Below are 72,089 nucleotides of genomic sequence, written 5' to 3'. Positions count from 1 at the left end.
GAAAGACGTCATCATCTTGTCATTTATACTTTTTATATAAAATCTTGTTATTTTTTATAGGATGGATATTTGTAGTTTTATTCATATGAAAATTAATAATTAATTAAAACTATCAAATAAATGGAGAATGGGGTCATCATAGAAAATGAGTCCGGTAGAAAATGGAGATAGAGAGCAATATTTTCCTACAGTAAAAAATGGGAACGGGGATAAAAAGTAAATCTGGAGACGAAAATAGAAAACAGAGAGGCATCTCCTGCCCCTGCCCTGCCCTGTTCACATCCCTAATGACGGTAAGTGACGCATGATTTGATCCAAATTAATTAATTAAAACTTTCCGTTTAGGGCAACAACTTAAGAAACGTACCAAGATTTGTGCTATATCAATTTTGAATATAAATATCCAACACGCATTATATATGTTCCTGTGTGAATCTGGACGCTCCAAGGTATAGCTCGTCCTGCTGGAACTCAGACCAGCTTTCCTTGGAGCAGAAAGGGATGGAACGTCGTCTATTTGCTGGGGAGGCGGCATTAGGCACCTGCAAAGGGACTCCAACGCTCAAGTGAGTAAGAGTGTGAAGTAATGTAGAGTAAAACTGAATGTATTGCGTACCTGTGACTAGGCTAGTCACCTGTATATATATTATTAGCTTGTAGACGGTTATTTGTATTTTTGTTAGGTTTGACAAAGTCATGGCTACTATTATTTCGGCCGTTGGAGTTGTGGTAGCTTAGTTGGAGAGATCTACGAAAAAGTTATATTAGTTATCTTGTTTCGCTGATTCTGATTCCGGAGTCGTTGGTATAATCCGATTTAAAGGGGACGGATCATAGCCCCCAAGGTCGGCCTGTTTTGAGAAGTCAAGCTATAAACAGGATGAGCTTAATTCGAGTTGTAGTTTGGGATCAAGATCAGTGAAAGCCCCCAAGGTCACCCTTGTTTATTAGTGGCTCTGAAAGCTTGTGACCGTGGTTTGGTAGGGATGCCGAGGTATGGATGGATCAAATTTTGTTTAGGTATACCTCGGGATTGGAGTGATAGATTCCTTTAGTTTTGTTTGATTTTTGAAGGTTTTGATACGTTTTCGCGATAAATTTGAATTTTGTTTCTGATATGTGTTGGGAAAGAGAGAGTGGAAATTTGATAGGACTTCTGTAAAATTTAATGTGAGTCGGGAATCGAGGAGGTTTTCTTTTCTCTGTCCACGATCGTAATGTTGGTGTATTAGATGAATGGCTCAGATTTTGTTGGGGGTTTCGAAGGGTCGTGTCTATAGTGGGCTTTGAAAGAGGTTGGACTTTAGTTTGCTTTCAGTTTTTCGAATTAATCGTGAAGATGCGCAAGAAAGGTTAGGTTTTCTTTCTTATCTCGATTTTTATGTTTATGCTGTTGGTCTATTTTTTCTAATGGAGAAAGGGAAAAGTGTTGTGGGTAGGGGCGTTAGGGGTCGGAAAAAGAAGGGGGTTACTGATAGTGAGAAAAAAATTGTTGAGGAGGTGTGGGTATGGGATCCTAGAGACCCTTTTGCATGGGTGGCAGAGTTGGTTAGAGAGTATGCTTCCGTTTTTGGTGACGAGCATAGTTTGGCTCAGTTGGGTGCGTCTTCTTCATGGGTCAGGGAGGGTAGTGGTATTAATCTCGTGTTTTTGCCATGCTGTTCTTCCGATCGTGTGTATCATCGCGGGGAGGGGTTTGAATATGTTTTCATGTATAGTTGCGTTTTTGTTGATTTGGGCGTGAAATTTTCTTTTTCCGAGTTTGAATGTGGGGTTTTGATGCAAATTAAGTGTGCGCCTTCTCAATTGCATCCAAATTAGTGGGCTTTTGTTAGGGCTTTCTAGGTTTTGATGTCTTGTCTTGATATGGTTCCTTCGTTAGAATATTTTTTTGCGTTGTTTCAATGTAAGGGTGTGAGGAAAGGGGGTTGGGTAAACTTGGCTAGTGCTCCTGGTCGTTCTATTTTTAGTCTATATAAGTCATCGTACAAGGGTTTTAAGTCGATGATTGTGAAAGTAACTGTTGCTGTTGATGAGTTTCCGTGGTATGTGGATGACTGCTTGTTAGAAAGGTTTCCCTTGTTTTGGTGTGTCCGAGACCTAGGCAAATTCTTGGGTTGGAGAGGATGGAATATGAAAATGAGATGTTGGTAGAGTTTTTGGTTAACAATATATCCTCTTCAAGTTTGTTATCTATTATGGAAATTCTGGAGTTGGAATCTGATAGTGATGCATTGTTGAGTTATATTGGTAAGTTGTGGTTTGTTTTGTTGTGTAGTATGTTTGTTGATTGTTGGCTTGATTTGTGTTCTGTTTCTTTTGTAGTCAAAAAAGCTCTGAAAGTGACTTCGAATAGTTTGAGAGCATTTTTTTGAACGAAGAATGTGGAGCGGCAAGGTTCGAGTAGTCATACTGTGGCTGAGAAAGGGGCGGAGGTGGATCAGCCGTCACCTGTCAAGAAGGTGAGTTATAAGAGAAAAAGGGAGAGTAAGAAAGAAAAGGTTTGAGGGTGGCCGAGGATAGGTTCGGTGGGAAGGAGATCAATCTAGAGCAAGTGAAAAGGTTTACTGACAACCAGAGGAATCTTCATGGGTATAGGGGTGAGCAGGACTTGATCTCTCTTTGGGGTGAGCACTTCCCGTTTAGTATGGTGGCTGATGAGTATTGCCAGAACCTAGCTGATGTCAAGCTTGTTCAGGAGGTTGGCGATATGGGAGTTTGTCAGTATCTTCAGGTATAATATCTTTATTTGTCTTGTTTTAGTGGTGGTAGTTGATGTCGTTGTGATTTGTCTTGTTAGCTATTTTAGGTGATAGGAGCTCGGCTGGTGTCGATCGGCCGAACGCAAGAGCAGAAGCATTTGAGGGATTCATTTGATAAGGCTTCGGTTGATCAGCTGATGCAGGATAATTTGGAGAAGGGGAATAAGCTTCGTACTACCCTGGATCTGGTGGATTCTTTGCAAGGGAAATTGAGAGCCGCTGAGAATGCTAGAAAGAAAATTGGCAAAGAGAAGACTGCTCTGGAGGCTAGGCTGATTGTCCTTGGTGTTGAGAAGAAGCAGCTTGAGACTGAGAAGGAGGATCATGGGCTTGAGATGTTCGCTGCTGGCTTTGAGATTTGTCAGCAATGGATCCATGCAAAGTAGTTGTTGATGATGAGTTGGTCGATGATGATGATGGAGTTGAGGATGAGGGTGAAAACCCTAATGTTGTTTATAGTAGCTTTGTTTTGTACTTTTGAAATTTCTAGACTTATAGCCGTTTTGGCTTTGTCTTATGTGTTTGTTATGAACTGCTGGCTTTTAGCCAAACAAATTTGATAATGTTAGTATTTTGTTACATGTTTCTGTTACATGTTTGTTTTTTGTGAAGAATGTTTGTTGAATACTTCAACTTGTAGTATTGGCGGTAGTCGGTCAAGTAGAATATGAGATATAACGTGTAGAATATGGGGCGGTGTGCCTCATTAAAACCTCTCCAGCAAAACCCTCCTTAGGAATAAAATTTGGTAGTAGGAAAAAGAGTGCATCACCATGTCCGACTTATAGACTAACTGAAATACATTCTTAAAGAAGATATGTTCCAACTATTTGGTAGGATAGTTCCATCAAGTTTTTGTAGTTTGTAAGCTCCTTTGCCGATAACTTTAAGTACTCGGAATGGTCCTTCCCAGTTTGCACTTAGCTTGCCATGTCCTGGTGGTCGTCGTATGTCCTCTATTTTTCTGAGGACGATGTCGCCTTCTGATAGTGTCCTTGGTTTGAGTTTTTTGTTGTATTTTCGAGCCATAGCTCGTTTAGCTGTTAGTTTTTGTAGTGATGACTTGTCTCGGTTTTCTTCAACGAGGTCGAGCTTAGTTCTTCTGTTTTTGATGTTGTCACTTTTGCTGACATTTGTATTTCTGAGATTTTATAAAGAGATCTCAATGGGTAGCATGGCATCACATCCGTATACCTGTCTGAAGGGGGTTTCCTTTGTTGATGATTATTCTGTTGTGTTGTAGCTCCATAGTACTTCAGGGATAAGCTCGGCCCACTCTCCTTTGGAGTCTTCGAGTTTCTTTTTAACGCCCTATAAAATTATCTTATTGGCAGCCTCAGCTAAGCCATTAGTTTGTGGATGTTCAAAGAGGAGAACTGTTGAACTATTTTGAAATTTTGTAAGAAGTTTGTGAACTTTTGATCTATAAATTATCTACCGTTATCAGTAATAATGGATTGAGGAATACTGAATCAGCACAGTATGTTTTTCCATACAAAAGAAATCATTTTTTCGGAAGTTATTTTTGCCAATTGGGTTGCCTCTATCCATTTTGTAAAGTAATCAATGGCGACAATTAGAAATTTAACCTGGCCTGGAGCGGGTGGAAAAGGTCTGAGGATGTCTAACCCTCATTTATTGAACGGCCAGCTTACCTCGGATGAGTGCAACTGCTCGGCTAGATTATGGATGACTGGGGCATGCCGTTGGCAGTGGTCGCAATGTTTAACTTTATGTATGCAATCTTGTTGTAACGTCGGCCAAAAGTAGCCTGCTCGGAAGATTTTGCCGGCTAAGCTTCGTCCTCCTATATGTGTCCCGCAAACGCCTTCGTGGACTTTGTCCATTGTCAGTTTGGATTCTGTCGTGTTCAAGCATTTTAGGAGAGGTCTTGTAAAACCTCTCTTATATAGCTCGTCGCCGAGTAGTGTGTAGAAAGTTGCTCTCCTTCTGAATTTTCTTTTGTTTTGGATGCTTTCAAGGACTTGACCTATTTGTAGGTAGTGTATGAAGGGCGTCGGCCAATTTTCTTCCTGTGAGATGCTTAAAATTGTTGTTAGCATAGCGCTTGGTTCATCAAGTGTTAGTTGAGATAATATGGGTGCCTTATTTGAATTTCTTGTGGTGGATAATTTTGAAAGGAAATCTGCTCTATCATTTTGTTTCTGAGGTATATGGGATATATTAAATTCCTGAAATCCGTTAATGATGTTTTTGATGATGGTGATATACTTTTCTAAAAGTGGATCCTTTACCTGGAAGTTACCTGTTACCTGTTGTACGACAAGCAAGGAATCACATTTGACGTTTAGATGTGTTATGCCTATTGTGTGGGCCAGTCGTAGTCCTGCTATTAATTCTTCGTATTCTACTTGGTTATTGCTTGCATGGGAAGTGAATTGTAGGAATTGTTCTAATGCTGTTCCTTGGTCGTCCTCTAGTAGTATTCTTGCTCTGGAGCCCTTGCTGTTTGAAGCTCCGTTGACGTATAGCGTCCATTTGTTCTTTGTGGAGCTTGGTTCTTCCAGGGTGAGTTCTGCGATGAAGTCAGTTAGCGCTTGGGATTTGATGGCTCCTCTAGACTGGTATTGGATATCGTATTTTGACAGCTCGATCGACCATTTTATCAATCTTCCTGCCAGTTCTGGTTTCGTCAGAATCTGCCTTAGAGGTTATTCGGTTTTGACCACTATGGTGTGGCTTTGGAAATAATGCCGTAAGTGTCTGGCTATTGTCACAAGAGCCAAAGCCAGTTTTTCTAGCTTTGGATATTGGATTTCGGCATTCTGAAGAGATTTGCTGACAAAGTACACCGGGTGTTGTTGCTTTCCTGTTTCTGTTACTAGGGCGGAACTGATGGCATGATTAGTAACAGAAAAATAGAGATAAAGTGGTTTACCGAACTCCGGTGTTTGAAGGATTGGTGGTTTTGATTGTATGGTTTTGAGCTCGGCGAAGGCTTCTTCGTAGTCTTTGGTCCATTCAAACTTTTGTTGTTTCCTCAGAGTCTTGAAGAAAAGATGTGATCGGTGAGCTATGCGGGATAAGAATCTGGCCAGTGCTGCAAGTCGGCCAGTTAATTATTGAACTTCTTTTTTTGTCAGTGGGCTTCACATGCTTAGGATTGCTTGGCATTTCTCTAGATTGGCTTCTATACCTCGGCAAGTTAGTATGAAGCCAAGGAATTTGCCGCTTTGAACTCCGAAAGCGCATTTTTCTGGATTGAGCTTCATGTTGTATCTTCGAAGTAGTTGGAATATTTCTTTCAAATCATTGACGTGGTATGCCGTCTATGTGGGTTATGCTACCATGTCGTCAACATTATGTTTCGGCCAATTTGGTTTGTGAAAATTTTGTCCATAAGTCTTTGATAAGTAGCACCTGCATTTTTTAGTCCAAACGGCATAACCTTATAACAAAAATTACCATTGTCAGTGATAAAAGCAGTTTTATCTTAGTCAGCTGAATGCATTAGTATTTGGTTATAGCCATAATAGGCATCCATGAAACTTAAACATTGAAAACCAGAAGAACTGTCAACCAGTTTATCAATTCACGGGAGGGGTATGCGTCCTTCAGACAGACCTTGTTAAGGTCTGTATAGTCTACACACATCTAGCACTTACCGTTGTTTTTCTTTACCATCACCACATTGGCTAACCAGGTGGAATACCTGAGTTCTTTGATGAAGCCAGCATTGAGAAGCTTTTGGGTTTCCTCTAGGGAGGCTGCCCTCTTATCTGTACCGAGGTGTCTTTTCTTCTGGGCAATAGATCGGATTGATGGGTTGGTAGATAGCTTATGGTAGATAACGTTGGGGTCTATCCCTGGCATGTCTGTTGGGGTCCATGCAAATAGGTCGGCGTTGTGCCTTAATAGCTAGGCTAGTTGATCCCGTTCTTCATTTTTTAGTGCATTGTCGAGGTATGTATGTTTTCCTTCCTCGGTCATTAGCTAAATCCTAGTAAGGTCGTCTGTTGGCATTGGTCGTTCTTGATAGTTGATTCTAGGGTCTAGGTCGGCCAGGGGAGGTAATTGTTCTGAAATTGTATACGGCCTAGACATACTCTTGTTCAGGCTGTTTTGATTGTTCGTTCTTTAGGCTTGAGTTATAGCACTGCCTGGCTTCTTTTTGGTCTCCGTGGATGGTTATAGCTTTGTTATCCTGCGAGAGAAACTTAACACACAAATGCACAGTAGAAACAATAGCATTAAAAGCATTTAGGGAAGGTCTGCCTAGAATGATATTGTAGGGACTTTTGCAATTGACAACGAGATATTATATGTCTATGGTTTTATTGTCAGGATAATCTCTAAAGGTGGTTTGTAACCAGATGTAGCCTCGGATGGAGACTCGCTCACCTGAGAAACCTACTAGCTCTCTGGATGTGGGTTGGAGGGTCTTGTCACTCAGTTTCATCTTTTGGAATGTTGAATAAAATAGCACGTTTGCGCCGCTCCCTGGATCCATAAGGATCTTCTTTACTAGTGGCTGTCCGACCTGTGCTGTGATGACAACGGGGTCGTCCAGGTTTTGATCGGTTGCCTTATAGTCTTTAAGGATGAATGAAATCTCTGGTTTGTCCTTGATGGGTTGGGATGAAGTTGTCTCTGTCATAGTCATCATAGCTCGGTACGATCTTTTTCTTGCCGAGTTTGTGCATCCGCCACCTACAAAACCACCGGAAATGTAATTTATTATTCTGCGAGGTGGATTGATATCATTGTCTACATTTTTCCCTTTATCTCGAGAGTTGTCAGTTATTTTGGATTGCTGGCCGGGGTCTTCTGTGTTCCACTTTCGTCCGCGGTTATCGATATACTTGTCCAATAATCCTTGGCGGGCCAGCTTCTCAAGGACATCTTTTGCTATTACACAATCATCTGTGGTGTGGCCATACTTCTGATGGAAAGTGCAGTACTTAGATTTGTCTACATATTGCTGGTCTTGATATGTACCGGCCATGTTTGGGGTTTGATGAGTTTTGAGTGCAAGATGTCTTTTATAATGTCTTCCCTTTTTGTATTGAGGGGAGTGTAACTGTCGAATTTGGGTGTTAGTCTGAACGATCTCTGTCCGTTCTGCTGCTTGAGTGCCTATTTCGTCTTTCCTCCTCTCTGTTTGAGGTAGGTTTTTCCGCTCTTCGCAGTGCTCAGAATTCTTCAATTTTGATCTGGGTTGTTATTTTTTCTCGAAACTCGGCTAGAGTCTTTGTTTTTGCTATGACTATGGACTCTTGGAATTTTCCTGGGCGGAGACCACTCTTTAGGGCGTGGAGATGGACCTCGGGGTTTAGGTTGGGTATTTCATTGGTTGCTTCTATGAACCTGGTCATGTAATCTTTCAAGCTTTCATTCGGCCCTTGTTTGATGGTGCTCAAGTAATCAAAATTGTGAACATATATTTTGGACACAGCAAAATGATTGACGAACTGGTCAGCCAGCTCATCAAAGTTTGAGATGGAACCTTCAGGGAGATTGGAGAACCAACTTAAGGCGGCTCCGTCCAGAAAGGTTGGGAAGGTGCGGCATAGAATTGGGTCAGATTATTTGTTCATAAACATCATGGCATGGAATTTAGCGACATGGACATTTGGGTCTCCTATTCCTTAGTAGGGTTTTAGAGTCAATGACAGGGTGAAGTTTTTGGGCATTTCGAAGCTCATGACTTCCTTTGTGAAAGGGTTGGTTCTTTTGGTGGTTGTTTTTGGGGGATTAGGTATAGTGTGTTTGGTCTCCGATGTATGCTCATCGTTGTTGTCTTTGTTTTCGGTGTTCTTGTGTTCTCCTTCTTTGCTATGGTCGTGCTGCCTCTGGCGTAAGAGTTCGGTCATTCTCTGGTTTTTGGTCCTAAGGGCATCATTGATCGCCAAGAGTTCAGCTTGATTAGTGCTCGAAGGAGCGTGACTGTGCTCGTCTGCCATGTATGGAATAAAGAGTTGTGGGGTTAGAAAAATCGAGAGCCCACAGTGGGCGCCAAATGTTCCTGTGTGAATCTAGATGCTTTGAGGTATAGCTCGTCCTGCTGGAACTCATACCAGCTTTCCTTGGAGCAGAAGGATGAAACGTCTTCTACTTGCTAGGGAGGCGGCGTTGGGCACCTGCAAAGGGACTCCAACGCTCAAGTGAGTAAGAGTGTGAAGTAATGCAGAGTAAAACTAAATGTATTGCGTACTTGTGACTAGGCTAGTATATATATATAATATATATATATATATATATATATATATATATATATATTAGCTTGTAGACGGTTATTTGTATTTCTGTTAGGTTTGACAAAGTCATGGTTGCTATTATTTCGGTTGTTGCAGTTGTGGTAGCTTAGTTGGAGAGATCTACGGAAAAGTTATCTTAGTTATCTTGTTTCGCTGATTCTGATTCCGGAGTCGTTGGTATAATCCGATTTAAAGGGGACAGATCATATCCCCAAGGTCGGCCTATTTTGAGAAGCCGAGCTATAAACAAAATGAACTTAATCCGACTTGTAGTTTGGGATCAAGATCAGTGAAATATTTGTCATCATCTAATATTATTATTTTTAATTCTAAATTCAACAAATTTATTATAAAATATAAAATAAAAATATATACTACATATACACTAAAATTAATCATATTTACATATTTTTTAATTAAATAATTAGTTAATTATCAAAATAATTAAACTTGATATAATAAAATAATTAATTCTATAATAGAAATAATTAAACAAAATAATAAAAAAATTATGAAGTAGTAAATTTTATTTTTATATATAATCATCGATTAGCATCTTATTTTTAGTGTATATATAATATGATTAATATAAAAATACAATTTTATAGCAGCAACTACTTATTGAACAAACAAACAAACAAAATAAGTATGCGTCACCCAAAAAAAAACAAAATAAGTATGCAGTTCTTGAGAGGCATGCTGAGAGAAAACAAAGATAGTAGTTGTATTTCTACTTTTCTAAAGGTAGGTTGACACAAAATATCTAAGATCTACATTTTTGACTTTCTGTAATTGCAATTTAAAATTGTCTAATAATTTTAGTTGTAATTGTAGAAATAATATTTCTAAAAAGGTCAATAAATAGATTCTTATAAATATGAGACAATCTTAAACTTTTAAGAACAAAAATATTATAATTGTTTTATATATATGTTTTGTGTTGTTTTATAAATCATATAATAGTATCTTTTCTTAGCTTTATCATAAAAAAATAATTTTTTTTGAGACAGGATCATATAAGCAAATTCTATAATACAGAATTATAGATATACATAGTGTCAATCGTACATAATTGAAATTAGGAAGATACATAAATGTATGCTAAATAGAATATAGTTAAAAAAATCGACATCACTAAATCACATTATATTAATTTTGATAATTAAATTTATCAATTTCTTTTAAAAATTGAAGATTAATAAACGAATAGTTTAATTGTACTTTGAATACAAAATTATATATTGAAATAAAGTAGTGTGATGAGATATCAAATAATTTTTAAATTTTATACAATTAATTAATTTGCATAGTGAAATATCTCAATTTGATAATTAAATTGGTAAAACTCTTCATTATGTATAAAAATTAATAAATATAATTTGTATAAAAAGTTTACATATTAAAGAGAGAAATTAAAGTGAGAGTGAAAATGAAGTTTATACATAAATTAAAGATTCTGTATTATCATTCATTTACAAATAACAAACAAAACAGACCATTTCATATACAAAAATCTCTTTTTATTTTTTTACCAAAACAATTTTTTTTTATTTTTAAATCGTCCTTTCTACAAACCTAAGTTAGTGGATGATTTAAAACGTAAAAAGTGAAAAGATAAATCACTTTTAGGGTTTGTTTGGGTGAGTTTTTAAATTTTTTTTATTTATTATCTTTTTTTAGAAGATTTTATGTAAAGTAAAAATAACTTTATGTTTGAATATCTCATATAAAAAGATCTTTTTATCTATCAATTATGTTTGGGTATAATAATATAAAAGTATTTTTTATTTATTTATTATATAAAAAATATCTTTTTTTAAAGAAAAAAATCTTTTAAAAAAATATGCAAACTACAGCTTCTCAAAAAATATTTTTTTATTTTTCTAGTACTTTTACTTTCACTACTAGAAATTTGCCAAACACGTTAAAAAATAAAAAAAGATCTTTTTTCATTAAAAAAAAGATTTTTTTTTTTATCAAAATAATGATGCCTAATCAAGCACTTAGTCTTTTCAATAAATGATGATAAAAGGAGATCTTTAAATTTGTAATAACTAAGTCTTTATAATTAATTAAATATTAAAAATTATTATTTATACATCAAATATCATTAATATTTGTGTAAAAATGTTTGTTATTAATTAATAGTGTATTTATATTATTTTTAATTAATAAAATAAAAAAAGACACGTTTAGTTGGGATTTTTTATTTAAATAAATAAAATAAAAGCAATAATTATCGAAATAAATACTTTTAAAAATATTTTTTGATTTGCGTTCTTGTAACACCCTACCATACAGAGTCTTATGCTTAAGTCATAATTTAGAAATGGCAAGGCATTACCACCTCAAAATGAAAAGTTTAGTATACGTAGTAGTGGAAACAATGTTTATAACTAGGATAACATAACGAATAAAGGAACAAGCTAAGGCGAGATTATATATATACAAAGGAGTGCCAAAAACAGAAATATCAAAACTCAAAATCCGGTTGCGAAGATAACCGGCCCGAGTATAGAAATATATTTACATGTAAATAAAATAAGAAACCCCAAGGAAACCCAAAGGAACATAAATACAGAAAACCTATTCTCCAAAACCGCCTCTAAGAGGAGTCATCACAGTTTGTATTATTTAGTGGAGATAACAAGTATCTAATCAAAACATATAAACCCAAAATAGAGTCCCGAGAACCAAGGAATCTTCGCTAATCCAGAAGTCTCCAGCATGCTTCAACGAGAAGCCTCACATCCTGCATCTGAAAACCACAAAATCCGCATGGGTGAGAACCAGAGGTTCTCAGCATGGTAACTATGCCCACATATTTAACATGTAATGTCCTGGGAAAGCCAAAGGCAATTCTAGAACTTCCAACAGATAATTCAAAGCTTATAAACAGGCTAAACCACAAATGGCAACTGACTAAAGATCTTTAGTCTAACTAATACTTCCATTTCCAAATCCTTCAGACCTCCCAACCACCAGCAGGAGTATAATATAGAAAACACAATTATATCAGACAAGAGATATACAAATAGAAAACAGATACGGCATTTAGACAATTAGAAGTAATATGCAATCAATTAGGCAATCTCAAATAATTCATATAATATGCATATGATGTATGCATGTCTTAATGGCTGATGAGTCTCATTTGTCGGTTATAAAGCCAACCTAACAAGTCCTGGTAGCTAACCATTGGACTGTCCCTCTGTCGTGCATCCCCAACTCGAGTTATTCTCGGTCATCATCATGATCATAGTCATAATCATACAACACCCACAATGGTGTTTATCCATACAACACCCACACTGGTGTTTATCCACGGGGGTGAGCTCATCTGAAACTTTCACAGTGTCCGGCCACACTTACGACATAGGGTCAGCAGAGTATCGAGTCTCCACCTGGAGCACGTAGTGGCTAGCCATTGCTTTCATCCAGGAAAACTCGTATCTCAGATAGTGGAAGTGCAACATTCACATTTCATTCAATAAGCATATATGCAATTATACTCAGCCATAATCAATAATGGCTCCGCCGTAACTCGGCAATAACTCAGCCACTTGGCTTATAATTCAATCCATATCCAGCCAATGTATTAACAAATACAGCCCTTCGACTCATGGTACATAAAGCACTTCCACTGCCATCCTCCGTATCTCATACAATTATCTTTGATCATCATTGATCATTAATCCTCCCCTTTCTTCTTTTACAAGTTGCCACATTCTCTAGCTCTTTTCTCATCGCTAGGCATAAGGGGTGAGATTGGAGGCTTAGAAGTATGAAATTTGGCTTTTTAAACTCAAAAATCAACTTTAGGATGAAAACAGGGTCACGCATGTACGTCACCCACTCGCACGCGTGGAACACAAAAAAGTTCATCGACACGTATGCGTCGTCCACGCGTACGCGTGGATGGAAAAACAGTCAAGTGACGCGTACACGTCAGCCACGCGTATGCGTGGGTGCGGTTTGTGCCCCACCCACAGAACTGGCACAATTCTCGCACAACTCTCGGGAATTAGGCTGGCAATTGGTGCAGCGCACGCGTGGATAGTGAAAACGACGTGTACGCATCAGTCACGCCAACGCGTAGGGGTGCATTCTGCCAAAAGTTTTACTAACTTCTTCGTTTCAAATCTCAATCTTCTGACGGACATAACTTCTTCGTTTCAAATCATTTTTCGCTCGTTCTTCAAACGACATGAACATCTCGGATCCAATTTCATTTCTAAACAAGTTTGGCACAAAATGGGAATCTAGAGTCCAATTTATGCTCCGTCAAAGTATGTCCAAAAACCATATTTTCATACAAAACCACAAAGTGCCATTTTCAAAACAAACCAATTTCAACCATTTTTCAAAATCAACCAAAACAAGCAAATTTCAACCCTTTTTGAAATCAACCCAAAACATACCAAAATTCAACCTCAAGCCTCCTCAAATCATACATTAACATTTTCATCAAATTCACAACCACCATCCTACCATTTTAACCCATCTCAATCAAATGGCTAAATTACAAACACACTAACATGTCATACATCCTTCCTCATCCTAATTTTCAACAACAACATTTCCAATCAACCATCATTACACATAACCAATATCATACTCACTATTAACATGGTTTCACCCACAATTCAACCTCAATCAATCATCAAGCATATATCACAACAAGCATATCTCTCATGCATCATACCATTAAGGCATCAATAATCATAATCACATATGTGCCCACCTAATATATCTCAACCATTCAACAACATCAATAATTCAATGCCTATCTTAGGGCCTCTAGCCTAAGTTTTCACACCACATTACATTTTAGATACAGAAAACTGAAACCATACCTTAGCCAATTTTTCCCGCTTAACCGGAGCACTTCCAAACCACTTTTCCACAAGCTCTCAAGGTCTCAACACCTCTAAGAACAGATTTTTGCACACCAAAGCCCTTTTTCAACCTTTCCAAAATCTCAATCAAGCTTCAATATTCACGTACACACTACCTAAGCCACAATTATCATACCCAAACACAACAACTCAATACCCAAACATCATAGAACAAAAAATTTCACTAAGGTTAAAAATCTTACCACACCCAAGGTTCAAGGAGACAAGATTAATCTTCTCCTTCAAGAGAGTTGGGTCCTATAACATCAAAGAGCCCAAAATCTCAACACTTTCCTCCATGAAATTCGAAATTAAGGGATGAAGAACTGAACCAAAATCGTGGCTTACCTCAAGAACACAGTAGTGGATTTTGTAGAGCTCCTCGCGATGAACGCGTGGCCATAAACAGTGCGGCAATTGGAGCTCTAGATCAAAAATTATGGTGGTTTGAAGATCAAACAAGGGTAGAACCTTGAGAGAGTGTTCTTCCCCCTTGTGCCTCCATTTTCAGCGTGAATGAGTGTTAAGTGAGGAGAGAAAGTGCTAAAATGAGGGTTTTATGTTTAGTTAGGTTGGGCCAAAGGCCCACTATGGGTCCGGTTGGCCCGGTTTGGCCCGTTCGGTCAAATTTTGGTCTGATTTCTATAAAATTGGTATCGAAATTCTCGTCTCAATCCCCTCTATCATATTAAGCCATAAAAATAACATATTTGACTTTCTGGAATAAATTCTCATTTATGGGTTAATTAGTCATTAATTAATCGGGTTTTACAGTTCTCCAGTCATATCTCGTTTACACTGTAAACGAGATGGCATTGCGTGTATTTCATTTACAGTGTAAATGGGATATGACACGTCAGCTATCTTGTTTACAGTGTAAATGAGCTACATGTAATGTTCATCTCGTTTACACTATAAACGAGATACATGGAGTTTGTCCCACTGACTATAAAAGGATGTGTAACCCTTGGTATTCTTCACAAACTTTTCGTATCATATTTCTCACAAATATAAGGCATTAATGGCCAGTAATAGTCCATACATAGTTGTGCTTGTGTATCCCAATTGCCCTATGAGAAACAGCGACAACAGGGTGACATTTGAGTGCGAGGATCTGATATTGTTTTGCACTCAGGGTGTGAATACGTTGTCAGATTTGAAGAGTGTGATACTGAGCAAGATCGGTGGTAGAGAAGTGAGGGAAATCGGAAGGTGGCGTATAGGTTGCTTGCCGCATGGGTAACGCAGTCTTCCGGTTTCGACTATTTCGACTTCAAGGGGACGAGCATGTGCGAGTGATATTCGACATCCTTGGGAGGATCATGGTGGAGCAAGTAATGGAGCTGTCTACAGAGGTGGGACACAGTGGCGGTGGTCCTTCCGTACACTCGACCTATGTGCAGGACGACTGACCCCTCGCACCACCGCCCATTCATGTCGCCGTTCCAGTGGATGAGGCAGAGGAGAGCGAGGAGGAGTCGGACGAAGATTTAGTCCAACCCCTTTTTAAGCATTCCGGTTTTGCAAGGTGCGGTCTAAGCAAGCTATCACTTCAAACCGGCCTACAGAAAGGTGTGGATGGCCAAGCAAAAGGCAATTGCACAAATCTATAGGGATTGGAAAGAGTCGTACAATAAGGTTCCCAAGTTGCTTCAGGCACTGCAGATCTGTTTTCCTGGTACCATTTGTGACCTCCGCGTCAAACCATTCTACGATGGACACCTCCTGGTACGTGACTGTAGTATGTTCGATAAGGTGTTTTGGTCTTTTCCATCACGTGTAGAAGCCTTCAAGCATTGCAAGCCCTTTGTCTCTGTAGATGATACGCATCTGTATGGCAGGTATGGTGGTGTGTTGCTGACGGGCGGAAAAATGCCGGTTAAGAAATTTCAGTAAAAATCAGCGTTGCAAGTACATTTCTCAACCGACAAAAATTTCACTGTCAATTTAAAAAGGGTGTCACAATTTAGAATTATTAACTGGGAGTAGAATTTCCAGGTCGTTTCCCAACGAGTTGACACAACAATATAAATTATTGATCAGGAATTTTCTGAGAAATTTCAAGGTTTGAGAACGGAAAAATAAATAACTAAAAATCAAAGCAATGAATAATAGCAATGGATGTTATGTATTTGAATTAAAAGGCCTTGGCTAAGAGAAGATTAATTGGAGTTTCTATCCTTGTTGACTTTTCCAAGTATAATAGTAAAAAGTTGTCGTTTCCACTCAGTTATCCTCATGCAGTTGCAAAGGAAGGTCAAGTGGGTATTAGGAACAACATGACCTAGAACAATACATTGCTTTACCATAAAATGACATTTTTCAAAATTAAGTACAAGGTTTGACCTAAAACACCTTTCTAACACTCTTGCTAAACTATCCAAGCAAAGGTCAAACGAATCACCATAGACACTAAAGTCATCCATAATAACCTCCATACAATTCTCAAGAAGATCTGAGAAAGTACTCATCATGCACTATTGAAACGTAGCCAGTGCATTACATAAGCCAAAAGGCATTCTCTTATATACATACGTTCCAAAGGGACATGTAAAAGTAGTTTTCTTCTGATCTTCTGGAGCTATATGGATTTGAAAATATCCAGTATAACCATCAAGAAAATAGTAGTGTGATTTACCTGACAGACAATCAAGCATTTGATCGATGAAAGGTAACGGGTAGTGATCCTTGCAAGTGGCCTGGTTCAGACGCCTATAGTCAATGCACACCCTCCAGGAATTTTACACTCTTGTAGCCATGAACTCCCCATGCTCATTTTTCACTGTAGTGACGCCAGACTTCTTTGGAACCACCTATACTGGGCTAACCCATTCAGTATCTGAGATTGGATAGATGATGTCAGCTTCAAGCAGTCGGGTCACTTCCTTCTTCACGACTTCCAAAATGGTGGGGTTCAACCGCTTTTGAGGTTGACGGATAGGCCTTGCTCCCTCCTCTAGAAATATGCGATGCTCACAGGCTTGAGGGCTGATACCTACTATATCTGCCAAACTCTACTCAATAGCTTTATTGTGTCTTCTAAGCACATTAAGCAATTGCTCCTCTTATTGGGAAGTAAGTTCCCTTGCAATAATAACTGGGAGCTTCTGATTATCCTCAAGATAGACATACTTGAGATGGGGTGGAACGGGCTTCAACTCCATTTTCAGCACATGGCTTGGCACTTGATCATCCGGAGCTATTGGAGGTAGTAAGGTGTCTTCATTATACTCAGAGGGCTTCCCCACACTTGCACCTTGTTCCATGTTCAACTCTTCTACCGCCTCTTGGTGAACCTCAGCCACGGTCTCATTAATAATATCACACTAGAAGATGGAGTGATCTTCCGGTGGGTGCTTCATAGCTTCATCTAGGTTGAAGCTCACTGCTCTTTCATCTATCTCAAATGAGTATGTACCCGAGAAGGCATCTAATTTGAACCGTGAAGTCTTCAAAAATGGTCTTCCAAGCAAGATGGACGAAGGTCTTCCTGAGTAATTAGGGGACATCTCTAAAATATAGAAGTCTATAGGGAATGTCAACCCCTTAATGCTCACCAAGACGTCTTCAGCAATGCCAAAAACCGAGATTATGCTCTTATCTGCCAAACAAAATGTGCTGCCGATCTTATCAAGGGTTGGAGCCTCAAAGCATCCTATACAAATAATGGCATAATACTAACACATGCACCTAAATCACACATACAATCAAAAAATTGTACACCTCCTATAGTACAAGTAACCATGTAAGGACCAGAATCACCACATTTCTCTGGTATAGCACCCATTAAAGCAGAAATAGAGCTACCTAAAGGAATAGTTTCTAAATCATGTATTTTATCCTTATTCATGCACAAATCTTTTAGAAACTTAACATACTTAGGTACCTGGCGAATAGTATCAAAAAGGGGAATAGTTACCTCAATCTTTTTGAAGATTTCCATCATCTTAGGGTCTAGCTCCACTTGCTTCTTTGTCCTCCTAGCAAGATGTGAAAAAGGGATGGGAATGGCTTCTCTCATAACATCTTCTTCCTTGGATACTCCATTCCTTGGTTGAGCAACTTCTTCTTCAACCGCATCTTGTACTTCATCTTCCTCTTCAACATCTTCTACCTCAATGACATCTTCAGCCCGAATGTTTTCTCTTGAGCTTGGCTCCTCGGGGCTCCTCTCTTGCAATGTGGTGCTGGACCTTAAAGTGATGGCATTGATTCCACCCTTAGGGTTAGGTAAAGGTTGAGAGGGAAGTGCATTAGAGCTTGAAGGTTGATTGTTGGGAGTAGGTGGTGGTTCCATGTGTAACACCTTAACTTCTAGCACGTCATGATCGTAGTAAGAATAAGGCGTTACGACTCTATTTTTCTTTTATTAACTATTTAATATTGAGCCTCTACACGTTAACTGATCGATAGATTTTAAGAAAAATGAAATTTCTTTTAGTTTGGTATATACTTCAACTCAACTATGTCAGATAAACATATACTCACATAATTAATATTAATACATAATAATTATTCATACAAGACTTAAACACAAACCTACCCCTCTCTAAAAATACAACACTTTACAACATCAAGGGCGAGAGGGAAAAAACCCAGAAGCAACTAGCCAAACAAGCCTTCTATTCGTCCGTAGATTTTTAATTAGCCATCCTGTTTGTACATCTGAAAAGTTTTTTTAAAAAAACTTTGGGATGAGAATAAGCCACACGTTCTCAGTAGGAAACATGACTGCCGCAATAAACAGAGTAAATAAAAATAGCTAACTCATATCATAAAAACAATTTCACTTAAAATAGTTTTAAATTCCTTTTTTTAAATCACGTTACTTAAACAACATTTCAGTCTTATTAACAATTCCTTATCCATAAACAATATTTCTAAATACATTATTAAGACCACAACACAAGTAAAATATCCATAAAGCACACAAGCACATCACCAAAACAACAGCACAATCACAAATAAATAAAATAAAGCAAAACAATCAAATGTAAATGCGCAAACAAGATGATGCATGCCTGTTCCTAGCGCAGGCCATGAGCTCATGTGTCGGTTGTCTATCCGCAACTCGACGTTACTCGAAGTGAATCCCGAATATGGTCCCTTTACTGTGTCAATTAGACACCTTGCCATCACGGTTACCCTTGTCAATTAGGCCTCATTATAATAACAGTTCAATGTGTATTTCAGTAAGGAATAGTGCTATCAATTAGGCGAACATTCCTGCATTAGCAATCTCAAACTATCCATTAGGCGGGCAATTTCACATTAGCAGCTTGGCACTAGGCTCATTTAACATACAATTCTCATTTATTTATTTCATTCATGACTTTTTATTTTCTTTCATTTCATTATACCTTCACATCACCAATTACATACTCATACCTCCGCATCACCATATTATTAAACGTACCTCCGCATCACCGTTTAACTATACATACCTCCGCATCACCAATTAACTTTAAACCCTTCCTAGTTGTTATAGTACTACTGGTTTAAAAGCAAAACTTGGTGTGAGGTAATTTGGTCAGAATTAAAACTTGTACTATCTCTCTTAAAATTCTGTTATTGTTTTCTAAGAAAATGCAGAAAATAGCAGGAAGTAGTAAGTTTGATAAATTCTTTAAAAATTCAATTTTCACCCATTGCCTTTCAAAATTCATGACCTCAAACAAGACTCTTTTAGCTTTTCATTGAATCAAATTTCAGATTAATACCATGTCATATGAAAAAGTTATGAAGTGAGAAACACAGCCATGCCTTTTAGAATTCGGTTTCCAAAATCCAGTGAGCTACGCATACTCTTTTCAACATATCTACTTGGTTAAATAGGGTATTGACATAAAATTTAAAATGAAGATTTTGGACACAGTAATCTTGAAAATTCCGTTGGTTTTAGCTCAAATACTTACCAAAATTGAAAGTTAAGTGAGTTGGAAGTTGGTGCTTCTGCAGTAAAGAAACAGAATTTTCTGCAGAAACCATCAATCTTCAAAAATTCATTTATCCCAAACCACTCATCAACAAATTCTGAATTTTTTATGAGATGCTCAAAACACATTAAAGTTTCATGAAAAAATAGTTTCATTCAAAATTAAGACCTGGACTGCTCCCAGAAATTGATTATTTCTACTGTCATTTATGCAGAAATTTTGCCTTAAGCATTTTTAACAACCTTACTTATCAAAAATCACATTTGAACTTATAACCCTTCCAAAATCACACGTTTAACTTTTTTTCAGTTATTCAAAATTGTCTTCATTGTCAACACAGTCCAAGAATCCAGAATCAACAATTTACACGATTTCAAGTACTTAAACATCATCAAACCTTTACTTTTCTACGCTATGCCAAGCATAATTTTCCGTATACACTCATCATCATTCAAACACATAATAGCTCATCAATTCACACCAGCAAGCTCAGCAAAAAAAGTAACACCATTTATTCTATCTCTTACAACATTCAATACACAAAATCATCATAAACAGATACTAGCAGCAAGTATAACTTCAAAGTACACACCATCATCGTTAATAATTATTATACTAAATCATCAAATCAATCACCAACTACAGTTATAATTCAACTCAATTCCGTCAATTTTTCACACAAAACAACCATAAACCATTTGCAGTTACTCATTTAATTTTAGTAGCATTCATAAGTTAAAACCTTTACTTTTAAAACAAATTCCCTACCTCAATGTCGTGTTTAGGAGAAATCGGAGGCGAAATTGTCGCAGTAGCAGCTAGGGCAGCAAGAACAGCAACCTCAACCTTCACCCGCATTGAAATTAGTAACTCTAGCGGTGATATGAGCGTCAACTACCACTACAACTCACGACAGCAACTCCAATGATGGTTTCCTGGTTTCTGGCAATGGCGATGGCACGTGACAGCGACGGTGACGACAGTCCGGCAGCAGCAGGAACGGTCTCCTCCTTCCCCTCCTCATCGCGTCTCTTTCCATTCCTTCTGTCTTGTTTGCTCTTCCTCTCCTCTCGCACATGCAACAGATGATGGCGACTGTGGTAACAGCGGCGGTGTTGGAGCCTTCGGTGGTGGTGACGGAGGCACAGCATGGCGGCAGTGATGGATTGGCAACGGTGGAAGCACAATGGCGCAAACAGCTTCTCCTCTCTGTCTCGCATAACAGCTTCAGCAACCAAGGAGACGTCGCGGGACAACAGCGAGCTCAGCAGTGGCGGTGGCGAAGCTCCAGCAGCAACGGAGGAAAGGCGCCGTCGCACTCTTCTCCCTTTCCTTCCCTTCTTCCCCATGGCTCTTTTACTCCCTCGGATCTCTCTCTCTATGTATATGCTTCTTTATGTGTTTTATGTGTGGTGTGTCATGTGTGGGTGTAGGTAAAGGAAAAAGGAGATGACGGTGGGTAAATGAATGGCAAGAAAAGGGTGAGTGTGGCTCACTAAGGAATGAACGAGTGTTGGGAAAAATGGGGTTACGTGTGGGTGAATTGGGTAAAAAGGGTTAGGGTTAGTGAAATTAGGATTTGAATTGGGAATTTTGGGATTAAATATAATATGAGTTGAAAACCAAACTAAATAAATAAAATTAATTTTAAGAATACTACCTATATTTTTTTTACAAATTATTTTTAATTAAATACTCTATTTTAAATTTATAGATAAATAAATAAATTTTTCTTTGTTTATAAAATAAGTTCGAAACTAAATATTCAAAATATGTTATATAAAATTTCTATTATTTCTCAATTACTAGAACTTTAAATTATAATTAAGAAATTACTCAATTTTTATGTAAAAATCTCTGAAAATATAATTTTGATTAAATAGAATAAATCGTAAAATAACTTACTATTTAATTTTTGTAAATCCAGGGTCTTACACCATGCGGGAGATGAGAGCTTGTAGAATGGAGGTAAGACTGGTGATGCTAGAGGTAAGTGAATTTTGAAGTTCTTTTTGTCCTTGCACAATAGAACGAAGCACCTTATCATTGGAGGAAGAAAGAGGGTAGATGATTTGAGGGGCTTGTGGTTAGTTGTTTTGAGGCGCTTGAGCTTGCCTTTGGTAAGGTGTCCGGTAACTTTGGCCTTGGTTCTGTTGTTGGTATGGAGGGTTTTGTTGATACCGGTTCTGCTGATAGTTGTTGTTATTGTTCCATCTTTGATTGCCACCATTGTTTCTGCCTCCTTGATTGTAGTTGTCCCTCCATCCTTAGTTGGAATTATCTCTCCACCCTTGGTTGGAATTATCTCTCCATCCTTGGTTAGAGTTGTCTTGCCAACCTTGATTATAGTTCTCACCTTGATTATAATTACCGCCTTGCTGATAATACTCTTTATTCGGACGGTTGTAGTAGTTATTGGTAGCCGCCAAGGTGTTGTCTTCTTGTTGGAGTTGTGGGCATTCATCAGTGTAATGGGAATAACAAGCGCATATGCCACACACTCTCTGGGGGACCAACTGTTGACAATGTTGTTGCGGAGGAGGCTGAGGTTGTTGTTGTGGAGGAGCCTGAGGTCGTTGTTGATTAAGCTGGAGCTGCTTCAGTATATTGGTCATCTCTTCCAGAGTCTTTGTGAGAGCAGCTATCTCACTACTCGAAGAAACTTCCACAATAGCCTTGGGATGGTTGTTCCTTTGCCTTGCATTTCGGGTGGACTCAGCTAGATCGGTGATCAGTTGCCACGCTTTGGTCGCTGTCTTGTACTTAGTCAGAGAGCCATTACTCGTAGCATCTAATTGGTCTTGTCTTGAGGCTTCATGCCTTGGCAGAAATAGCTAATCAACACCAACTGGTCAATCTTGTGATGGGGACATGAGTCTAGGAGATTCTTGAAGCGTTCCCAATACTCGTAAAGAGTCCCTGATTTGCCTTGGATAATGCAGAAAATTTCTTTCCTCAGTCTATCTGTAACTTCAGCTGGAAAGAACTTGTCTAGGAATTCCCTTCTGAGCAGATCCTAGTTAGTAACAACTGCTTCAGGTTGAGTGTAGAACCACTCCCTTGCCTTTCCTTCAAGAGAAAATGGGATGGCATATAACCAAATGGTATTATGGTAGTCTCATCCGCACCATGCCGCCTAGTAGTTGAGCAAGCTGTCTGAAAATCTCTAAGGTGCTTGATAGGCTCTTGAGCGGGCAAGCCATGAAACTTTAGCAATAGATTGATCAGAGCGGTCTTCAATTCAAAATCCGCAGCTAAATTCGGATGACGCGCTTGATATGGTTGCAGTGTAAAATCCGGAGCTCCTGCTTCCTGGAGAGTAATTATTCTAGGCTCCACCATAGTACCTGCACTTAAATCAATAGAAGATGCGTCAATAGAATTAGCAGGAGACACTACAAGAAAATGGAACATTTGTAACAAAAACTTTGTAACAAATTTAAAATTATTGCAAAAAATTATTTTTTTTGTAACAAAAATTAGTAATTGTTACATAATAATAATAATGTTTTGTAACAACAATACAATTTGTTACAAAATGTTTTGATATTTTGTAACTACCTTATTTTTTTTGTTATAAATCATATTGGCTTTTGTAACGAATCAGTGTTTTGTTGCAAAATTTTAAAATATTTTGTAACAAAAGATGAAGTTGTTGCAAAAGTTTAAAATATTTTGTAACAAAATATCCATTTATTTCAAAAACTCCAATTATTTTGTAACAAAAAATTAATTTGTCACAAAATTCAATATTGTTTGTAATAAATTATTTGTTTGTCACAAAATACAAGAATTTTTGTAACTAAAAAAATTATTTTAAAATGTTAAAATCTTTAAGATAATTTTATTTTATTTTAAAAATTTTATTTTTTAAAATATTATTTGTGTTAATTAATTATTTTTTATAAAAAATTAAAGATTAAATTATTTATTTTTAAAAATGATATATATTATTTTATATTTTTCAAAATTAATATATAATTTTAGTAATAATTAAGTTTTAAATGTTGATTAAAAATTAATTTTTTAAATTAAAAAAATTAATTATTAAACATAAATAAAAATAATTAAAATTTAAAAATAAAAACAAATATAAAAGTAAAAATTTTAATTTTATCCCTCACCTTTATTGTCTTTCATTCTGCTGTTTGTCGTCCTCGTCTATTTAAATAAAATTTTGAAAAACTCCCTTAAAAATAAATTATAGAGCTCTGGTTTTTTTTTTTCTCTCTACTAGTCCTAAACCTACCATAACTCAAATGTAACATTCCAAATTTTTTGATAATTAAATTTATTATATTTATTGAGGATTTTATTTTAAGAAAATTATTTTACTGAAAAAAATTAAATAAAGCTTTATGATACTTTAAATTTAAAAATAATTAGGAGTTATATGTAATTTTTATAATAATTGGAGTTTAAATTAATTGAAATTTTTATATAATTTTTATTGGATATTTGGTATAATTAAAATTATAATTTTAGTAATTGATAAATAATATTCTTAAATATTTTGAATGGAATATGTAAGACCCAAAAATTTTTAAAAATTTTATTATGAGCCAATTTTAAATTTATTTATTTATTAGTGATTTTATTTTCAGAAATTATTTCATTAAAAATAATTAAATCAGGTTTTGATAATTAAAATATAAATTTTACTTAATTTCATTATTATTGAATAATTTTTTATACTTCAATTACAAAATTTACTAGTTATAAAAGAATAAAAATTTTATATGATTTAGTTTAAATAATTAAGATTTTAGAATTTAATATTTTAATTTTATAAGCAAAGCAAATAAATTATATCATCTCTAATTTTAAATTAAAATACTCGATAATTAAGTAATATTTTTAAAATAATTTCAAAAAATTAAATTAAATTTCGAATTAATAAAATATACCCTAATTTGATTAAAAATTAGAATTACCAAATTCTAATTAACCCAATTATCCCCAAATTAAACCCTAACCTCCCCAATACTAACAGCACCGCCATCAACCCCCCAAAACCCCCAGCTATTCACCCATTCTCTGAGAAAGAAAGAAAGAAAAGCAGGAAGATAGAAAGGGAACCGAGAAGAGAGGGAGATTTGAGAAAGCAGGGGGGAATGGAGGAGAAGGAGAGGGAAGAAAGGAAGGAGCTAGCCGGCGCTGCTGGGTCCGCCGCCACCGTCGCGCGCCATTGTCGCCGCCGAGCCAAGCGCCGTCGCGTCACTGCGGCTTTGCCGTCACGGATGAGGAGAGAGACGATAGAGGGAGAGAGAGAGTCCGTGGTGGAGAAAGAGAAAGCGCGCTCGCGAGGGACTTCGAAGCTGCGCTTCGCCGTTGTGCTACGCGAGGTCGCCGTCGTCGCCTTAAGGCTCGCCATCGTCATCCTCGGCGGGAGCCCTTGCTGCCGCTGGTGGAGTCGAGTCTGCTGCCGGTCTGAGCTGAGAAGAAACGCATGGAGAGAGAATAGGGGGCTTCGTGGGAACTCCGTCGCACTGCTCCTGCGGAGCCCCCGCCAAGTCCTGCCACTAATCGGAGCCCTACCCATCGCCGTCAAAGACGCCACCACTGCCACTGCCGTCAATTGGGGTCAGAATCGTTGCTGTTGCGCCTGTTCCCGTTAATAGAGCTGTCATTGCCTTATCTTTCTCCTGTTCCAATTACTCCCAAATTTTGTTGGCAGATCATTCAAATTTTGTTGATACATTGTAATATATGTAGGTTTAGTGGTTGATTGATGCTTTTGTTTTTCTGATTATTAGTGTTTAGGGTTGATTTGTTGCTGTTTTTATTCCATTATGGTGAATTGCAAAAGCAGACGGAACCAGCATCTGCTCCCTTGAGTGGTGGTGGTGGTGGTGGTCTTCTTGTTTCGACCATTAGTTCAGTTGGTCAGCTTCCCAGGTGAGCTCCCTTCGACCCAGTTCTTTCAGACTTTCAGTGTCAATTTCAGTGTATCTTAGGGTTTGAAATTAGAATTTTATGATGGTGGACTGGTGGTTGTTGTTGTTGTTGTAATACTTATTGCTGAACCTGAGCAAATTTTTTTGGTGCTGTTAAACATCATTGAGTTGAATTTTATTGCTGGATAATATCACTGGGTTGAATTTTGTTGCTGGATAACATCACTGGGTTGAATTTAATACTTGAATAGTTGAATTTGTTGTTGTGTTGCCTAAAAAATCACTTAGCTAAATATTTTGTTGCTGTAAATTTTTTTGTTCCTTTGCCAAGTAAAGCTCAAATTTTCTAGACAATTTTTTAGAATTGCATTAATTGACATCATATTGTTATTGATCTTGTCCTAGATATTAATTGCTATTCCGCGTAGTCGCTGTCGAGAAGGAGAACAAAACAGAGAGAGATGCGAAGGAGGATGATGGAGGCCACCACTGCAGGTCTCATTTAATTCGAGTTGAACCGTTTGGTTACATTTACAGAAACTAAAAAGGATGGATCCTATAGATGTTGAGACGGTATGTTTGCCTGTGTTCTTACTGTCCAATGAATCATTTCTTTTGACAGTCCATTTTCATTTGCAGGTCTCATTTACAGAAATTAAAAAAGATGGATCCTATATATGTTGAGACGGTATGTTTTCCTGTGTTCTTACTGTCCAATGAATCATTTCTTTTGACAGTCCATTTCCATTTGCTTCAAACAAATAATTCCTACTCCTTAAATGGAGTTAAGATATTGAAACTTTATTTCTACAAATGGTTTGAAATATTGACTTTGGACAAATATTAGAAATGTGAAGTTATAAATTTATGTGAGAGAAGTACTTACCAAATCATATTCTGTTTAGGTGCTACTGCTGATGAGAAATCTGTCTATCAATTTAAGGAGCCCAGATTTTGAGGATCATGTAAGTATTTGTATCATTGATCTTTATATTGGTATAACTAAATATGTGATGATGAGCAAAATATTTCCTACTTGAGGCTCACCCCACTGTTATATTTCGGCATCTAAGTGCTTGATCTTTATAATGAATCTATTTCCTGAGGATACATAGCTTGAAGTGGTATGCTGATATTCCTCATTTATTTGAAACTGTCTATGTCGTGCCACATTGCTACAAAAGTATCACATACATATTGAAACAAATTTTGTTTCTTAAACCAGTGTGTTTTGATTAGTGGTCTTTTCAGGTGTGGTACTTATTAGAAGTTTCTCCATGAGAAAGGAGCTGTATGAGCATGATGGAGTTTGTAATTTGTAGTTTGTATTTTGGAGATTTATAATTTTTTGTTTTTCTTGTCCTATGTATCTATCTAGTTCATTAGGGTTCTTCAATGTATCTTGTTAGTTTGTACTTTAAAGTTTATATGTTGAAGATTTATAAAACAATCTTAGTTAAATGAAATATATTTGAACTATCTGTGTTATGATATAAATGTTGACTTGTTGAGTAAATTAGTTAATATATTAATTAATTAAAAAAATAATATAATTTGACAAATTATGTGTGTAATTTGTATTAAAAATTATTACAAAATAAATAGTGTTTTGTAACTAAAGAAAAAAATGTTACAAAATCAAGTTATATTTTGTAACAAAATTTTATTATAGGAAAAAATATATTGTCACAAAAAATATTTTGAAGATCAAAATTTGTTATCAATTTTGTAACGACTTTTGTTTTTTTGTATCAGAAAAATTTGTTACAAAATATTACTTTGAATTGTAAAGGTTCTATTTTTTGTTACAAAAATTTTTTGTAACGAGACATACTGCAACGGCTCTTTTTTTTGTTACAAAATCTTTTTGTTTCAAAATTTAGATTTTTTGTAACAACCTTTTTTTGTTACAAATACTGCTTTTTCTTGTAGTGAGAGGAACTAGTTTCTTCTTCAAATGACGCTTCAGATTCAACCTCATATATGTGAATTGGTAGAAACCCCTTCACCACCCTTAGAGGCTAACCAACGCTGAGCTCGCCTAATACGTGAAATAGTCTTTTCAATCTCAGGATCAAATGTGGCTAAGCTCGGATCCGGTAACGAACGCGTCATTCAATGAAAGAAAAAATATAGCTCATGGTAATAAAATATGCTAAGAAAAATAAATAATAATTACTACTAATAAGTAGGAAACACACAAATAAAATAAAAATTGCAATTATGTAAATATAAAAATATTTACACCAACCAATAATTTAGCATATTGTTGCAACTCCCCGGTAACGGCGTCAAAAATTGACGGCGAAAAAATGCCGGTTGAAAATCAGCGTTGCAAGTACAGTTTTCAACCGACGAAAATTTCACTGTCAATTTAAAAAGGGTGTCACAATTTAGAATTATTAACTGGGAGTAGAATTCCCAGATCGTTTCCCAACGAGTTGACATAGCAGTGTAAATTATTGATAAGGAATTTTCTGAAAAATTTTAAGTTTTGAGAACGGAAAAATAAATAACTAAAAATCAAAGCAATGAATAATAGCAATGGATGTTATGTATTTGAATTAAAAGGCCTTGGCTGAGAGAAGATTAATTGGAGTTTCTATCTCCTCGTGCAGTTGCAAAGGAAGGTCAAGTGGGTAACACTAACTCTGGTTCACAAGTCCTAATCCCTTCCTAAGGAAGGATTAGAGTAAGTGAAAAGTGAGTTAGCTAGCAACCCCAAATTACAAATTAACTCTTGAGTATTTCAACTCAAGGGGTTTCAATTAATCAACTCCCAAACCAAATTGAGAGTTTTAAATCATAACATGAATGTCATTTTTTAATAACATGGAATAAGAATAATTAAAAGACATGGTAATCAAAATAAATTAATAAAAGAAAATCTTGAAGCTGATAATTAATTGAAGGAAATCAATGAGAAGAAGAAATTAAATGTAAAAATTGTTCATTGCATTAATAAGTCCCAAAAGTAACAATATCCATATATGACCACGAGCAAACTAAATGGAAAACAAAAGAGTAGAGTAATAGAAAGGCAAACTATAATGAAGAAGACTCCAATCGAAGGTAGACGTAGCTCTCTCCATATCCAATCCAGAAGTGTAAAACTAAAATATAAGAACCCTAAGAGAAGTAGTGTTCCCTCTCTAAAATTCAAAAACTAAAAACTAAAACTAAGTGAATGTCAATGGATGATGAGTCTCCATGCGTACGCGTCGGCCACACATACGCGTTGCTGGTCGTTTGCGCTTGTCACGCGTACGCGTTGGTCACTAATACGCGTCGCTGGAAATGCGCCAATGCGTGCGCACGCGCAAGCCATGCATGTGTGTCGATCCTCGCTGGTCAGCTCCTTTATTTCTTGTGTTTCTTCCACTTTTGCATGCTTCCTTTTCATCCTCTAAGCCATTCCTGCCCTATAAAGCTTGAAAACACTTAGCACACAGATCACGGCATCGAATGGTATAAAGAGGAATTAAAATTTGACAATTTAAAGGTTTAGGAAGCAAGTTTTCAATCATGGAACAAAATTAGGAAGGATTTGTAACACCATGCAATTTGTATGAACAAGTGTGCGAAGAACTAATAAAAACCACTGAATTTAGCACAAGCCAAACCATAAAATAGTGGTTTATCAGTTGCCTATTGCGGTGGCGCAAGATGGGCTCACCTGGCCGACGCTCTCTGTGTCCTCGCTCCCACCTAGTTGGTCGGCGAGTGTCCTCTCTACCCTCCTTCGCACGTCTCCTCCGATCCAGCATGCCCCTTGGAAGAGTAAGGTCGTCCCTCTGCTAACTGGCAGTGGGCTGGACGTCGGGGGGCAACTGCACCAGCTAAGGGTCCCCCAATACCTCCTGCTCAGATAGATGCCTCACATGGCAAGCCCCATGCCACCAATCGTAGTACTCACCGGTCGGCCTAGTATCAAATGTATAGTGCATTGTAATCCTGCGACCAGGCTCGAACCTCTGCCTCCAACCGTCGTACCACTGCTGGAGTCGCTTTGGCCACCAAACATCCTCACCGCGACCAGTGGTGGTTAGATACCTATTGTTAAACACATTAAGTAAATAAAATAGTATCACTATGAGAACAACGAACAACAACCAACGTATAACTTTGACGAAATTAAGCACGTTCATACCTATCAAGATTCACTGGAATCCTTGGCACTGGCTGCTCCCCATTGAACTGCCGTTTCACCCGATTGACGTGGTGAAACTGGACAATGTTGAAGCAGACTAGTGGAACGGCTGACAACCATGTACCCCACTCTTCCTCCTCACAGAACCAGTGTGGACACTGGGCCTGCAGTGTAGGGTCATCGTACACCCTCCATGCAAACTGAATTAAAAAACGTGTAACAAAATAACAAGTATTACAACACAGCAAGTAGAAAGAAATATCAAAATATTTAATTTCATCGCTAACCTCATAGAACCGTAACCGATCTACCGATACCCTATAGTACAAGACCCTGGCTTGGTGTTGATCCCTACTCTGCCGCTGCAATCCAACCAACCTGAAAGTAACAAAGACATATACAGCTCATTAAGTAACAAACCATTCGAATTAACAACAAAGTTTAACATAAAATAAAAAGGTAATGATTGGTTACCTCACAGCTAGCGGGTACTGGTAGATCCTCTATCTGGTGGACACCACTGAAAAAATCTCTAGTAAATCCAACTCATCAGCAGCGGAGTGCAACCGGCGATGTCCGTGACGCCCCGCTGTGTCGCCAAACAGAATGACTGGTAAGTCCAAGCCAACACAGCAGAGCCCCATAATAACGCCCTGCACTCCGCAAAATCCCTAAGAAGTGGTAGCCATCGTACATGCACCAGGTTATTGGACTTGTCTGTCAGTAAATACCCTCCTATCAGTAACATAATGTAGCATCGGGCATACTGTCGGAGGAAGGGTATGGCTGACTCGCCAGGGCAATAGAAGGCGAGGCCTCTGCGGCATGAAAAATAAATTTAACCTATAAATAGATAATAATATATTTTTCTGCTCTACTTAAGAACAAAGTACTACTACTACTTAGGAACATACTACCATGTGTCTACTCTACAGTTGTCTCTAAATTACTTATGTCGGTAAGCAAATCGTAATTAAGTCATACAAATCTTACACAAGCAAATATTGTTCTACATTCATCATACAGTCCAATCCCTAAAGCATCTTACTTGGTGCTTGTCACTACGAGACTACCCTAACAATGTCCACATACTTAGATTAACCAAATATAACGCAACTAACCTCAAAGTCGGCCGACCCAATGTAATGCGATGTCTCGTTTAGTCTGTTGATGTTCCCGTCGTTGCCCGCCTAGCATGCCATCACCTATCGGACTCAAATATGGTAGGAAACGGTTAAAAGATGGGAGAAAGAATTTGACTAGGTCAAAATGGGGTTCAGGAACAGGCTGTAAACGAATAATGCTTATAGGAGCTGTTCGATCTTAAATGAGATAAGGTCCATCTCGTTTACACTATAAACGAGATAGCTACGACGCAGCTGACGTGTCCTATCTCGTTTACACTGTAAACAAGATATAACTGAAAACACAAATCGATAAATATTTTTAAAATTATTAATTTCGATCATTAATGTTTTTATTTTATTTATTTAAATAAAAAAAACCCGTTTACTTGTTAAAAGAATATTAATATTAAAATATTATTTATAAATATATAGACGTAGCAGAATTAAATTATTATCATCATCGTCATCATTGAAAGTGAGGAATAAGAAAATAAGACGTGTGGATTTAATGTGGATGAGTAACAGTTGGGACATGAAAGAACACGTTCAGCTAGACGCTGGGATCCATATTAAAAGGTTGTTAGAGTCAGGTTGTGTCAGATGATCAAAGATCTAATGAAGGATGATTAGTGGCACATATACTTTAGTTTTTGGCCAATGGACTTGGAAGTGTGCTGGTTTTTTCTTTTATATAGGGTGGATTTTTGTACTCATATGTAAAAGAAGATTGGATTGGTCAAATATCTATTATGCCTTTCATTTTTGGTCCACACACTTGTTCACTAATTATTATTTTCTTAAATAAAGAAAGTGCTGCATGCTCACATTTGTTTTCATAAGATATTTTGAAATTATAAATAATAACCTATCATTATCATCGTTAATTTCAAAATTGATGAGAAGATATCATCATCATTATTATTAATATTGTGATATTATCATGGTGAAGGAGAGGAGAAAATGATTATTAAAAAGTTCTGTTGCTATCAATAATTTATTTAAAGTTTTTTATGATTGTTATAATTAGTGTCAAAAGAATATGTTAAACGTAATTATGAAATTTACTAGAATAAAATTTAATCTTTCTTATTAATAATGTTAGCATGTTTTGGATATTATTATTACTATTTTTTACAGAATATGATATATTTTATTGTAGTTATTTTTTATTAAAGGAAAGAATAATTTATTTAATTAGACAACCTCTCAAAGTTTCAAACTTTTAATGTTTCTTGACAGCAATTTGTTTTCTTAGGTATACCACCTTGGACATTCATGAGTCATGACTCATATAACCATTAGGGATAGGGCAACTTCATATTTTGGCCAGTCCAAAAAATTCAGCCTACATAAAAGAAATAACAGTACCTTCCCAAACTCGTTGGCCAAAATCATTAAAAAAACTCATAATCTAACCATTGGATGTCATGAGTTTGAGGGGACTATTGAGAATAGTAAAGATATATAGTTTTCAAGAAAACAAAGTTCAATCCAATTAGTTAGTTAGATGTTGAGGCTTCTGTTTCTGGTCTTGATTTCTTTTCTTGGCTGTTCTGGTTTTTTGGGTAACAAGTGTTGAGGCTTTTCTATTATAAATAGATCCCCTCTCTGGTGTAAAGGAGAACACTTGAATGCAATAATATCACACATTGAATTTATAAATTCTTGTTCAATCCTTCTTAGTGTAGTTTACATTTTCTCTGCATAATTTCCGTTGAAGAGTATTGTTCATACAAGACTCTTCAAAGATACATATTAGCTGAGTTCTTATTATTATAATTACACATTTAACTAGAACACCATGGTATTAAATTATGAATGTCGGCAACTGGAACAAAAAACAAGACGAGAATATGACGATGAAGAAGTTATGGTTGAGAAGGAGTGGCAATGACGCACAAGGGATGTTTTCTTGCAATTGCCAAGCCAGGGACTTCAGTCATGTCGAGATCCTCAGGCTTCATTCCATCGGGGAGTTGCCAATTGAAATGGTAAAGTAAGAGAGCCAAAGGAAGTGTAATGCTGGCCACACCAAAATTCATACCAGGACAGATTCTTCTTCCTCCCCCAAATGGTAAATACTCAAAGTTATTCCCTTTGTAATCCAATGAACTATCTTCAAATCTCTCAGGTATGAAACTCTCAGCATCATGCCAATATTGGGGATCTCTTCCAATTGCCCACACGTTCACCATCACTCTCGTCTTCACTGGTATATCATACCCATGAATGTTGGTTTCTTCAGTGCATTCTCTAGGGATCAACAATGGAGTTGGACAGTGTAACCTTAGTGTCTCCTTCACCACTAGCTTCAAGTAACTTAGTTCTTCAATATCACTTTCTTGAATTGTTTTCTTTCCTTTAAGTGCTTCTCTTAATTCAGCTTGTAACTTTGCCATCACTCTTGGGTTTTTCATCATTTCTGACATGCCCCATTCTAATGTTGCTGCCGAGGTATCCATTCCAGCAGCGAATATGTCCTATAAACAGTTGATTTTCTTTTCTTTAGTTTTTTATTTTGGAAAATGAAAACACGGTGAAATACTAAAAATGAATGAAAGAGAGAAGCAATTCCTAAAATAAATGTTATTTGTACAATAAAATCAGTTACTAAAATCAATCATCAATATATTAGTATTTGTATATAAAAATATATGTGATTTAATTTATTTTAAATATATATTTGTATTTTAACTTTTTAACCTATATTTTATACTAGTAACCGACTTTAGTGATTGATTTTAATATGAATCTCATTAGAGAGCTAATAGAATATTTTTACAATGGACTATTTATTTGGCATAATATGAATTAAAAAAATGAAGAATAAAATACTACTAGTTTTTCAAACACAATACACTATACTATCCAGAATAACCATCTGAATACCAGAGATAATAAACATCTTATATCCTACTGAATCAAACATCTCTAAACCTCTATTATACACATTGTACAGATACTCCATTAATTCCCTATGCTTCCTTTTTTAATATACATATAGCATACTCAATAATAAAATGCTACGAATGCAAAACGTTAATAATTTATACCTTAAAATCAATTATTAATACAAAATATATTTTAAGATATAAAATATATATTAAAATTAAATTAAATAACATATATTTATACACAAATATTTAATAATTAATTTTAATATATACGTAATGTTTTTGCAAAGGATTTAATGATTTATATACATCAAGGCCAGGGCGGTGTCTCATTCATGACAAGCCGATAAACACTAGGTGATAATTAAAAATCTTTTTTTTAAACAAATTTTTGTTTTATATTTAAATTAATATTAATTATTTTTTATTTTTATATTAAAAGGATTGACCTTCTTCTTCTAACATTTCTTATGAACTTCCCGTACTTCAGTTTCTTTCTATAAATTACATATAAATTTCAGGTTAGCACTTTTTAAAATTTTTATTTAGTCTCTTTTAATTTTTACGAAATTAATTTTTAGCCATTTTCTAATTGTGCTCTTAGTTATATATCAAATCGCGGCGTTGTGTATGTCTTTTCATATATATATATTTTTATTTTTTAATATTAAAACCAATTCATAAAAAATGAATAGATAAAAGTTTTTATTTTATATTATAAAAATATAAAATACTACAAATATTGTTTTTCTGGTGAAATACATAACGATAATTAAAAAACATGCTGTCTTAACAATAGTTTTTTGATAATTAAATAGGGATATTAAAAGGAGACTCCAACGTGGAACCCCTATTTTTTTTGGGTCAAGATTGATGAACCTCTATTGTTATTATAGAAAATATTAGAGAACCGATCTTTTATTTTTTATTTTATATTTAAATTAATAAAAATTAACTTTTATTTTTTAACACTAAAAAAATTGACTCTTGAAAATTTTCATTGTTATAACATAGTAACGTACACACACGAAACAAAACAAGTCAACAATAAAGACGGATTCAATCTAGCTAGGACTCAGCCAGGCAGGTGGGGGGCATGCATTAGAGACGCTTGGCCCCAACTTATCCAAAATTTATTATATGTGGGACTTTGAGTTGAAAGCTTCAGAATGAGTGCAATCACATTTTCAATCATTTTCGGTTGAAAACTCCAAAATTATTATTATAGATTAGATTTATCTATTTTGTTGTGCTCTAAGATTACATGTTAAGATTATTAATAATTTTTTTTATTAAAATATAAAAAATTTAAATTTTAATATATTTAATTTATATTTATTAAAAAATTAAAATTTTTTATTCATAATAATTTATCATATATCCTAATTAAAAACATATATTAATTAACCTCGTAAATTATAATAAGGTTTAACTAATTTGTGCTTTAAATACGCATACTAAAATTATAAATTAAAAAAAGTTTTTTAAATTTGTATTTTTCACACGATAACCTGTTGTTTTGTGTCATGTCATATGATTCAAAAAATGACAAAAAAAAAAAAGATAAAAATGGTAATGAATATGTGTGTGTATACATGCGCCGGCAAACAAATAATCACTGAAAGAAAACTTTTAATAGACAACTTTTTGAATAGTCATTTCTATGGATAAATACTTAGTCGAGATCATCATATTCATCACCAGTGATAATATATATTAATTGTGTGTGTGTGTGTGTATTGGAAAAGTATGAGTTTTCCTTAAATTACTTTGGTTATGTGGGTGGCAACAATAAAAACCTGAGAAAGAGGAATTTTGATAGACAAAACAATGAAAATAAAATGAGCAGATCACAGAAAAAAAGGTTACTAACCCCAATGACAGCTTTGACGTTTGTGATTGTTAGGTTGGTCTGGAGACTCCCACTTTGCTGAACTCTCAACAGAACATCAACAAGGTCTTCCTCTTCAACGTCGGTCCTACCTTCTGTTTGCTTCTTTTGATGCTCCTTTATGATGTCCTCCATGAATCTATCAAGTCTCTCGTGCAGATTCTCCACCTTTGACTTCAATCCACTCAAATAAAACAGAGGTTTGATTGAAGGAAACAAATCCCCCCAGTGAAACCCTCCCAAGATTTGCATTGCTTCTTTGATGAGAAGGATAAACTCACTATGGTCCATGTTGGAGTTACCAAAGGCAGCCCTGTAGACAGTTACACTTATCAAGTGGAAAATCATGTCAGACAGATTGATCCGTGAACCCGCAGATTCACGGATCTTCTGGATGGTTCTTTCCATCTCTGCTTCTCTTATAAAAGCCAGAGACTGAACCTTTTTCTTACTCAAAAGTTCCAGAGTACATATCTTGCGCATGTCTCTCCAGTAATCGCCGGAGGGAGAGAATACAATATCTGCAGGGCCATATACTAGAGTTGGAACAGCAGCAAGAAGAGGCCTCTTTTGAAAAGATCCATCGTAGGTTTTGAGTACCTCCTTCGCTAGCTTAGCAGAAGATATAACTACTGTGGAGTTTTCACCCAGTTTGAGGTGCATGAAGGGTCCATATTTTTTTGCTAGTTCTCTGAGAGAACGGTGTGGCAGTGGTCCCGCTTGTGCAACTTGATGGAAGTTACCAATGAGGGGTAATTTCCATGGACCAGGTGGTAATTTATGAGTGGGCTTCGTTTTTGACTTGTAATATTTCACAACAAAAGAAAACAGTATCAACAGAAAAAACGTAGGAACAAGCAAGGTGGAGGATTCAGCTTCCATGTTACCAAGAACAAATTATTGTTAGTTTAATCTCAAGAATTTTCTTGGATCTGAGGTTGTTTGTTATAATGATTGTATGGATATTTGATCTTATTATAGAATCTTGAAACTCGTAGACATGTTAATTACATATGTTGAGTTGATCAACTCCTCGTATGTAGTAGCATAGGAAAAATTCTTAAATTATTGGACTACTCTTTCGTCAACAATTTTTATTACAAAAACAATTATTGTGTTAGTATATACTTAAAGTCCTAACCCAGTTATTACTGTAAAATATATATTAAAATATATAAAAATATTCTATATGCATCAAAATTAATTATCTATATTTATAGATAAATATATATTTTAACTTATATTTAATATATATTTTATATTAATATATATTTTATATTAATGATTAATTTTAGTATATATCTAGTATTATTTTATATATTAAAAAAAATTAAACTGTAAATATATTTATACATAAAAATACGATTTTTTATTTATTATTTTATTTTTAGTGTATATATAATATTTTTATTAAAAATATAATAAATTAACTTTTAGTTAATATTAGGCAATTTTTTATTATAAAATTATTTTACAAAAATTTAAGATTTAAGATAATAATTTTAAATTTAAAATTTATAAAATTTTAATAAAAAATTAGGGTTCTCCAACGAACCACGCTATAGGATTAATAATTTTGAGAACCTATAGTTGACAAAAATAAAGAATTTTAAAAATCAACTATCCAAGCATATCACATGTCGCTTTTTTTCTAAGGAGGAAGAATGAAAATGATATAATTTATTGATAATACAAAAAATTATTCACAAAAAGGTGTGCAGGAAATCATTTACTTTATCAGGTTTAGAATTTAACATTTATATTTTTTATATTTTTTATTAATATAAAATAATTTTTATATTCTCCTGTATTTTTCTTAAAAAATAAATGATTTTATTAAATAAATTCATTTTAAGTTGAATTATATATAATAAAATATGGAAATAACATAAAAAAATACAAAAATTTTAGTTAAAAAACACATAAATTATTTTAATCCATATAGATTTTTTAGTTAATAATATAAATGAATAATATAAAAAAGTTTTATTTAATACCATAAAAACATAAGTTAAATAACACAGAAATTATTAGTGTTTATCGCCATACAATTTATATATTTATTGTAAAAAAAACATTATGTAACTATTTCCTATGTTTCTCTTAAAACATTTGTGTATTTACTTTAAAAAACTTTCTATATTTATCTTTAAAATATTTCTATATTTTTTATGTTTTTTTTTAATTTTATGTATTGCATCACAAAATTTATCTGTTTGCTTCTTATATTTTTTATTTCTTTTGTGTTTATTTTAAAAAATTAATGTGTTTATCGTAAAAAAATTCATTTATTTATCGTAAAAAAGTTATGTGTTTATCATTTCAAAATTTTTCTGTTTGCTCTTTATATTATTTTTATTCAAAATATTATGTGATAATAATTGTAGAAAATATCTATATCTGTTTCCTATGTTTCTCTTAAAAAACTTGTATATTATTTACCTTCAAAAAATTAGTTTACTGTCGTTAAATTTTTGTATTTATTGTCAAAAGATTTTTATGTTTTCTTCCAATATTTCTCTTAAAAAACAATTATGTTTTTTCAAAATATTTATATTTTATTATAAAATTTATATATTTATCATTATTACATTTTTATAATTATTTTTTTCTTCAAAAATTGTGTATTTACTTTAAATGAAAATTGTACTTATCATCACAAAATTTATGTATTTAACATTAAAAGCTTTTGTTTTTTGACTTTTTATGCATTTCTTTTTTTTTTTCTATTTTTTGTTTGTCATGCTACAAGAAAATAAGCTTTCTGCCACGCTTTAAAAGCGTGCCGAAAAGTGCAAAAAAGCGTGCCGATAGTTTTTCGCCACGCTTTTTGAGATATCGGCACGCTTTTGAAAGGGTCACATCTGCGAGCGTGCCGATAGCTCTATCGCCACGCTTTTGTGGATCTATCGGCACGCTTTTTCTGTTGGCACGTTTTCATGTCTCGCCATGCTTAAAAAGCGTGGCCATATCTATTAACCTATAGCTACGCTTTAAAAGCATACCAAAAAGTGTACATATTGCCACGCTTTTGAAGTGTGCCGATTAGGTTGATTTGCGGTACGCTTTCACATACAATCACACTTCAAAAGCGTGGCCTTTTCCTTTGTCAAATTAAAAAAAAAAAGAGAAAATTAGAAGGTATAAAAAATTGATTTTTTATTGATTTACATGAATTATTTACATGCTAAAATTGTAATTAAAAAATTACAATACTTTAACAAAACTAATAATTGAATTAGGACAAAATAAGTTCATCATTAGAACTTAGGAGATCATTAGAACTATCAAAATTATCATTAGAACTTATCACCAGTCTTGCTCTTTGATGCAGTCTCTCGTAGGTATGCTACCATTTTATTGGCACCTTCAGATTCACATTCCTACATGAAGGAGATGGATTTATAAAATAAACCATTACACTTAACCATGCTCATTTTACTAAGAAAATCAAGAGATAAAACTGAAATGCCAAGATCATGTTACAAATGAAACTTCAATTGCAGCCATGATGACACCTACCTCATAATCATATCTAGAAAAAAATTTCTTCCATAAGTTGCCCAGTGTTCCTTCACAACATCAACCACGGAGATCAGTTTCTCCCCTGCCTTCTTGTCTTTGTTGTGGTGCGCAATAATAGAAAGCCAAGCTAAAACAGCCCTGTAAACACAAGATACATGGCTGATGTATGTTGCTGGTTATTATGCTCACAATTTATGAAAGTCTCAGTCTTGAAATTGATTACATCTTTTATATGTTTTGCCCCTTTATCAAAACAAGGAAGATGCAACGAACAGAGAGCGAATAGAGTCAAAATGAAAAGAACTTACTGTTGCTTTCGAATAAACGAGTTCCACATATGCATGAATTTCTTCTCAGCGTTGGTCACATTGTCAAAATTACCAAGCCTCTGCAAGGTATCAAAATGTTTCAATGAATCTTCAAAACGTATAGTATGAAGAAATACTAAAAGGTACAATAGATTTCATATTCCCATCCCAAAGGCTCAAACTAAACCTATACAATGATCCCCTGCTCTTTCAAAACACATTGTCGCCAAGCAGAGTTATTAATTAAAACGACTTATCACAAGCAGAGTTTCTTGGGGCAAGAACAAATCTAAACACAAAGTTTAATTCATTTAACAAGTTTCAATCCTCTTTCATAAAAACATACAACAACTCGGATCTTAAACCACACACATAGCAAAGGAACAATTAACTCAAACCATCAATATCAATCAACAAAATTAAACAAATCAAAATCCTAACCGTGAATGCTTAAAGTATGAAAAGATTAACCTACTGCTAGTTAATGTAGAAAAACTAGAATAACAGAACAGGCAAAGCAGTAGCAGTTCAGCATCACATAGCAGCAGCTGAGCACTACCACAGCTGTAGCAGAACAGAACCAAATGTCAAGAAGTTTAGGAAAAAAAACCCTAAACCAAATATCAGATTAGAACAAAAAATATAAATTTAGAAAAATCAGGAAAAAATGAAGAACCAAGAAAATCAAAACAAAAAATCAATTTCAAAAACAAATAATCAGATCAAGAAAAATTTTGAACAGATAATTTACCACTGTGCTGCGAACGCTGAACGCGGCTGACGGAGGTGCGACGAGTGAAGGAGATGGAGACGGCGGCGCGACGACTTCAGAGAGGGTGACGACAACGCGGCGGGTGCTGAACCATGGAGGGAGGAGTGACGATTGAGGGTTTGCGAGAGAGAGTGAGCGTCGACGGAGGGTTTGCGATAGAGAGTGAGCGCCGAGGGAGGCCTTACCAGAGTGAGTCACCGCCGAAGGAGGGATAGGTGTTTACAGGAGAGACGGAAGGAGCACCGACGCAGGGAACACCGGCAGAGATGGCACCTACGTAGGGGTTGCTAGAGAGGGTTGGAACGAGGTTGACCAACGAATGTTATTGGGGGAGAGAGTGAGAGCACCGGCGATGAGCTCTATGTTAGGTGAAGAGCGCCGCCGCCGTTAGGGTGATGAGCTCTGTGTTAGGGTTGTCGCTTTTAAGGCATTGTTTCAAAGAAGAGGAGGGTGTGTTTCCAAGAACGGAAGAAGTGTTGTTAGGGGGTTGTTGTGTAAACTGTTTGTTTTCGAATTAAGAGGGGTGGATTTTTTTTTTTTTTGTGGAATTTTGTGGCCACACTTATAAAGCGTGCCGAAAGATTTAGAGGAAACGGCCACGCTTTAAAAATGTAACGATAATGAAACTATTTTGCCACGCTTCAAAAGCGTGCTAATTTTTCTCTATGGCCACGCTTTTTAAGCGTGGCGATAAAAAAGCGTGGCCAAATTTCAAATAAGTGGCTACCTTCATAAAAGCGTGCCAATTTCTCTCTATGGCCACGCTTTTCAAGCGTGGCAAAAAAAAGCGTGGCCAAATCACAAATCAGTGGCCACCCTCCCAAAAGCGTGCCCATAGACCACTTTTGGGTACGCTTTAAAAGCGTAGCAAGAAAAAAGGGTGCCGACAGGCCTTTTTTCTTGTAGTGCGAATCACTTTTTTCAAAAACTTAAAATGATAGGAGAAGTAATAAATTAAATAGTTATACCCCTACATTTCTTCTTTATTAGTCTTCTTATTTTTTCTTAACAAATTTAAATAAAAATAAAAAAGAAAACACATAAGACAGAAGAGGAGAAGACATACAATCCAGTAAAAAAAAAAAAAAGGAAAAGGCGCAGAAGAACAGTAGAATAAGAAATTGGAGATGGAGAAGATGTAGGATTTACTAGAAGTTGAACGCGTGAGTAAGAAAATTAAAAAGAAAAACACGTTTAATTTAGAAATACATTTGACTAGATTTCATTACAAAATTAATTTGGTCACCCAATATTTTTTATATAGTAATTGCTTTTAACTTTATAAAATACTCCTATTTTGTGACAAAACAATAAAATCATGTCTATGTTTAATTTTCTGTTCATTTTTATTTTAAAGTTGCTAAAAAGAATTTATAAATAAAATAACAATTTCGTTACGTTACCAACAACGTTTCTGTCAACATCTGCCAACTCTTATTTATAAATGTGTTTAATGGAAGTGTCTTTGTGGATGTGTCTAATAAAAATATCTTTTTTATAATTATGTTTAATAGAAGTGTCTTTATAGATATATTTTTTAAATGTGTCTCTTTATATATGTGTTTAAAATATAATAATTAATTATTATTGAGAATAAATTAGCAGATAATATATTAATACTCTATACTTTTTCATGAAATAAAAACTAGTCAACCTCTCAGCGTATCAACTTGCATTGTTTGATATATTGACAGATCATCATAAATAAATATCTAACAATCTTTTGGTCAACATGTAATTAATTCAGAAATATCGTATTTCTCAAGCCAGGACAAACTGATTATCGCATCATCAAAACACAAATTATTGTATCTTATTTAATACAATCAAATTGACCCGGTGCTTCTACCACTTGCCTGAACATTATCTGATCCTTTGTTTAATAAACATTCAAATGTGGTAATTTGCTATTAATTGTTTCAATTCTCTACTATCAACGCAATAATGAATAAATAAATATAAAGTCAAGGCTATGGTGTAATGGTGGAAAACTTCAAGTTTTGAACATGCATTTATATATATACAACTTGATAACTTGATTTTGAGCTGTTGATTAAGTTACCCAAATTCACTTGCTAGTTCTGCATGCTCTAAGTTCCGAGATGGAATAATCTTATATTCTAGAGAGAGACTTGTATCCTGTAGGGGGAATATAATCATTTAAAAAAGAAACAGAGCATTCACTCTAATTAAATGATATAGTCAAAAGTTGACATATGCTTATAAAATTGGTAATATGCTTCCATCAGCTGGGTTTGAACTTTGAACTTTGAATCGATCAGATAAACGCCGTAAGAAAAACCACGTACGTACACAGTTACGTAGAATTCTGGAAACCCAACTTTTCGAAAAAACCGGCAGCCATGGAGCAGAAGAGGTAGGAAAGGAGATTGGCAGGTGAAGATTCCGGCACAGCTTTTGGAAATAAGCTGACCGTCCAATGCAATGCGTCATCCATTTGAACATTTTATTGTATTTTTTTGATATAAAATAACCTTTGATCTTTGTTAATGTATCAAAAAAAAAAAAAAATAGTATAAGACAGATAAATTATGAGAAAAATAAATTTATTTAAAATTATAATATGTTAGGTATATATTAGAGATATAATTATTTATGTTATTAATTTTAAATTTTTTTAAAAAATAATACTATGATATTAAAATTTTATATTTGGGTTAGAGTTCTGATCATTGATGAAGTTAAAAAAAATATTCTAAGATAAATAAAAAACAAAAAAATTATACAAAAAATTAAATAAACTTCAAAAAAATTTTACGTAAAAAAATTATTAGAGATATAATTATATATATCTTTTTATTAGTTTAAATTTTTTAAAAAAATAATATTATAACCGTCTATATATATCACAATTAATTATCAAAATTAATTAACAACGGTAGAATATATATATATATAATACATATTAAAATAAGTTAAACTATAAATATATTTATACAAAAATATATAATAGTTAATTTTTTATGTAATAATAATTTTGTTCAAAATTTGCATAAATCTACTTTGAAAAAAAAAGTTGAGATCAGACATGTTAAAAATATAATTATTCATATATATATTCTTATTAATTTATACTTTTGAAACAAATCATGATATTTTTATTTTAGGTAAATATTTTCATGATGTCATCCCTTCATATGAAGATGACATTATAAACGGTTAGACTTTGATTAGTAAATAATTTATATGTTACTAAATTATCTGTTAAAATTTGATTAGTATCAAATTAATTTTTTAGTTAGTTAATGTGTTAGACTTTTATCTGTAAAGTATTTAATTTATAAATAGTTTAAGTCTTAGTAATTTATTTATTAAATTTTGATTAGTAATAGTTTAATTTTTTTATTAATTTAGGTATTAGTAATTTACCTGTTAAAATTTGATTAATACTAAATTAATTTTTTAGTTAATTAATGTGTTAGACTTTTATCTGTGAAGTATGTAATTTATAAATAATTTAGATCTTAATAATTTATCTGTTAGTGTTTTATCTTTGAATTACTTATTTTATAAATAATTTATGTGTTAGTGATTTATCTGTTAAAATTTGATTATTACTGAATTAATTTTTTAGTTAATTTATGTGTTAGACTTTTATCTATAAAATATTTAATTTATAAATAGTTTAGGTCTTAGTGATCTATCTGTTAAAATTTGATTAGTACGAATTTAATTTTTTCATAATTCATGTGGTACTTTTTTATCTGTGAATTATTTAATTTACAAATAATTTAGGTGTTAGTCTTTTTTCTGTTAAAATTTGATAAGTACCAAATTAATTTTTTGCATGATGCAGCCGACTAGGTGTATTTATAGTGTTAGGATTTATGAGGTAATAGAATATGCCTCTACATGGCCAGATTATACCTTATTTGGAAACTGTAAGTTTGTATCACTTGGCGAGGATGAATAATCATTGATTTTGAGTGGATGAGTCTTTGGTGAGGACACTTATTAAGAAGTGGCGTCCTGAAATGCACACGTTCCACATGCTATTCAGAGAGTGCAGCATCACACTGCAAGACGTGGCTTATCAGTTGAGATTGTCCGTTGATGGGGAGACTGTTAGTGGGTGCCACACTGACTTTTGAGCCGCACATTTTTTTACGGGAGACCAACACGAGAGTGGTTTCAAAAGTTATTCGACGAGCTACTGCCACCGAATAGGGTCAAGCAGATGATGATCCACTTCACATGGTTCTACGAGAGGTTTGGATGCTCCCTGCCGATGCGAGTGAGGAGACAGTGCATAGGTACGCTCGTGCTTACGTCATGATGTTACTATCGACTCAGCTATTTGATGACAAGAATGGAAAGTGCGCGGGTTCAACTTCGTGGCTGCTGGTTGTGGTGAGGCTTGACGAGTTGGGCATGTATAGCTGGGTCTCAGCTGCACTGATCTGGTTATATAGATGTATGCGTTGGGTCGCAAACAGAAATGTGGTTTACTATGCCAGACCACTTCAGCTACTACAGTCCTAAATTTTCTGGCGGTTCCTGACGCTAAAGCTGAGTGGTTTTGACACATTTGGATTTCCGCTAGCATCCAAGTATCATTTAATATTTTGTGCATTATACATGCTTATGTTAATGTATTATCCTTTTTTATGCACAACTAACAACATTGTAGGTGGGCAACATATCTACTGATCTCCAACGTCAGAGAGAAAAGAGTGGTTCAGATGCGTCTTGCTTTGGACAGATTGTGTGATCGACACGTAATTTGTTTAGATCTGGCTAATGTAGCATACACAATTGATATTATATATCTTTTATTGTGTTTTCTAAGTCCTAACATGTCCTTTATAGTTTTTGTAGGAGCCTTATTCTGCTGCTGAGGTGATAGCTGTTGTTCATCTAGAGATACTGACCGAGGAGCATTGTGGGTTATGACGGGTAGTCACGAGCTTGATATATTTTGTTGTGATTGAGTAGCACCAAGTTGACAGAGTTGTGTCGCAGCTCGACGGCATACAGCATCTCCTTCAGCTAGCTCTTAATATAGTTTGGCTCCATGCGAAGGATGGTAGAGGTGGAGATTGATGGTTCTCCACTTATTATCAGACGTGGCATTTGCATTGGAATAACAGAGTTGATTTCATCCTGATGATCGAGAGAGTTGCTGATCCAGGTCCATCTGCGGAGTACCTTGACTGGTGGCATCAGGTGGCCCACAAGATTCTCTTCCTGGATGCCACATTTGATGACCCTAGGCCGACAGATATCTCAGAGGAAGCTCGTCGTAGAGGGGCATCTCAGGCACCTGCCAGGGTGCAAGTACCGGATGTGCCTGATAACAGGCATGTTGAAGGGCGGCAACATGTTAGTACACATGCCACCATCCAGAGTGGCATTGGCTAGACGATATGATGCATGAGGATGATGGCAGTGATCACGGGAGAGGAAATGGCGATCATCGTGTTTGTCGAGGTAGACCGAGCAGTCAAGGTGGCAGAGATGGAGATGGATCGGTTGCCCAGGTGAGAGTTCCGCTGGTGCGGACGAGGGAGGTCATGATGAAAGTGGGGGTGTTGGAGATGTTGAGACTGGGCTCGGCGGCGGCAATTTCACCGTTTGTTCCAACTCTCAGGTATTCGAGGATGTCGGCACCCAAATGTTCACTGATTTTACTACCACTACCATAGGTATGGACATTGAGGATCAGATTGGCGATTCATAGTTTTATATGGACATAGCGGCCATTCTGATGGATGATGATGGTCAGCATTACACGCCACAGATGCCGAAGGCATAGCCACCGTTTTCTGAGTTTCAGCCACAGCTTCCGGAGGTCCAGCCTAGTTTTTCAAGTTCCAGCCATAGCTTCCGGAGGTCTAGCCATAACTACATGAGGTCCAGCCACAGCAGCAGGAGGTCCAGCCATAGTTTGCAGTGGATCTTAACAAGCCTACAGGTAGTCTTATGACACATGGTTCACCAGAGGGACTCTCTTATTAGCATTTGGTGTGGCACCACTATTTCTAGCAGGAGCAGAAGATGTCCAGAGAGCCACTAAGGTTAGGCATCCAATTAGATGTGGCACATGGTCTCACTTGCTTGGTGGTTTTGACGTTGATGACCATGATAGTGCCAATGGAGATTAGCACGATTTAGTGGGTTAGGGTAGTACTTTTGCTTATGTTATCATCTTAATTATTTATATCTATGCCTCTTTTATTCATATGTATGACTTTTAATATTCATATGTATGCATTCTAATATCCATATGTAAGACCTTTTTTATTTAGTTGCAAACAAATCAACAGAAAACTAAATGAACAATTCACTTCATCAATTTATTAATGCAATGAAAAAAAAAGGGTAATAAGTGAATGATGACATTAAAAAACGCTACAATAATTCCTAATACCTGGGATAAAGACAACAAACTCAACTTGAAAACAGAAAATGCATCATAAAATGAACTTAGAAACAAAAACATACATCATGAAACCTAAGCATCCATGCCAGCAATAGATCCTCACTGGTCACAATTCCCGTGCGTATGCCTAGGCTGCCTGCAGAGGCCGCAGCGCTTCGGTTGGTTAGGAGCAGCTTCATCCACGCCATTTCGGATTCTGGTAAATCTTGGTTGCCCTTTTCTTACACGTCTCATATTAGGGTCTGAAATCACGGTAGGACCATCATGTGGCGGCCAAAGTCCTTCTGAAATAGGCGGTGCAAATCCCATCTTGTAAACGTTGAAGACCTCACTCATACTTTAGACATCATGAACATATGTCGCCCACTTCAGGCGCGAGTGAGCGCAGCATGCGATGGCATAACAACATAGGTAATGCAGAGCTTGAAAATACCCACAGTCGCAAGTAAGATATCTAAGTGAAATTCGGTAGTTGCCAAGTGAAAAGTTACTAGAAGGAGTCGTCTCAGCCACAGTATACTTAAAATGATGCCTATCAAACAAAGTGATGGTGAAGCACCTTAAGTCTCTCAGGTTGTGCCCTATTAATTTCACCAAAGCCTGACAGAATTGATGTCCAGTCCCCAATTGTGCCTTGGCCGTTTGTCCTCGGATAACAAACGGTCCGACAATCCTTCCATAAGTGGACTTCATCAGTGATGTGATTGGGAGATTCTTTGTACCCTTAAGTACAGAGTTAACACATTTAGAGATGTTGGTGGTCATATAGCCAAACTATCTCATTATCTTGATGTTGGGTCCACTTATCATAGTCTATTCAGTTGGCCTAATCGCACATAGCCGGATTCTTAGTCTGCATAATATCGAACCAATAATCAAACTTTGCCTCGATCTTCACATATGCAGCATCACAAGTAGCCTTTTTGCATTCTGACCTTTGAAACTCAGGGAAACGTTCACCGCCACATGACAAATGCAAAATGCCCAATAAACACGCGGGGGTAGCCAACCACTGTCAACTGCCATTATGGCAGCCTTGATGCTGTTGTGCCTGTCAGCCTTGATCCACAAATGACATGGTAATCAAGTTGCCGGTGATCGCTTGAAATAAATGTAGCTAAGCAAGTGTGCGGACCATTATACCTTCTAACCTCCTACGTACCTTTTTGTTGGCATAATGTGATGTGAATCAACCAAGTGCAACCTTTGCCGAATTTCTTGCATTACTCATAGTACTTAAGATGATCTAATTCTAACACCCTGTATTCAACTCCTCTACGGATGCTATAATCATTCACACTCAACACAACTTTCTCTTTATTTTGGAATGATTACCCAATCTGAAATTTTGTGGGAGTGGTTCCATGATGCAATCTTTGACCACCAAAGGTAACATCTACGTTCGGTTGTTGCCCCATAGCATCCAAGTTCATGGTTGAAAAGTGTGAAAGATATTGTTGTATTCCGGAATTTGATGGGCTTTGCTGTGTACGTGCATTGCTCCTTGTATCCTCACTACTGTCCCAACTATATCGAGAGGCTCTTCATCCGAATCATCCTCTCTCATTGTATTTTCAACTCGATTAGGCTCACTGTCACCTACACAATCAAGAATCATGACAGAAGAACTAGCCATCTCAACTGCCAGCTACCGAAACGAACAGTTCTCTAATGCTACACAGCCATATTCATTCGTACGGTTCAAATCAACCTCAATGGATGGAGATGCAACGATTGAACACGTCGGTGCAACCATAGGCATCAAATTGGAAGCATCCCAAGCCAGTCGACTCAGGATTTGGAACTAATGCCTCAGAACTGTCGACACCATCCTCCAACTTCACATATAACTTGTGTATTCTGACCTCCGAAAAAATTTTCTGATAATGAAACAAAACCTGCAGATCTTCATCAGTCCCTATCACACATGTATCATACTTCACACCGGTTAACACAACTGCAATAGGTATCTTATAAAATAACTTCTTCACCCACTTGGTTCCAAATACCCAAAACTTTTGCAATATCAGATCTGACAAAGTTTTTGATGAACTGGTAAATACATTCAAGGGTTCTTTGTCGGTAAACTTCACATCCTTTTTTTTCGCTTTTATAAATTTTTTTTCCAGAGCAATGTACTAGTGCTAAAAAACTATCATCCTCACTAGACATTGTGAAAATGACTCTCTCCTTAATAATTATCTTCAATTTGTATATATAAAGCTTATAACCTTCATAAAATGTGGTAGGAGTTCTACGATTTATGTACAAATACTTCTCTTCATAATTCACAGTAAGGATCTCGTGGTTTTATGTTCAAACACTGCTCTTCATAAACTGCGATAGAGATCTCACGATTTATGGTCAAATGATAACCTGTAATTAACAGCTGCGACTTATATAGAATAATAAAATAGGACTAACTTATAATGAGTTATAGATTGTTGTATGTGCATAAATATAAATTTCAATTGATTTATTTAGATAAATTTTTCCATGTTAATATTAGATTAAAAAAAATTGATATATAACAATCAACATATCTGACTTAAATATACTCTTAAAAAATTTAAAGAGTCGTGTAAAAAGTCTTTTTATATATATAGTAATAATGTACAACAATTAATATATAACAATCAACATCTGACTTTAGTATACTCTTTAAAATTTTAAAGAGTCGTGTGAAAACTAAAAAGTCCTTTTTATTTATAGTAATACTAATAAGAGGAAGTTTAGGTCAATATTTTTATTAAAATTTATCTAGCATTAAATTAATAAAATAAAAATAAATAATTTTATATTATTAAATATAATTTTATATTATTAAAAATATTAATAATAATTAATTAATAATTATAAATTATAAAATTTGTTAGTCCTACTTTTTTATTAATAATAGTGTATAAAAATTAATTTCTAAAACGAATAAAAAAACTTAAGGTTTTCTATTTAATAAATAAAAAAATAGATAAAGTATTATTTTGATATCTAATATTTAAATTAATTCTTAATTTGATCTCTAATTTTTTAAACATTCTATTTTAGTTTTAAAAAATTTTAAACGGATTTAATACTATCCCACCATTAAATTTGACACAAAACATTAACATATTAAAGAGTAATAATATTTGATTTTAGTATTTAAGTAAAATCGACTCACTTAACAATCCTCAATATAAAATTTTTTTCTTTGTTTCCGGGTTAATTTTAGGATTTGAGATTTTATAAAAGAAGAAGAAGAACGAAAAGAGGAAGTGTTTCAAGTGGGGTGGCAAACGGACTAGCCTGTCCCGCCAAAAGTCTGTCATTTGGCGGGTTGGCCCGTTTCACCTAGTAAAACGATCCCGAATTCCTCTCTCGTCCCACCTAACAGTGGGTTGGCGGGCTAAGCTCTCCAATTTTTTTTATTAATTTTTTAAATTTTTTATTAATAAACTCTTAAATATTAAACAATATATATAATTTCACAACTAGTTCAGTAAATTTATAATTTCTAAATTCACAAATATTAAAGTCTTTATAATTCTAAATATATAATAAACATAATTATCAACCAAATTTTTTGATATAAATTAAAATAATAAAATTAACTTTGTAAAAAATAAACAAACATTGTCCAAAACATATAATTAAACATCTTCAAATTTCTAATTAATCAAACATAGAACATAATCTAAATTATAACTTAAAACATTTTCAATTACAAAAAAAATGGCGAGCCCACCAAGGAAGCCCGTCCTATCACGCCAAAACCCGCATATTAGGCGGGCTTTTTAATTATAGCAGTTTTTAAAATTTTCAACCTAATCCGTTTTTTTTTTTGCGAGTTGCGCGAGTTGACCCGGCGAGTTTCAATCCATTTGCCACCCCTAGTTTCAAGCATGTTTTGATTTTGGTTTTGGTTTTATACCGTATGAGAATAAAAACGTTAATTAACGTCTATGTCACTCACTTCATTAACTATTCGTGTCAAATTTAATGATAGAATAATATTAAATTTATTTAAACTTTTTTAAAACAAAAATAAAATCTTTAAAATATTAAAAATTATATTAAAATTTCCTCAAATATTAGAACCAAAATAGGAGGTTACCCCAAAAAATTCATTACTTTCATATATACCCAAAGTTGGAGAAGTTGTGTAAATATACCATTTCGTAATACTATTACATAAATAAAAAAAAGGTAAGGATCAGCATTTTTTTATTAATTTTAGCCAAGATTTGATCAATATAATTTTTTTTATACTAATATAATAGATAGAATATTTAAACTTTATTTTACATATATATAAAAATGTTATTACTGACTAATTACTAGACAAAAATAATAAAATTTACTAGTTCTATAACATTATTTTTATATGAGAATTTTGTTAACTAACTAATACTCAGGTTAGTTTAGGTAAATAATTTAAATAAATTCTTTTGAAAAAAGAGCTTAAAACATAAGGATTTTTATTAATAGCAGCTTATAAATAAGTTATTTTGTATTTAAATTTTTAGTTATAAAAATACTTATTTTAAAGTTGTAACGTTCGGATAAATAACTCAAAAAATAATTTTTTTTACACAAGAAAATAAATATTAAAATAATGATGATAACAAATACCTTTCAATATTAAATGTTGATTTTACATAACCTAATCACTAATATTGTGTATGATATGGTAGTTGAAAATAAAAAATAAATATAAAATGTGTGTCAATGTATATTTTGTTCCTGTTTTTTATTTTTTTATTTTTTACTCCTATCAGAACTCCCTTCTTCTTTATTGAGATCAAGAACTTGCTTTTTTTTTAAAAAAAAAATAAGAGAGCTCAACACGATAAGTAGAGGAAGAACAACAAACAAGCAAATAGAAAAGTTAAAAAAAATTACAAAAAAACTCATCAACTATTTTTTGTGCTCCTCCTCCTTATAGTGTACTCCTGATTTTATACTCGTGAAAACATCTTCAACCACTCCAATCTTATTAAAACTCTGTCAATCCAATTATAAGATCGCTAAGCAAAAGTCCACCAGTTGCATATCTTCTTTTATCAGTTCTTACTAAAACTCTGCTAATCTGGCAGCATCTTTTTTCCCCTCTACCTATACAATCTCGTTGAAGTCTCCCATAAAGGCTAACATAACTCAGCAATATAACTCAATTTCTCCCACACCACAGAAAGCATAATTAAAATTATTTTTAGTAAGATCCTTTCAACACACAACCAAAACTCCCCTTTTATGACAACGACTCATTTTAAACATTATTTCATCCCAAATAAACAGTAAACCACTTGAGGCACCCTCCAACTCAACATATTCTCATCTCGCAGCATCACTCTCTCGAATTCTTATTATATCAAATTTCGTCACTACCCGCCATTTAATCTCAAACAAGCCCAACATATTCAACTTAAATTGTTTCTTGAGGTTTTTAACCATGCTCAATTTTCCATCACCCATTAACCCCCTACTATTCCAAGAATAAATTATTTTAATAAATTATTACACACTTTTTTTATTTTTGGGCCTGCAGCGTCTTGCTTTCTCTTTCTGTTTTGCCAATCTTCTTTTCTGAACAATTTCTTCATTCTGTGCTTGGAGAATAGCCATAATATCATCTTCTTCATTGTATAAAATTGCACCTGATTCCAATGCTAGGTCCTAAGTTTTTCTATTTTTAAGCATCTGCTCCTTCAAAATGTTATTTCTGTTTCCCTTACTTCCTTCATTATTATCCGAACCACCATCATCAACCACCCTCTTCCCAACTACTTCTTCATCGCGTTCCGATAGCTCTCCCTGTCTCTTTGTCAATGTTGTTCCCTTTGTGCCGAAATTCATGCCACTATTATTCACAATGTCATCCCTAACACGCGTTTCTTCATCAACGTCTTCTGCACCATCATCATCAACATACACACCCAACCCACCAGTCCCTCCATTCAATGTCACCGCCGGAAGAGTAGTGGCTTGGTTTTTCGCCACCAACTCTTCCTCGATCTCATGACCCAACATAGGTGGCGTCAGGGTTGTGCATTTTCCTTGCCACGTTGAACCTCCTTTGCCGTGGCCAGTCTTTAGCTTTCCTCCTTCAACACCGATTTGGTCTTCCTTGATCTTTTTCGCGCCGGTTTCTAGCGCAAGTTTTGCAGATGCAGCTTTTTGCACACTTGTCGTAGACCCTTCTCTAGCATGCCCATCCCTATCGTAAAAATCGTGTTGTATTTCCATCAAGCCTAACTCAGATTCTAGACCCAACCCAACATCATCGAATCGGTTGATTGAGGAAGTCGGGTCCAAAGATCCTTCTCTATCTTTTTTGGACATCTTTAAATTGTTAGGCCTAGCACCAAGCCTACAAAGAACCTTATTTTTCCTATTTCTTCTGTCCCTCCTTTCTAATCCATTAAAGTTATCTTCATAAATCCATGTTACTGCATCTTCAAAATCAGCTTCATAATTAATATGATCACATCCCACATAATTCGCTCTCCCTTCAATTCCTTCATAAATTGGTTGATATATTACCATTTTTACCTGATTTTGTTTTGAATGATCATTAATCCACTCATTCAAAATAATTTCAGGAATTACCAACCTGTCTTTATCTTCTCCGTCTTCCCTCAGCTCCCCCATCACCACATCCGTAGCCTGGTCGTTGAAAACGCCAATTTTGTAGCCCGTGCACTCCTTAAACTCGTACCTACACACTCCCTTTATGCAACTGTTCTTAGTTGTTCACAACTGTAGTCACCTTTTTCATTAGCTTCTTCATAACAATTCAATCCAAAAGCCTCCCGTCCCACTTCTTTCACTAGCACATCAAATCCACTGATACCTATTGTGATATGGATCCATTCATTAATCATATCCATGATACAAGTATCAATTTACACTCGTCCAACACTAAATGACATGCACGATTCTGTCACTTTGTCACAACTGAATATTTCCTCCCATTGGCCTCCTAACATACTAAAGGTAGCTGCTGACCACGCATGTAACGAAACCCTGTAACATTCTAACTACACTCTTCGAGTTTCACATCACTCCGTCTCATCCCATCTCCATATACTATGGAAGAATTGCAAGAGATTATGCATTTTAAACGTATATGCTTCTTCCGCATTCAATACAGAATCAAAAGTCAAAAGAACTATATATGCTCCCAATTCCTGTACTTGGATAACTTGAGGCAGGTTTTTTTCAATCATCTTTTTCAAGGAACTTTTCTCTGTAACCACTCCAGATTCTCTTTCACTACCGATACTTCCACTTTCTTTATCCACCCATTTCTATGCGAGTCTGGCTCTTTTTGGTGCCTTGTTAGTTTCTTTATTTGCCTTTGGTTATCTCCTTCCTGTGGTTGAGAATTTGTCTTGTTCCGACTATCACCTTCTTCCTGAGCTGTCTTTTGAACCTTTGTCTCAGTTGTTCGTCTATACTTCGCTTCTCCCATGTACACAATCTTCCCTCTCAACCTCATACGATTCATTTCTGTTATAGCCTTCAAAGCTCCACCTTTCGTTGTGTATCGGATGAACGCAAAAACATACATATTACCACCTTTTTATTTTCGTGAAACATAAATGTCGTTAATGCGTCTAGTCCAATTAAACAGATAGAATACTTCATTCTTCAAAATATTTTCGGGGAGATCATCAACAAAGATGGAGAAAGACTCGTTTTCCAACCGTTGATACTTTTCTCGATTCCAAATTCTGTGATCTTTTACATGTTCTCTAGTTCTAACCCACTCTGTGTTTTTCACCCTCTGTCTCATTCCTTCTCTCATCTCTCACTCCTTGTCCTCTATCCACTAGTGTTATTTACCTCAATCATATAGTGATTAATTAACTATGAAAATAATAACAAGCTATATAAAAATAAAATCACATGTAAAAAAAATAAAATTAAAACTAAAATTTTATACACAATTAACTACAAATTTAATAATAAAAAAAGTGATAAAATGATAAAAAAAATTACCTAGAAGGAATATATGCAGTAGGTTGTTCAGATGGAACATTGTCTGAAAATAGTGGTGGAGGATCAATACTTCCAGCAGATAAATCATTACGTGAAAATGGTGATAGAGAGCCGAGAATGATAGTGGAAGGCCAGTGCTTCTAACAGACCTTGCGTGAAAATGGTGGGAAAGGTCAGTATTAGTATTTTCAGCAAAAATAGGAAACATTTTTCACAGAGTCAAGAAGGAAAGTAGATTTTTTTGTTTTGAAGTTAATTTTTTTAAGAAAGTGGTAGAATAACTTATTGAGAAGTAGAGAAGTCATATATTTCTACTTTTTTTCAAAAAGCTTTGAATTAACTTTTCGAGAAGTTAAAAGTTTTTTTTAAAGGATTTGAATCATCTAACGTTTGAATTTCACTTTAGAGAGTAAAGTGTGATCTTTTATCGTTGATTTTATAGTTGGGACCAAGAATAAATATAAAAGAGAAACTATTCAAGGATAAAAGATTACACTTTTCTCTCTAGAATGAAATTCAAATTTTAGAGAATGCAAATTCTTTTTTAAAATTGTGCCAAACACGCTTATAGTGACTTTTAATAATCCAAAAGTAAAATAGTTTCTGCTACTTCTCAAACGGGCTCTCAATCAATCAACTATCAATCAATTTATTATTAATTGATAATTTTAATTTTTAAATTATTATTAATTAATAATTATTCAAATTTTATTTTTTTAAAAAAATATAAAATCAATAATTATTAAATACAATTATTTACTCTTAGGAATTATTTACCTATACGTTTCCTTTATATAAATGTTGGTAACTTGAACAGAAAACTTGATGAGAACATTATGATAAAGTTATGGATCATAAACAGTAGGAATCAAACACAAGGCATGTTTTCTTCCAATTGCCAAGCCAGCGAGTTCAGTCATGTCTACATCTTCAGGCTTCATCCCACTGGGGAGTTCCCAATTGAAATGGTAAAGTAAGAGAGCCAAAGGAAGTGTAACGCTGGCAACACCAAAAGTCATGCCAGGGCATATTCTTCTTCCTGCCCCAAATGGTAAATACTCAAAATTATTCCCTTTGAAGTCCAAAGAACTTTCTTCAAATCTCTCAGGTATAAAACTCTCAGAGTCATGCCAGTATTGGGGATCTCTTGCAATTGCCCACACATTAACCATCACTCTTGTTTTGATTGGTATAGCATAGCCATGAATGTTGGTTGCTTCGGTGCATTCTCTGGGTATTAACAATGGAGATGGTGAGTGTAACCTTAGTGTCTCTTTGACCACTAGCTTTAAGTAACATAGATCTTCAATATCAGTTTCATGAATTGTCTTCTTTCCTCTAAGTGCTTCTCTTAATTCAGCTTGTGCCTTTGCCATCACTCTTGGGTTCTTTATCATTTCTGCCATGGCCCATTCTATTGTTGATGCTGTGGTATCCGTTCCAGCAACAAACATGTCCTGTAAATAGTTGAAGTTTTCTTTATCTTTTTATTTTCTTATTTAACTAATTTGTATTTTAAAAATATATTCTGAGTATAATAATAAAAATATTTTTATTTTTTAATAAATTAATAATTTTAAAAAATTAATAATTTTTAGTAAAATATCTTTTTATAATGTTTTAAAATATGTCTTCAAAATACATTTTAATACAAAATTTTAATGAAAAATAAAACATGATAAAATACTAAAACTTGTATGAAAGAAAGAATCAATTAATAAAATACTACAGTTCATATAATGAAATGAGAAAAGCTATTTATACTTTTTAATTTTAATATTAAAATTAATTGATAAAAATTAAAAAATTATACCATAAAAAAAATACAATCATATGAAATATGTAAAGACCATGTTGTGTTTATAATAGTTGTTTGATAATTAAATAGGGATATTGTAAAAGGAGACCCTAAAGTATGAGAGAATCTGAGCCGCTTCTTTTTATTTGGTCAAGACTGATGAACCACTGTCCTAGGACACAGTAAAAAGTCAACAAGTGGTTCGCTAGGCGACAGGTGGAGGGCATGCACGAGAGAGGCTTGGTCCCAACTCCAAACTTATCTAAAAGTTATGGTATGTTTGACTTTCACTTTAAAACTTCAGAATCAATCAATCACACTTTCAATAATTTTCCCTTTGAAAACTTCCATATCATTATTATTCTCTCGAGTTTTTTTTTTTTAAATAATTCTTGGTCTAAAACAATATAGATTTTATCTTTCACAAAGTTACTCTGTAACCACATTATTGTTGTTGTTGTTGTTGTTGTTGTTGTGCAAATAAATTAATATAAATTAAAAATCATTCTAATATTTATAAGAGCATCTTTAATATTTAGTTTTAGTTTTATTTTATTTTAAATTTTATAAAGTGTTATATAAATATTTGTGTGATTATATATTATAAAATTTAATTTAAAATTGAATGTAAAATTTATCACTCAAATGTTTAGTTTTATTTTAATTTAATTTTAAACTTAAATTATTTTTTAATTATTTCAAATAATTTAAATTGAATTGTAAAAATTAAAAAAATAAAAATATAAAATTATAAAATTAATAATTATATACCATATTTAAAAAATATTACACACTAATAAAAATAAATTTTAAAATATTATCTAATTAAGCATAGCAACAATAAAAAAATAGAATAATAAAATAAAAAATAACAAAGAAGATGAGAAAAGAATCTACATTAAATTGATTTAAATTTATTTTTCTACCAAATAATTGATAAGAAAATAATAAAAAAATAAAATAATAAAATATAGGAGTACAACTGAATACATCTAATTTATTTAAATATAGTTTGATTGAATTTTTGTTGTAGCGTTACCATAACAATATTACAATAACAATGTTTTAATATTTATTTAAGATTAATGTTATATGATCATCAAATATTATTATTTTTGTCAGTAATAATGTGCACCTATATTTATAGACATTTTGTACATAAAAAAACATATAATATGTATCTATATTTATCAAAATTTTATACATATGATTTAATATAATTTAACCCACATTTTTAAAATTTATACACATAAATTAGTAAAATTTTATTAAAAATAATTTAATATTTATACTAACTAAATAATAACAAAAAATACTAAAAATTATTGACTTTAAAAATTTTTCTTTATTCAAAGAACTTTAATAAAGTATACAAATCGATCATTTTATTAATCTATTTCTAAATAATATAGTTTCTTTTTACTTATATAATCAATATCATTTTAAAAATAATATACCGTACAAATTTTAATTCTATATCATTTTATTTATTATAAAAATAAAAAATAATACCCAAAATAAATTTCATTGAAATTGCTCTAAAAATTATACATCACTAAGTCAATTAGACAACTCTAACAAATAGTTTATACGTGGTAGCTGGAGCTGGAAAATTCATTACTCCAGAATCAGCTCATTCACCACTAGGACTATTCAATTCAAACTTAAATCTTTTATAAAAAAGAAATGCAGTTTTGATATATTTTAGAAAGATATTAGGTCTTATCATTTTTTATTTGAATTAATATTAGCCAATTCTTTTTTTTTATACAAAAAAAATTAGTTTCCCTATATTTCCGATCAAATAAGAATATCGATTAGTATATTTGATTTAAAAACGACTTTTTTTTATATCATCCATTTCTTTCCTTTAAAATTATTTAATCGGGTTAGAATATTTATATAAACATTGTTTTTTCATAAAATAAATAACTATTATAATAATTAAATTTGACATAAATAATTTGTTGAATTTTATTATATATCTAAATATTTTTATTAACTAATTTTAATTAAATTAACTTAAACCCAACAAAAACTATTGAAAGACATGCGTGTAAAATCACATACTTCTTTTTATACCCGTAAAAAATAATATCGAATTTTTTTAACTGTGACACAAAAATTTTTAATTTTAACACAAGATTTTTAATTTTGACCAAAATTTTTTAAAATTCTGAACTTTATGTTGCAATTTTTTATACTTCTTATTCTTTTTTTTTCTTCTTTTTTCTTGCAGAATTTTTGTATTTTTTTATAAATTTATTTGTTTTTTCAAAAAATTTTCTGTTTATTATTGTTAGAAAGGATAAACAAAAAATGAAACAAAAATTTGCATAATTGTTTCTTTTTTTTTCTTTGTTTTTTTAATTATTTTTAGAAGATGAAACAATAAGAATTATGAGAGTGTGAAACAAGAAAAATTATAAAAATAAGAAAAAGAAAGAGGAGGAAGAAGAGTTGTTGTTTGAAAAAATATAAAACAGAAAAATAATATCAAAATTTTTTAACCTTGGTATAAGAATTTTTTAATTGTCAAACCAAAATTTATTACATGTGACACATAAAATAAAGTGCTGCAGTTTTTTTTATTCTTTTTTAAAAGAAGAAGATAAAAATAACGACAACATTAAAAAAAAATTGTGCAGAAAAAATAACACATAAAATAAAATATTATATATTTTTTTTAGAAGAAAAAAATGACGTTGAAGAATAATTGCACAAAAAGAATAATTGCACAAAAGGAGAAAAAATGATGAGAATGAGAAAGAAAAAGAGGAGAAGAAGAAAGTAGAAGAAGAGGAGATAATAATAATAATGATATTCATGATAATGAAGAACATAAAAAAAATACACTTATGTAAATTTGACTTGTTGATTTGGTTAAAAAATTATTTAATTAGTTAGTATTTCTTGTAATAAAATAGTTAAATTTTTTATAATAGAATAATTTAACATTTTTAAAATAGGATAATCAAACTTTTACAGCCGATTAATTATTAATTCGAAAATGACACAAAACAAAGGCCGGTGTAACGAAAGATTCAAAATGTTTACTTTTCAATTTAGTGTATATATATATATATATATATATATATATATATATATATAGAAAAAGTCTAGGAATCAGCAATTTTATGGTATTTTGGCCAGCATGTAACCAGCAGAAAAAAGTAAACTATTGAATGAAATCTTACACTAATTTCATACCATTAAATTATTATTGATGGCTATCAATCATAAATATTGCTGTCCTCTAGCTCTACCATGTAGAGGAAAAGTTATATATGTGCAAACAAATAGTTTCTTTTTGATTACTTACCGCACTTGAGATTATATTCATCACCCTAAGACAATATATTAAATGGACAAAGTGTACAATAAATATTGGTAAATATTAAACTCACGATATGATATTTATAAATTTTTAGTGTATATTTTTATTTATTTAAAATTTTTTTATGTATATTTTTGTTTATTTATTTTAATATATATTTTTTATTTACTTTTATACTGATAAAATAAACACAACGAAAATAAAATAAACACACACAAGAAAGTTACAATGAATGCATTAATTAATGAACTAATTAAGTTACTAACCCCAACAACAGCTTTGATGTTTGAGATTGTTAGCTTGGTCTGGAGATTGCTACTTTGCTGCACTCTCAATAGAACATCAACAAGGTCTTCCTCCTCTACATTAATCCTACCTTCTCTTTGCTTCTTTTGATGTTCCATTACGATATCCTCGAAGATCCTATCAAATTTCTTGTACAGCTTCTCCGCCTTGGACTTCAACCCACTCAAATAATACAGAGGTTTGATGGATGGAAACAAATCCGCCCAATGAAACCCTCCAAAAATTTCCACCACTTGTTTGATCAGAAGTACAAACTCATCAAGATCCTTGTTGTAGTTACCAAATGCCGCCCTGTAAACAAAAGCACTTGTCAAGGAGAAAATCATGTCAGTGAGATTGATCCGTGAACCCGCGGATTCACGGATCTTCTGAACGAGATTTTCAGTCTCGGCTTCTCTTACAGAAGCCAGAGACTGAACCTTTTTCACACTCAAAAGCTCCAGAGTACATATCTTGCGCATGTCTCTCCAGTACTGGCCGACGGGAGAGAATGCAATATTTGTAGGGCCATATGCAAGGGTTGGAACAGCAGCAATGAAAGGCCTCTTTTGAAAACAGGCATCATGGTTTTTGAGTACCTCCTGGGCTAGCTTAGCGGAAGATACAACCACTGTGGAGTTCTCACCGAGTTTTAGGTGCATGATAGGTCCATATTTCTTTGCAAGTTCTCTGAAAGAACGGTGTGGTAGTGGTCCTGCTAGTGCAACTTGATGGATGTTACCAATGATGGGTAATTTCCATGGACCAGGGGGAAGGTTAATGGATCTTGGTTTGAAATATTTTGCAAGAAAATGCAAGACTGTGAACCCCAAAATTGCAATACCCAGTAAGTAGTTTTGAGGTTCCATGTTATTACTTAATTAATCGACCTCTGAAGGTATGTGCTTGTAATGATTTTTGCTTAGATTCATCGGTCCTATTTATATAACTTTATGTAAATGTAAAAACTTAATTATTTAGACTTTAGGAAGATAAACTACAAAATATCGTATATATGCTTTCAAGTTTCAACATCAAATGTAAAATTTGTCTCCGAGGTGATCTTGTAGTTCATAAATTTCGTGAATGGGGGTATCTATCATATGCTTATCTTTTTCTAACTGCTCAATTATTGGACTTGATTTTCCACTTAGACAATTTGAATCATCAATCAACAGCTGCTGGAAATTTGATGTGCTTTAATTACATTTAGATTTTTATATATTTTAATATTATATTAAAATTAAATATGTATAACTTATAATAGATAACATCTATAATGCACAAATACTGACACGGCGGATACAGGATACAACGTGATACAGAACATGCTGACACACAAATTTTAAAATCTTATAAGACACGGAGATATATATATATATATATAAAATATGATGTATTTTTTAGATAAATAATAATTATACTTTGATATTTTATTGATATTAAAATATAAATTAATTTTTTAATTATTTTTAATATCTTATTTTAATTATATAAAGTATTTAAAATATTTTTTGTTTTAATAAATAATAATATATACTATTTCTAAATTTATTTCAAGAATATATGTTAAAAATAAGATTAGATACGCTGACACGTGATAGTATTTAAGTGTATTCAAATGTGTTCAGAAAAAATTTTTTATTTTTTATTATGACATGGTTGAATACGGCAGACACGCATATCAAATAAGTGCTTATGAGTGTCGTGTGACTCGTATCCAAAATATGTCTGACACGTAGACATAACAACTTAGCGAAGTGTCCATATATAATAGGATAATATACTTAAAAAATAAAAGTTGTATTTGACTAATGAATATTAGAAAAAGAGAAATGTTAGGAAATTATCAAATTTTATTGTTTTTAGTTATTATTTAACTATTGACTTAATTTTTTTAGTTTAATTTTTTTAGTCTAATAATCTAACAATATATTTTATCTTATACTTTTAAATATTAATAATTAATATAATCCATAGTTAAAAACAATCAATTTTAATGATATTCTATATCATTTTTCTTCTAAAAATTATATCAATGGTAAAGGTACGATTTGTTATAAAATATCTGACATATGACACATGTCATATAGTCTTGTTACTGACTCGAAATATTTCAACGTATAAATAATTGCTCAAAATTTTATAAAATTTAAAATATAATAATTTTAAAATACAAATACATGTCTATTGCTAAATTATCTACTTATTAACGTTCAAACTTTTTGAAATTTGATATGCTGCTGCACATTGGTCACTTGCGTATCACACTAGTAATGGTGTAGTTTCTTTGGAGAAGTTATGAATTATCTATAAGTTGCATTGTAACACTACTTTTGTTAGTTTTGTCTTAAAAATATGCCTAAATTTTAATTGTTGTATTGGGAATTTGGAATAAACAAATAATTAAAGCATAGTATACTAATAAATTTGTATCTAATTATAGATATATTATCATCAGTTTTGCTAGAAGAACAAAAATAAATAATTAATCAGACAATGAAAAATTTATGCATTTAAATAGTTGCAAAAATAAATAATTGGGGATCAAAGCTAGTACCGGAATAGTCACCAAAAAAAACAGCTAGTACCGGAATTTTCGAACTCGTGGCAAATTCAAACAGTTGCAACCTTGCAATAACCTTACTCATCAAATTGTTGAAAAAAATACATATTATTTGACGAGTTAATACTTAATACCAATACAAATTAAAAGACCAATTTTCCTACTAAATACAAAAGAGAAAATATAATTTAAATCCTTGTTTATATCTGTTATACGATGGGATAAATTTTGATAATCAATAAGTCGAAGTCAATTTTGTGATTACAAGACTGAGAGCAAGATTTGACGAAAGGAAAGATTGAAAAGAATTTAAGTTTAACATAGTTGCTTATTAATTGGCAATTAGTAAAAAAATTGAGATAGTATCAACATTCGATAGCATATTGTTTTAAAGAGATTTGATTCTTAATTCTTTTTTTACGAAGCGAAGAGGTCAATTTTTAAAGTTGGTGAACGTGACCTAAAAGACAGTTATCTGGTGGGTATTTAGTATAGTTAATATTTAAAATAGTCCCTTAAATTTGATCCGACGTAATTTAGCCTTTAAATTTTCAATTGACTTAAATTATATCTTGAAATTTTGATTCGTGCCTTAATTGGCCCTTTCTCGTTTTTTGTCACCAAAAAACTGATGTGGCAAATTTCAGGGACCATTTTAAATATTAACTCGTTTTAATTCTAAGAAAAATTATTCTAAAAGACCATTAAGAAAATTTAATTATTAAAAAGGATCTTTAATACCAAAATTAGTAAGAAGGACCAAATCTTTTTATAATATTTAAGAAGAAGAATCAAATCTTTTTATAAGGAGATAAATATATCTTTAATTATTTTTTATAATCTTTAATATATGCTGTTTGATTCTCAACGCTATATTGATATGTATGAATATTTACTTGAGATTAATTAGTTAATTAATTTAAAAAAATTACTCTAAAAGATCGTTAAGAAGATTTAATTATTAAAATATTAATTCTTAACTATTTATTTATTTATTTTTTATAAATTTTATATTAAAAATTTTTTGTTTTTTTAAAATTTTAATAATTTTTATTATTTATTTATTTTTTATTTTTATGATTTTTTGTCTTTTTTCTCGTTAGCTAAAGATCACAAAAACAAAAAAATAAATAAATAATTAATAAAAAATAATCAAATAATAAATGTCAACCATTCAATTATTAGCAAGAGTATGAATGGATATTTAAATATCTTAATATTTTTTTATTAATTTTGTCCGAAATTGTTTCATGTATACGCTATTATTGTGCACAATGCACCTATATATAAACATGTTTAATATGTGCAAGATTCACCTGAAACAAAAATTGGAGCACTACTGCCTCTAAGATTACATTATCTAAATGGCTCTTAGATGGCTTGTTCACTCAACTTGCCATGTTTTGGGGTACTACCCTATTGACAAAACTGCGGAAGAAGGATTGACCCAACAAGAGTATCCTACTACTTTTTCAGAGTTTCAAATGCCTTTTCACTATCTACGCTACACCAAAGGGGACTATGAAATCATGGAGGAGTGGAAGGTGAATTTGCTTCTTCAGCAGTATGGGCTAAGCTTCAAGGCACCCTTCATGACAAGAGGGTTTTTTATATTTATCTCTTTATTATAAAAAGATTTGGTTCGTCTTCTTAAATATTATAAAAAGATTTGGTCCTTCTTAATAATTTTGGTATTAAAGGTCTTTTTTAATAATTAAATCTTTCTAACAGTTCTTTAGAATAATTTTCCCTTAATTCTATCCCTACCATCAAATTTTTAACAGTCAACATATGGCCAACAATTTTTTTTTTCAGTTTTACCCTTCTTTTATACCTAGCACCACTATTATCATTACACTACTCTCTCTCTCTCTCTCTCCTCTCAATCATTAAAGCAACTATCACCGGCCAAACAAGCCATTGGAACTAAGAGTTTGGTACATCACTACATTAAAAAAAGAATCCAAAAAAGAAAAAAGAAAGTTTTAAGCTTTATTTGTTCAGATAATAAAATTAAATTCAAATTTTTCTTTTTATTATTTTATGATTCTGGGACAAAGAATGAATGGGTTGAAAAAAAATTTGAGGAAGCTGAAATCAATCAAGTCAATTAGGTGTCAGATAAGATTAAATCCTTCAAGTGAAAGCATTGGTACATTGATTTTTTTCAAAAGATTCTAACTTTCAACCTAAGTTTCCTCTGTGTTTTTCAAAAAAATATTCTCAAGAAAATAGTTGTTGTCTACCCTTTTCGGAGAATTTTGCTATAATAAATTTTTATAGTGGCCAATCCAATTAAAAGGAATCAAAATCCCATGACACAAAAAAAAGAGGGTTAAGTCTCAAGAGTCTAATTTCAGAAAGTGAGTTTGAGTCTCGCCGATGCTAGCGCACATGGTGTTGCTGTAGGCCAAGTTAGAAGCTTTTCACACTTGTTTATCTAGCACTATGCAGATCAGGGTGGAGGAGTGGAGGCAAACGACCAACCCGAGCACCGCGACAACAAAGAAGAACCAGAATATGCAAAGTCAAAGTAGAGGCAGATGCTGACCCACAACTGTGACGGCGATTATGACCCAGAGGCCAAAGCAAAGGATGGCGAAGGCTAATGGAATAAAGAAGCACGAGAAGAGGCAGATCCAGGGGACATAATAGGAGGCCAAAAACAAGGACCAAATTTTAGAAACACAATGATCTGGGAGAAATGGAGGTTGCTAGGGTTTTTTTTATCAAATTATTGGGGGCTAAATTGATGCATACAGAAATTTTGCCACTTCAAACAACCGTTGAGACTGCTAGATGTTAACTACACGTGTCACGTTAGCTTTTCGGTAACGGAAATAGACGGAAGGGCCAACTTGAGCCACGTCTTAAAATTTCATGATACAATTTGAGTCAATTGGTAATTCGAGGGTTAAATTAAGTCGAGGTCATTTTGAGTATTAACTCATATTTAGTGGGATCAATTATTTTTTAGTTCGTTTGTAAGATCGACAGATAACAACATAGGATTGGTGAAAGATTCGTATAAATAAAGTGACGAGTGATGATCAAAGAGTTGAAAATACTCTTCAGAAACACACTTTCACGAACTCTTACACCCCAATAATTTTTTGAGACATTGTCTTGAGTTACTTTTTTTTAAGTTTTTTTTCATCTTCTTTGTATTTTCTCTACAAATTCTGTATTTTACGATTATACAATTTATCTTCATTTTAAAGTTAATTTCTTTTTTTGTATTTATTAATTTTATCATTCTCGTTTGAAACTTTGAAACTCTATGAAGTTCTTTTATTTTGTGTTTATAGCACTTTAATTTCTTGTAACACAACTTTAAGTAAAGTCAATTCGTTTTTATGTCATTTATTAATTATCAATTTTGTAAATTTCTTCTTTTATTATTGACAAAGTAAAAATTTTTTATGCACACAAAATTAGTATTTGACGAATGAAATTTTGTCGATAAAAAATTTTACAAATGAAATCTCGTTACAAGTATAGTTTCTAAACCAACAAAGAATCTTTTCATACAAAAATTTGGTTGTCACAAGTAACAAACAAACCACTAAAATTAATAACCAAAGTATTCAAATCTCGTGTCGTCTTTCAAAGGAATTGCAGGAAAGTGTTCTTGCTATTAGTTATGGGATGTATATTTTGAGGTTTTAAGTGAGAAACATGAATAGTAAATGACAAGAAAGTAAATGAACTCAAATGTAAAAAGGCTCTTGGCAAGGTATGAGAACTAGAAGTCCTATCCTTATTATCATCATCAATCGTGACATCAATTGTCCATTGCTCCCACTTATTCAACCTCTAACTATGAAGGAAAGTCAAGTGGATAAATCAATTTGATTCCTCAAGTCCTAGTCAACTCTTAAGGAAAGACTAGCTTTAGTGGAATTCAAATCAATTAGCAACTTTTAATTATCAATCAACAAAAGAGTTTGATAACTCAAGTGTCACGAATTACTCAACCTAAGCCAAGAGGAGAAAATTCTACTCTAGCATCCTTTCAAGCATTTAATCAAACACATGGAAGTCATAAAAGGAAAGCATAGTAGAATGACAACAAGAATGAAATCTAATAACTACTAGTTACAAGAAAATTAACAACAACAAAACAATTAAGCAATAAGAGAAATCAAAACATGAATTGCATTAAAGAGAAATAGAAGAACATAGTGCATCAACATAAAAGTAAAGAATTACAAGAATTAAAGTACAAAACTAGAGAGAAGAGAAGTAGAGGAGCAAGAATTGATAAAGGAAAAGTAAATCAAAGCATGAATTAAACCTAGATCTAGAGAAGAATTAAACCTAATCTTAATCATAATTCTAGAGAGAAGAGAGAGCTTCTCTCTCTAGAAACTAACTCTAATTACTTTTAAAACTAAACTATGACTAAAAGTGTGATTAGATGATTGATCCCTCTTTAATCCTTGGGTTAAATATTATCAGAAATGAGTTGGATTTGGGTCTGTAAAGCCTAGAATTCGCCCCCAGCATTTTCACTTTAATGAGGTCATGTGCGTGCATCGACGTGTACGCGTCGGTTACGCGTACGCGTCGCTTGGCAATTTTTCATCCACGCGTACGCGTCATGTACGCGTACGCATCACCATGCGACTTCAATTCTACGTGTGCGCGTCAGCTGTGCTTGTGCGTCGATCTCAGCATCCCAAATCCTTGGTTTCCTATGATCTCTCCACTTGCATGATTTTTCTCTTCATTCCTTTGATCCATTCCTAGTCTTTCCAATCTGAATTCACTAACAAACACATCAAGGCATCTAGTGAAATCAAAGGTGCATCAAAATTAATCAATTAAAGGCCTAAAAAGCATGTTTTCACACTAAAGCACAAATTAGGAGACAATCATGAAACCATGCTATTTCATTGGATAAATGTGGGTAAAAGGTGATAAAATCCCCTAAATTAAGCACAATATATACCACGAAATAGTGGCACATCAGTATCCGCAAAGAAGAGTAGGTTTCGTTCTCAGATATTAGATTTCAACCCACTTGGATTGAATGCAATTGATCATTATTTCTAATTGCTAAAAATTTCCATAACAAATTAGCACACTTAGTGAGGTAATTTTTTGTTGACTGTTTCAAGATTATTTGTTGTTTTCATATTGTCATGCAAGAAATTTTTTTATCATTAGTGCATGATGTTGTGCAATGATAAAAATATTAACATGGTTAAAGAAATTTCTTGTAGTAACATAGAGTCAAATGCATTAGTGGTTGTCGTACAAATTCTGTAAATTTAGTATCACATGCAGAGGAAAGTATCCAAAATTTAGAGAATAATTATGGAAAAAAAATAATCCAGTTTAATGCAAATTCTGCGTGTAATGGGCACAATTCACATCTTAGAATTATGTCAGTATAAAATCAACCACAAATAACTGCTGAATGACTCCTATTTGACCTTCCTCCTGGTTATGCACCACATGTGGCTACAATGCCATTAGTGGGAGGAAATTATTATGTGCCTCCATGTTAATTTGGAAGTATATTTTTTTTTGAAATAAAGGTAGCTCAACACATTAAAGTAGAGCAGACATAGAAAAAAAAAAGAAACATACAGCGCAACACCCACAATAAAACAATCTCCTGGCAACTCCATCACTGCTATCAGCCCCCCACCGGATCACATTCACACCACTCTGTGTAGCTCAACACCGTCCTTGCTTGAATTACCTCAATGCTTGCCCTTTTATTATTGAAGATCCGTGCATTACGTTCCAACCAGATGTTCCAAATCACTACAAAGAATGTTGTCATCCACATATTCTGCCCTTGTTGTCTATTGTGCATGCCACGCCAACTCTCAAACAGATCTTTAATGGTTCCAGGAATTACCCACTCTCTACGAAACGACCGCACCCAATTGCACCACACCTGCCATGTTACCTCACACCGAAGAAATAAATGTTCAGCCGATTCGATTTCCTTGGTATACAGCACACAAATGCTATCACCCTGAATGTTAACTCGTAGTTTAGTTAACCTCTCCTTGGTGTTAACTCTACCAACTAGCACAAATCACCCAAAGAGCTCAATCCTCAAAGGTACGAAACCTTTCCAAAGTGGACTTGTGAAGCTATAGCTTGTGATCTCTTCCGACAACGTCTCCGATTGTATGACCTATATAACGGAGTTTGTAGAAAAAATACCTTTATTGTCAAACTTCCACATCACATTGTCCTCGTGCCCAGATGACAGCTTCACTGGCCTTAACCTCTCATGGAGCTGACGGAGAAGTTCCAGCTCCCATTGAAACATCTCCCTCCTCCATTGAAAATTCCATATCTACTCTAGCCCATTCCAAAACCCGCAATCCCCAATGAAAAATCCTTGTTGGCTTGAAATAGAGAAGAGTCTTGAAAAACTCACTTTCAGAGCACCATCCTGAACCCAGTTATCCTCCCAAAACCGGATTTTCCTACCATTGTCTACTTCCATCACCAGGCCACTAACCACTTTATCTCGAATCCATGGTTTTTTGATATTTAGCTGACATATGTCTTTCTAAGGCCCTCCTGTTACTTTTAAAGGCTGAGTTGCTAGCATTACATCCGGGTTCAACTTGTTGCATAAACAAACAATCTTCTTCCGCAGTAGGCACTCCTCCTTTGAAAACCGTCACCACGACTTAAACAGGAGTGCTGTATTCCTCAGCACTACATCACCAACCCCAAGCCCTCAGCTTTCTTTGGGGCCTGGATCAACTCCCACTTGACCAAAGGTATACCATAGTTACTGTCCTCCTTACACCACATAAAATTCCTTTGTAATGCAATAATCTTGTCCGCCACCACCTTCGGCATCTTGTACAGACTTAGGTAATATATGGGAAGGCTATTCAAGACCGATTTGATAAGAACAAGCTTATCTGATTTATTTAAAACCTTCGCTTTTCATAAGCTAAGCTTCTGTTCCACCTTATCTATGATTGGTTTCCAAGTCTTCGCTAGGCGCGGATTCGCTCCTAGAGAAATCCCCAAGTATCTAACTGGTAAAGCGGCTTGCTAGCAACCCAGTAGTCTACACGCATGATCAATCCATCCCTGCTCACAGTTCACCGAGATCAGATTCGATTTATCAAAATTGATGCTCAGCCCAGACATTAACTCAAAGCACCGCAACAGCCTCTTATAGTTTACAATTGTTTCAGTCTCCGGTGGGCAGAACAAAATTGTGTCATCCGTAAATTGTAAATGCAATAGTTCAATATGATCTCCCCCTACCAGCAGTGGAGCAATGCGCCCATTCCTCACAGCTTCTCCCAACATCCTATGCAAAACGTTGACAACTAGCACAAACAGAAGTGGAGAAAGTGGGTCCCCTTGTCTTAGTCCCCTCTCCATCTTGAAAGGCTTGGATGGTGACCCGTTTACGAAGACTGCCATAGTAGCCGTAGTAACACACTCCTTCACCCAATTTCTCCACCTTTGGCTTAAGCCCATTTTCTGAAGCACAACATCCACAAAACTCCATCTTACTCTGTCATAAGCTTTTTGAAAATTCAGTTTGATAATAGCTGCTGTCTTTTTCCGAGTCTTCAGCCAATGAACCGTCTCGCAAGCTATGAGTGCGCCATCATGAATTTTTCTACCCTTTACAAATGCCGTCTGAGTCTCTCCGACCAACCCCGGCATGACAGCTCGCATCCTTCTCACCAACACCTTCGAAATTACTTTATACACACACCTCACCATGCTAATCGGCCAAAAGTCCTTCACCTCCTTTGCACCTTCAAACTTTGGGGCTAATGTCACCCATGTTACATTCACATCCATTGGCAACTTAGCACTTTGAAAGAACCCCATCACCGCTGCAATGAATTCTGGCCCAATATCCTCCCAACATTTCTTGATGAAGTTCATGTTGTACCCATCACTCCCTGGGGCCTTGGAAGATTCGTAGTCCCACACTGCCTCCCTGATTTCCTCTTCCGACGGCATCACTTCCAGTGCTTCAGCCTCATCTCTCTGGATATGCTTCACCAAACCATCCCTGACTCCAATCCTCGGAACATATTCCTGTCGATATAAATCCTTGTAGAACTCTCTAATTACACCTTTTATTCTCACCTGATTACGCACAAGTCTTCCATGTATCATCAAGGCATCTATCCTATTATTCCGTCTTTTGGTTGAGGCAATGTTATGAAAGTATCTGGTATTCTTATCTATGTTGGCAGTATGTTCAGACCGAGACATCTGTTTCCAGTAAATTTTCTTCCTAATGTACCATTTTTCACAAAATCTCACCAGCGCCTTCCTTCTAGTCTCTGTTGTACCATCGTATATCCCATCATAAACTACCATTTTTCTTTTTTAATATAAGTCGAGATTATCATGTTGGCTCATCATTGAATAGTGCAGGATTGATGGCTGTTTTTGACAACACATGAATGAATGAGAATCATTATAATTTGATAAATTTACTAACTCAGCAAATGATTCTATTATAGCCAATAACAAAATTAAATATGATCAATTAATTAGGTAGGTCAAACGGATTGTTAAAATTATAGATTATGATGAGGAACATGATTATTCCCAAAATGTAGTAGGATTTAAAAATGAGGATATCCTACATGATAATCCTGGTGAGGAAGCCCCTCTTCACATTGTTTTACAGGGTCAAAATGATTTATTGAATATAATTCGAGCTAATTAATGTGGCGATCAATATCCAATGACAAGAATTATGGAAGATGTCTGAATCAAATAAAAAAACGTTGACTTTATAAATTGACTTTATTTTATTTGGCCTTCTCGAATATAATTCAAATAGATGAAATGTTAATGGATGTAAAAATCTTAAAATTGTGATAAAAAATATTTTGAGAAAATAGATGAGTTTATTATCGAATACATTGTTCGATATTTAGTTGAATTGGAGAACTTAGCAAATAACAAGGATTTGAAAATGAAATTTTTCTTTTTTTGTTTGACAAAAAATACTTTTACCTGATTTTTAAATTTAAGGTCCAATTCAATTTTAACATGAACACAATTAAAAAATATTTTTTTATAGTCAATTTTATAGAGAGAAATTAAAGACAACTTTAACTGATTTGTTTGTCTTGAAGCAAAATGATGATGATTATATAATTCGATTTAAAAATGCTGGTAGTCGATTTAAAAGTCTTATTTATACAACTTGATGTAAATGTCAAAACTTAATTATTTAGGAAGATAAACTACAAAATATCGTATATATGCTTTCAAGCTTCAACATCAAAGGTAAAATTTGTCTCAGAGGAGATGATGCGGTTCATAAAATTCGTGAATGGGTATCATATGCTTATCTTT

At 33.9% G+C, this 72,089-nt stretch overlaps 3 protein-coding genes and 2 long non-coding RNA genes across 7 annotated transcripts; 2 read left to right on the top strand and 3 right to left on the bottom strand.

Moving 5' to 3' along the window:
• Positions 1 to 17,204: 17,204 nt before the first annotated feature.
• LOC130980399 (uncharacterized) lies at positions 17,205 to 18,175 on the bottom strand. Its single transcript, XM_057904086.1, has 2 exons — positions 17,602 to 18,175; positions 17,205 to 17,533 (listed from the first exon to the last, which is right to left on the bottom strand). Exons 1-2 carry the CDS (start codon positions 18,173 to 18,175, stop codon positions 17,205 to 17,207), a joined length of 903 nt encoding a protein of 300 aa, XP_057760069.1.
• Positions 18,176 to 25,452: 7,277 nt separating this feature from the next.
• Positions 25,453 to 27,182, top strand: LOC130979874 (uncharacterized). Of its 3 annotated transcripts, none has more exons than XR_009086770.1 (5): positions 25,453 to 25,712; positions 26,117 to 26,206; positions 26,351 to 26,399; positions 26,617 to 26,676; positions 26,951 to 27,182. It is a non-coding gene; the product is annotated as an uncharacterized LOC130979874 (long non-coding RNA). The 3 variants fall into 3 exon arrangements; XR_009086768.1 differs by having other exon boundaries at positions 26,963 to 27,180; XR_009086769.1 differs by having other exon boundaries at positions 26,617 to 27,182.
• Positions 27,183 to 32,615: 5,433 nt separating this feature from the next.
• Positions 32,616 to 36,739, bottom strand: LOC130979654 (cytochrome P450 71D8-like). Its single transcript, XM_057903142.1, has 2 exons — positions 35,756 to 36,739; positions 32,616 to 33,468 (listed from the first exon to the last, which is right to left on the bottom strand). The coding sequence occupies exons 1-2, from the start codon at positions 36,653 to 36,655 to the stop codon at positions 32,857 to 32,859; spliced, it is 1,512 nt and encodes a 503-aa protein (XP_057759125.1). The 5' UTR covers positions 36,656 to 36,739; the 3' UTR covers positions 32,616 to 32,856.
• An 18,870-nt stretch (positions 36,740 to 55,609) lies between these two features.
• Positions 55,610 to 61,053, bottom strand: LOC130981861 (cytochrome P450 71D8-like). The gene is made up of 2 exons (XM_057905599.1): positions 60,166 to 61,053; positions 55,610 to 56,221 (listed from the first exon to the last, which is right to left on the bottom strand). The coding sequence occupies exons 1-2, from the start codon at positions 61,051 to 61,053 to the stop codon at positions 55,610 to 55,612; spliced, it is 1,500 nt and encodes a 499-aa protein (XP_057761582.1).
• Positions 55,927 to 60,262, top strand: LOC130981862 (uncharacterized). Its single transcript, XR_009087049.1, has 3 exons — positions 55,927 to 56,016; positions 56,653 to 56,836; positions 60,177 to 60,262. It is a non-coding gene; the product is annotated as an uncharacterized LOC130981862 (long non-coding RNA).
• Positions 61,054 to 72,089: the final 11,036 nt, after the last annotated feature.

Source organism: Arachis stenosperma, chromosome 5, assembly GCF_014773155.1.
Source record: "Arachis stenosperma cultivar V10309 chromosome 5, arast.V10309.gnm1.PFL2, whole genome shotgun sequence".
In the NCBI taxonomy this organism is placed as follows: Eukaryota; Viridiplantae; Streptophyta; class Magnoliopsida; order Fabales; family Fabaceae; genus Arachis; species Arachis stenosperma.
Note: the sequence above shows the minus strand (reverse complement) of the source record. Positions and strands in the feature narration are given on the sequence as shown.

Bases quoted from the DNA above. Each gene is read 5' to 3' on its own strand.
- LOC130980399 (XM_057904086.1), bottom strand. From the start codon at position 18,175: ATGGAACCACCACCTACTCCCAACAATCAACCTTCAAGCTCTAATGCA. The intron at 17,534-17,601 runs GTGTACAATTTT...TTATTTGTATAG, and splicing joins GGTTACTTGTACTATAGGAG to GATGCTTTGAGGCTCCAACC.
- LOC130979654 (XM_057903142.1), bottom strand. From the start codon at position 36,655: ATGGAAGCTGAATCCTCCACCTTGCTTGTTCCTACGTTTTTTCTGTTG. The intron at 33,469-35,755 runs GTTAGTAACCTT...AACTGTTTATAG, and splicing joins ACGTCAAAGCTGTCATTGGG to GACATATTCGCTGCTGGAAT.
- LOC130981861 (XM_057905599.1), bottom strand. From the start codon at position 61,053: ATGGAACCTCAAAACTACTTACTGGGTATTGCAATTTTGGGGTTCACA. The intron at 56,222-60,165 runs GTTAGTAACTTA...AACTATTTACAG, and splicing joins ACATCAAAGCTGTTGTTGGG to GACATGTTTGTTGCTGGAAC.